The 72089-nt window shown below is 42.0% G+C and overlaps 4 protein-coding genes and 1 pseudogene across 7 annotated transcripts; 2 read left to right on the top strand and 3 right to left on the bottom strand.

The window, feature by feature from the left end:
• The first annotated feature begins 11733 nt into the window (after positions 1 to 11733).
• On the top strand, positions 11734 to 12701 carry LOC135886727 (olfactory receptor 10A4-like). Its single transcript, XM_065414507.1, is given in 2 exon segments — positions 11734 to 11748; positions 11751 to 12701. Coding segments are annotated over 2 exon segments (966 nt in total).
• A 16567-nt stretch (positions 12702 to 29268) lies between these two features.
• On the top strand, positions 29269 to 30213 carry LOC135886729 (olfactory receptor 10A4-like). The gene is given in 1 exon segment (XM_065414510.1): positions 29269 to 30213. A coding segment is annotated over 1 exon segment (945 nt).
• A 5381-nt stretch (positions 30214 to 35594) lies between these two features.
• On the bottom strand, positions 35595 to 36578 carry LOC135886102 (olfactory receptor 10A7-like). Its single transcript, XM_065413981.1, has one exon. It carries the CDS (start codon positions 36576 to 36578, stop codon positions 35595 to 35597), a length of 984 nt encoding a protein of 327 aa, XP_065270053.1.
• Positions 36579 to 44191: 7613 nt separating this feature from the next.
• LOC135886103 (olfactory receptor 1468-like) lies at positions 44192 to 49033 on the bottom strand (annotated as a pseudogene).
• A 2955-nt stretch (positions 49034 to 51988) lies between these two features.
• On the bottom strand, positions 51989 to 61485 carry LOC135886859 (olfactory receptor 10C1-like). Of its 4 annotated transcripts, none has more exons than XM_065414646.1 (2): positions 61463 to 61485; positions 51989 to 52922 (listed from the first exon to the last, which is right to left on the bottom strand). In XM_065414646.1, exons 1-2 carry the CDS (start codon positions 61483 to 61485, stop codon positions 51989 to 51991), a joined length of 957 nt encoding a protein of 318 aa, XP_065270718.1. The 4 variants fall into 4 exon arrangements, with proteins under 4 accessions (XP_065270718.1, XP_065270719.1, XP_065270720.1 ...); XM_065414647.1 differs by lacking the exon at positions 61463 to 61485 and adding an exon at positions 53211 to 53218; XM_065414648.1 differs by lacking the exon at positions 61463 to 61485 and adding an exon at positions 53086 to 53093.
• Positions 61486 to 72089: the final 10604 nt, after the last annotated feature.

Here is a 72089-nt window from a genome sequence, read left to right on the forward strand (position 1 = left end):
GAGGTCTTGACCATTCAGAACTGCCATAGGATTCAAGGGGCATGAGGTGATTTGGGACTGTCACTCTTGGATCCCGAACAAATTAGTGATGATTAAAGTCAGCATAAAGATTCTAGTCCTGATACTACTTTATACCGCTGTCACTCCATTAACTTTAGTAAAGCAATGTTTTTTTCAGATGGGTATGAGTGAGAAAAAAGTCATAGCTCATATGGGGAGTAATTAAAATGAAGGAAATTTATCCTAAATTTCCTTAATTTTTCAAGTAAAACTATTAGAAAGGGAAATTCACTACCACATTCACTACCACTATCAGAAACACAGATTTTAAACTCAGATAAGCTGATTCTTCTTCTTCTTCTTCTTCCTCCTACCTGGACCTTATGATATCTTTATCGCAGCCTTATAATAGCATTTCCAACTTTTTGAATCCCTATATGCAACCCCCACAGCAAGTGACTACTCCAACTCCCCACTCCTCAGCATTTAAAATACAACTGGAAAAATGTAGCATTTAAGAGCATTTGAACCCCTTTCTCAAGAAATAGCTTTTCTGCTGAGCCATTGGAAACCCCGGTAATTCATGATAGCCAGCTTGAGAGGCTGTTAGGACTTTATTTCAGAATATTTTTTAATTGCACATATACATGGTTATATAAAAGTTCTATAAATAGGATTGCATCCCTCTCCCTGTACTTATTGTATGTCACTTATCTTCTGAGATTGTAATCTGTGTGGGGAATGGTTTGTACAGCACGTAGCACAAAGAACCTGGTCTCCGGGCACCATAGTAATATAAAACATGACGTAATATTCATGAATTAATATTAAACATCAGATCATTTCTCCTTCCTATTATTTTACTGCTGTTTAGATTTTCTTTCTTTCACAAAAGTATGTGAAGTGATTTAAGTAAACTGAATGTCATGCAGTTGGCATGAAGTGTCAAACAGTGTAGTGTACTTAGACCTAACCCTGCATTTGTATCATTATGAAAAGCATGCCAATGTCCTTATATTTCATAACTCAGGATTTCAACTGGTATCATCATGACAACTGCACAACCAGACATAGGAAAGTAATTCCCACTTCCCTTGTATATCAGTGTATATCACCCAGCTCTTCTTTTTCCGGCTGGCCTGAAAAGAATCTGAGTGACTGGAACTCTTCCAATGGAGATTAAATATGTAAATGTAATTTTAATCAATACAACTCACCTTACATTAAAATGGGAATGATATTTATTTATCTAGTATTTATTTGTAAATATATTACATATCTAGTTTTGTACTGGTGCACCTACTTATAGGGGTTTGTGGATGAAGATAGATAGATAGATAGATAGATAGATAGATAGATAGATAGATAGATAGATAGATAGATAGATAGATTTGTTGCCTGTCCAGAAACTGTCCGGGAGACTTTCTTCAATAAATTCCATCAATTATAAGTAATGCAGAGAGCCCTGCTTGCTAATGACCCTTATTCTCTCTTATGAAATAGTTCAGTAAAAGTGAGTATCCCCATAATTTCTTCTTGCACCACATATTGAAACTCACCAAGCTCTGTGAAGTTAAAAGAACAGAAGTACTTGTGGCACTTTAGAGACTAACAATTTGTTAGTCTCTAAGGTGCCACAAGTACTCCTGTTCTTTTTGTGGATACAGACTAACACGGCTGCTACTCTGAAACCTGTGAAGTTAAAGAGCATGTCCCTTCCATCAAGAGAAGCTGGTCCAATAAAAGATATTACCTCACCCACCTTTGTCTCTCTCAATTGGACAGACAGACAGAAAAGGAAAATCAGGCACACAGTCATTTAGAAAAATATAAGAATCTATTGTCAGGAATTCTGAATAATGTAAAAGGCTGAACCTGCTGCATGATTGAGTGCCCACAACCCCATGCAGTAACATCTGAAACCAAACCCCAGGTAAGGTGCTGATTCACTATATGGTCTTGGAAAGTCAATGAGGACTGGAACTTCACTTAGTGAAAAATTAGCATTTTATATTTTTGGGACTCAGAACTCGTTGGCAACCAGATGGGTCTCTAGACACAATGGCTTCCATTGAGACACCATCTGGGGTCTGCCCTATGGATATCAATGGAGCTGTAGCTTATTTACACAAACTGGGGTCTGGGCCATGGGTATCAATGCAGCTATTGCTGATTTACATCATCTGGGGGTCTGCCCTATGGATATCAATGGAACTTAGACCTACGTGGAGCAAATTTAGATGCTAACTTCCACCCAACAATGATAGAAAACAACATGGGAAAATTGATCTTACATTCATTTGGTGTGGTACAAGGAATATTAGGCAATAATGGGGAACTGGGCTTCCAAGCTCTTACAGTAGCTTTGTAAATTGGAGCTTCCATTGGTAAGAAAGCTCAATGCTTTTCTGAACCCCATCAACAATCCAACAGAATGTAGAACAGTTTCTTTGTTCACTGACTCATTAAAGAGTTTGTGCCTGAAAGGCAGAGGGAATACATTAATTGCTGGCCATTGACAAGGCCTCAGGCATCGGTACATCTTGGGACTCCTATTCTTTGCCTGTGGCACATAATAGTCTAACCTCTTGGTGGCTGTAATATATTGGTCTAATTTGAGTTGTTGGGTTTACAGTGTGGTTTCTGGGTGGTGTTGGAGGACTAGCACCAGTACCACCACTAGCAGTGCTAGCACATCAGACTAGATGATCTGGTTGTCCCTTCTAGCCTTATACTCTATGACTCTGACATTATGTAACTGAAGTAGTCCTTTTCCTTCAGGGCTGAAAACTATTCAATACGGCAGTAGGACTGAAGCTAGCACGTATTCAAACAAACCAGAATGAACAAGAAAAAAAAAGACAGATTCTCTGTTTCTTTATTTAACATGTGAGAGAGAAAGTAAGTAAGAAAGATAAAGAACATTGCAAAAATATTGGGTTAGATATCTTGGAGGTTATTTCATGAGCAGTGAGTAATTTGATGAGCAATGAGCAATTTTTGCTGCAACAAATTTTGGGTGCCCAAATACTAGAATTTTAAAGAGGCTTGTTTTTCAAAGGGTATGTGGGGCCGGAGGGGGCGGGGGTACTGAAAATCAGGGACATTCAATGGCACCTCAAGTGGGACATTCAAACTTTCGGGCCTCCAAAAGTTAGTTATTTTTTGAAACATAGGCCTATTTTCTAAAATCCACTTATTTCATCACCAAACCAATCTTCTTCACTCTCACTCCAATAGATCCTGATAATACTGTGAAATAAAGAGAGGTGAATGAAAAATGAATTATTCAAAATGGAATTAAAAATAAAAGAAAACACAGACAGATTTTGTTCATCAACTTTCTTTCAAAACATTTTTAAAAATAAATTTACAAGGTAATGCTATTATTGTAAAGGTAATAAGGTAAAGTTTTGGTAAGATATAAAACATTTTCTGGGGTGCTGCATTTTAAGAAATATGTGGACAAATTGGAGATACTCCAGAGGAAAGCAACAAAAATGAACAAAGGTTTAGAAAACCTGACCTCCTTGCCAGAGGATGTTGTGAAGGCCAAGACTATAACAGGGTTGAAAAAAAGGACTAGATAATTTCATGGGCAGGAATGGTGTCCCTAGGCTCTGTTTGCCAGAAGCTGGGAATGGGCAACAGGGGATGGATCACTTGAGGATTACCTGTTCTGCTCGTTCCCTCTGGCATTGACCACTGTTGAAAGACAGGAAACTGGACTACATGGACCTTTGTTCGGGCCCAATATGATGATTCTTATGTTCTTATGTTTTATGACCTAGGAGGAGAGAGGAAAAAAAATTGGTCATGTTTAGTCATGATTAAAGAAGACTGATGGAGTCGTGTAACAGTAATCAAATATATTAAGGGTTGTAATGAAAAAAAAATCAATTGTTATCCATGTCACCTGAAGATAGGAGAAGTAAAGGGCTTAATCTACAGCAAAGGAGATTTAGATTAGCTATTAGGAAAAAACGGATAAAAACTGATGATCTAGCCCCAGAATCCTTAGGAACATGATTCACTTCATGGACTCTTGGGATCCCAAAAGGTAAACATCGTTTTAATGAGTTTGTGTGTCATTTCCACTAATTAACCCCAAAGGTGGCTAGGAGCCAAGTCCCACTGGTCATTAAAGGAAGTTCATATACTCATGTAGAATCCATCCATGAATCCTTTGGAGTCAGCTTCTCTTGGAGGTAAGTGAAGAACTTACTGAGCTCAGATGACCAATATGAGAATTGATATTTCTCTTACACTTATTCTCTTATGCTTCTTGGTCACAACTCTCCTCTGACCTATACTAGTAACTCCTTGGGTTTAAGTGGATTTATTCCTCATTAACACCACTGTACATGAGAGGTGTCTTGGGCCCTTCTTCTATATATTTCTCTTAATGATACGGAAAATCGCTTAGACATATAAGACATACTGCACAGAAACCCACAGAGAGCATGATTCAGACCGTCTTATTCAAGTACATTAGAAATTGCAAGTAGTCCCCCATGATTTCAAGGAGAGTAATAATGGAGTAGGTTTCTATTCAGTCTGAGTAATGATGAGGAACCAGAGACAGAATTCAGAATACAGCCATGTGCTGTTCAGTCAGTAGAAAAAGGCTATAGAATTTGACGTTTAAAGGATTTAGACACCTGTAAAGGCATTTATTGAAACTTTCACAATGATCTCAGTGCCTAAAAATCATTAATTTCAACATATGTTAGGCACCTAGATGGTTTTGAAAATCCCACTAGGCACCTAAATATATTTAAGTACCTGGTCCAAAGTAACTCACCAAGGCCAGATTCTGGTATCAGTTGCTGTGTGGTATCAATACACAGTAACTCAGTAGAAGTCAATGGAGTTTTGAGGATTGATGTGAGCACAACTAAGGGCAGACACTGATTCTAAATTGATGGAGATTTAGGTGAAGTCATTCTCTGAAGTGGGAACAGCAGACAGAGTGTCCTGGGTATCTGGTCTTCAGGTCCCAGGATGAATTTGAAAGGCTCACACTGAGGGGGCAAAAACAACTACAAAAAAACCCCATATTTTACATGTAAACTGATCAAATGTTATCTGAAGTCACTAGGTTGGATTCAGATTTCAGTGAGACTGAGAAAAATCAGGAGTGTGGACTCACATGGTCAGTCTTTTCGGTATTGTCTCTATAAATACTGGATCATTTGAAAACCTTTTTTATAAAAGTGCTAGAGAGGTAATTCCATTCTCACTCACCCTGGTGTAAATCATGAGGAACTCCACTTCAGGTAATGGGGCTCTTTCTCCTCTCCTTCACACTGGTAGAAATCAGGGATAATTCCAGGGGAGTGAGTGAAGTCACAACAGTCTAAAATTGGCATAAATAAGAGAGAAGGGTAAGGTTGACTATTTTCAAAGAAAACTAAAGTTTATTTAAGTGACTTTGACAAAAAGAAAATAATTATTAATTTGCCAAGTGATTAATTGAATGGGCATAATTTTTTTTATCTATAATTTGATTTACTCTTTTCTTTTTATTATTATTTTTCCATTGTAATGATTACAAACAATATTACTTAGGGATAAATATCCTCTCCAGGTAATAGTGTCAATTTGACTGTAATATACGTTGTGAATGAAGTGGCATATGTACCATTGGAAATTATTTTTTAATAAGAATGAAGATAGCGTATGAACAAATAGGGTTTGATCCAAAGCCTATTGACATCAAAGGACTTTCTATTTGGCCAACAGAGGCAAAAGAATAATTCTACACGGGGGATGATCTTTTAATAGGTATTTCAATTCCAAATTCCTCAGGCAGGATCAAAATCAAGGCCCATCTTTTCGACCTTTGTGACACATAAACCAAGGACTTCATTTTGCTTTTCCAAGTATGTTACTCAAAGCATAAGAACTTCTACTAATGTAATACAATGTCATGTCCTCTCTCTCTCTGTCTCTCTCTCTCTTTATTTATCTAGCTATGTTAGGTAGAATATTGTTCTGTGTATGCCTGTAGATTCACCCACTTATTAATTTATCACTAATCTATCTTTCAATTAGGACTGTCAAGCGATTAAAAAAAATAATCGTGATCGATCGTGCAATTTAAACAAAATTATCATGATTAATCATACTGTTAAACAATAATAGAATACCATTTACTTAAATAGTTTTGGATGTAATCTACATTTTCTAATATACTGATTTCAAGTACAATACAGAATACAAAATGTACAGTGCTCACTTTATATTTATTTTATTACAAATATTTGTGCTGTAAAAAGCAAAAGAAATAATAATTTTCAATTCACCTCATTCAAGTACTGTAGTGCAATCTCTTTATCATGGAAGTTGAACTTACAAATGTTGATTTATGTACCAAAAATAACTGCATTCAAAAATAAAACAATGTAAAACTTTAGAGCCTACAAGTCCATTCAGTCCTACTTCTTGTTCAGGCAATCGTTCTGAAGAACAAGTTTGTTTACATTTGCAGGAGATAATGCTGCCAGCTTCTTATTTACAATGTCACCTAAAAGTGAGAACAGGCCTTCTCAAGGCACAGTTGTAGCTGGCATCGCAAGATATTTATATGACAGATGCACTAAAGATTCATGTGTCGCTTCATGCTTCAACCACCATTCCAGAGGCCATGCGTCCAGGCTGATGACAGGTTCTGCTCAATAACGATCCAAAGCAGTGTGGACCAACATTATTCATTTTCATCATCTGAGTCAGATGCCACCAGCAGAAGGTTGATTTTCTTTTTTGGTGGTTCAGGTCCTGTAGTTTCTCCATCAGAGTGTTGTTCTTTTAAGACTTCTGAAAGCACGCTCTACACCTTGTCCCTCCCAGATTTTGGAAGGTGCTTCAGATTCTTAAACCTTGGGTCAAGTGCTGTAGCTATCTTTAGAAATCTCATATTTGTACCTTTTTTTGCGTTTTGTCAAATCTGCAGTGGAAGTGTTCTTCAAACAAACAACATGTGCTGAGTCATCATCTGAGACTGCTCTAACATGAAATATATGGCAGAATGTGGGTTCAACAGAGCAGGAGACATACAATTCTCCCCCAAGGAGTTCAGTCACAAATTTAATTCAATCATTATTTTTTTAATTAGCGTCATCAGCATCTCCTCTGGAACAATGGTCAAAACATGAAGGGACATACGAATGTTTAGCATATCAGGCACGTAAATACCTTGCAATGGTGGCTACAAAAGTGCCATACGAACACCTGTTCTCACTTTCGGGTGACACTGTAAATAAGACGCAGGCAGCATTATCTCCTGTATATGTAAAGAAATGTGTTTGTCTTAGCAATTGACTGAACAAGAAGTAGGACTGGGTGGACTTGTAGGCTCCAAAGTTTTACTTTGGTTTGTTTTTCAGTGCAATTATTTTACAAAAAAGTCACCATTTGTAAGTTTCATTTTAATGATAGAGATTCTACTACAGTACTTGTATGAAGTGAACTGAAAAATACTATTTCTTTTTCCATTTTTACAGTGCAAATATTTATAATCAAAATAATAATATAAAGTGAGCAGTGTACACTTTGTATTCTGTGTTGCAATTGAAATCAATGCATTTGAAATTGTACAAAACATCCAAAAATATTTAATAAATTTCAATTGGTATTCTATTGTTTAACAGTGCGATGAAAACTGTGATTAATCGCGACTATTTTTTAAAAATGAGATTACTTTTTTGAATTAATTGTGTGAGTTAACTGTGATTAATCAACAGCCCTACTTTCAATATAATACATCTATAATATCTCTCTGGGCAGATAGATGGATAGATAAATTACAATGATGGTATAATATTTTGTTAAACTTGGGAAGAATATTATCTTTTTATTTATTATTACTGTTACTGATTCATTTCCTTCTTCCTTATTGTATAGCTGGATGGGGATTGCTTAGAACTATCAGATCCAGATGCAAAAAACTAGGCAATACTGCATTAAAAGCCATCCCTATGTGCAGAACGAATAGCAAATATGGCAGGTGACCAGCTTGGCTTAACAGTGAAATCTTCGGTGAGCTTAAACGCATAAAGGAAGCTTAAAAGAAGTGTAAATTTGGACAGATGACTAGGGAGGAGTATAAAAATATTGCTAGAGCATGCAGGGGTGTAATCAGGAAAGCCAAGGCACAATTGGAGTTGCATCTAGCAAGGGATGTGAAGGGTAACAAGAAGGGTTTCTACAGATATGTTAGCAACAAGAAGAAGGTCAAGGAAAGTGTGGGACCTTTACTGAATGGGGGAGGCAACGTAGTGACAGATGCTGTGGAAAAAGCTGAAGTACTCAATCTTTTTTTGCCTTGGACTTCACAGACAAGGTCAGCTCCCAGACTGCTGCACTGGGTAACACAGTATGGGGAGGAGGTGAGCAGCCCTCAGTGGTGAAAGAACAGATTAAGGAGTATTTAGAAAAGCTGAACATGCTCAAGTCCATGGGTCCAGATCTAATTCATCAAGGGTGCTAAGGGAGTTGTCTGATGTGATTGCAAAGCCATTGGCCATTATCTTTGAAAATTCATGGTGATCGGGGGAGGCCCTGGATGATTGGAAAAAGGCAAATATAGTGCCCATCTTTTTTTAAAAAATGGAAGAAAGAGAACCCGGGGAACTAGAAACGGGCCAGCCTCACTTCAGTCCCCGGCAAAATCATGGAGCAGGTCCTCAAGGAATCCATTTTGAATCACTTAGAGGAGAGGAAGGTGATCAGGAACAGTCAATAATGGATTCACCAAGGGCAAGTCATGCCTGACCAACCTGATTGCCTTCTATGATGAGATAACTGACTCTGTGGATATGGGGAAAGTGGTGGTTGTGATATATCATGACTTTAGCAAAGCTTTTGATACGTTCTCCCACAGTATTCTTGCCAGCAAGTTAAAGAAGTATGGATTGGATGAATGGACTATAAGGTGGATAGAAAGCTGGCTAGATTGTCAGGCTCAACAGGTAGTGTTCAACAGCTTGATGTCTAGTTGGCAGACGGTATCAAGTGGAGCACCCCAGGAGTCGGTCCTGGCACCGGCTTGGTTCAACATCTTTATTAATGATCTGGATGATGGGATTTATTGCACCCTCAGCAAGTTCACAGATGACACTAAGCTGGAGGGAGAGGTAGATACGCTGGAGGGTAGATAGGGTCCAGAGTGACCTAGACAAATTGGACGATTAGGCCAAAAGAAATTTGATGAGGTTCAACACGGACAAGTGCAGAGTCCTGCACTTAGGAAGAAAGAATCCCATGCACTGCTACAGACTAGGGACTGAGTGACTAGGTAGCACTTCTGCAGAAAAGGACCTGGGGATTACAGTGGATGAGAAGCTGGATATGAGTCAGCAGTGTGCCCTTGTTACCAAGAAGGCCAATGGCATATTGGGATGTATTAGTAGGAGCATTGCCAGCAGATTGAGGGAAGTGATTATTCTGCACTATTCGGCACTGGTGGGGCCACACCTAGAGTATTGTGTCCAGTTTTGGTACCCCCCCTCCCCCACTACAGAAGGGAAGTGGACAAATTGGAGAGAATCCAGTGGAGGGCAACTAAAATTATTAGGGGGCTGGAGCATATGACTTACGAGGAGAGGCTGAGGGAACTGGGGTTATTTAGTCTGCAGAAGAGGAGAGTGAGATAGCAGCCTTCAACTACCTGAAGGGGGGTTTCAAAGAGGATGGAGTTAGGCTGTTTTCAGTGGTGGCAGATGACAGAAGAAGGAGCAATGGTCTCAATTTGCAGTTGGGGAGGTCTAGCTTGGATATTAGGAAACACTATTTCACTAGGAAGGTGGTGAAGCACTGGAATGGGTTACCTCGAGAGGTGGTGGAAGCTCCATCCTTAGAGGTTTTTAAGGCCCGGCTTGACAAAGCCCTGGCTGGTATAATTTAGTTGGTATTGGTCCTGCTTTGAGCAGGGGGTTGGACTAGATGACCTCCTGGGGTCTCTTCCAACCCTAATATTCTATGATTCTATGAAAAGCCAGTAGGGTGGATAGAGAAAAATAGATTCCTGAGGTAACATAAATCCACGTCCATGCAGTTTACTCTCTTTCTGAGGTGCATAGTCTTAATCTGTCACATAAAGGAATGGGGCTACAGTACTTCTTCATGGGCATTAAAGAATGCAGAGCAATATTTGTAAATGGGCTAGTAGGTGTTTACCATGATATGTCTCACAAAAATTCCCAAATCACTGCACAGTTGTGCACTGTTCTGTGTGAGATTCTGACAGATGTCACCTTCTATCCCGAATATCCTCTTCTGGTTCATCACATGTACAGTCCATTTTGTGTCTGACCCTGTTCCTGTGGAAGTCAATGGGAGTTCAGACATTGACTTCAATTTGTGGTAGTTTGTGAAGCCCAGCTGACCATGGCACAATAGAACCATGGAGGAGGCTGCCGAGCCCAGCTGCCCTTGGCACTGCCTGGTCAATAGCAATTAGATGCAGAGGCAGGAGACTGGCTATACTGTGCTTGGGAGATGATGTGCATGGGACAGAGCTCTAGCCTGCTGATCAGAATTTTCTCTGGCTCCAGTATGAGTGCCCAGAGCTGCTCTTTTCCTCCTTTTCACAGCCACACAAAACAAGCCAGAATCCAGTTTTGTCTCACCCAAAGGGGACAGCTCAGACCCTCAGCTGACATAATGACGTCAATAGTGAGGTACCCATTTTCACAAGCTGAGGACCTGGCCCATGGCTCCCATATTTACACTGGCATGCAGGGAACAGTGTCATAACATCTGCAGGGCTATTTACATGAGTAAGGACTACAAAGCTGAAGGGAGGATTTGCAGAATAAGGCACCTAGAGAGTTTTTAAATAATTCGATGCCCAGTTCCCTTTGTGATATGTACCTCACACTCTTGGGCTCTTTTGAAAAGCCCAATCTCAGGGCTAGTCTACACTAGGAATGCTGCAGCTACGCAGCTCCACCAATGCAGCTGCACTGCTGTAGCGCATCTGGTGAAGATGCTCTACGCCAACGTGAGCGAGTTTTCCCATTGGCATAATAACTGCACCTCTGCAAGAGGTGGTAGCTAAGTTGGCTGGAGAAGCTGTCCCACAAACATAGCACTGTCCACACCTGCACTTAAGTCAGTGTAATTACATCGCTTGGGAATGGTGGCTTATCCGCACCCCTGAGCGATGTAAGATATACCAATATAAGTGGTAGTGCATACAAGCCTCCAGTCTGTAACAGCCGTGGTCATATTAGGTGTAGTTTGGCCCTCAAAATCTAACCAATATCAATAGGAACTTAGGGTTCCAAGTAGCTAATGGATTAAGCCCTAAATAAGGGTGCAGGTCTACCTGTGTTTGTTCTAGATAGAGAAATAAGATTATTAGAGAGAGAGATTCAAATAGTAATATAAAGATATAGATCTATCTATCTATCTATCTATCTATGATCAATTAGAAATATATATTCCCAAATAAATGTGTAGTTGATGGATAAAAATGATCACACACACTCTTTGACAAAAACAACAAGGTGTCTGGGGCCACCTTAAAGACTAACAGATTTATTTGAGCATAAGCTTTCGTGGGTAAAAAACCACACTTCAAAAATCCACGAAAGCTTATACCCAAATAAATCTGTTAGTCTTTAAGGTGCCACCAGACTCCTTATTGTTTTTGTGGATACAGACTAACATGGCTACCCCCTGATACTTGACTCTTTGACAAGACTGCTTTATAAAGCTCTCTTCCAGATGAAACACACTGAGGAAATATAATGAGCATGTGGAATCACACGACTGTCTCAGAATTCATCCTTGTGGGGTTTTCCAATCACCCCAACTTGCAGGTTCCGTTGTTCCTGATCTTCCTTGGTGTTTATACCATAACCCTGACAGGAAACATGCTCATTATCCTGGTGACATCAATTGACCCCTCTCTCCATAGCCCCATGTACTTCTTCCTCCGGAACCTGGCCACCTTAGAGATCGGCTTCACTTTGGTCATCGTCCCGAAGATGCTGGTCAATCTCTTGGTGGAAAATAAAATCATTTCCTTTGCCGGATGTGCAGCTCAGCTCTATTTCTTTTCCTTCTTTGGAACAGCTGAGTGCTGCCTTTTGACCGCTATGGCCTATGATCGTTATGTGGCCATATGCAACCCTCTCCGCTACCCAGACATCATGAATAGAAGGGCTTGTTTCCAGTTGGCTGGACTCTCATGGTTCTCTGGATTTCCGGTGGCCACTGTGCAAATGACATGGATATTCAGTCTGCCATTCTGCGGGCCAAATCAAGTCAACCACTTCTTCTGTGATGCCCCTCCCATGCTGGAGCTGGCCTGTGCCAACACCTCTCTCTTCGAAATCGAGGCCCTCATAGGGACTGTGCTTTTCATCATGTTCCCATTCCTGCTGATCCTGGTCTCCTACATGCGGATCATCACCACCATCCTGAGGATGCCCTCAGAAGAGGGCAGACACAAAGCCTTCTCCACCTGCTCCTCCCACCTGGTGGTAGTGACTCTCTTCTATGGCACGGCCAGCTCGACCTACTTCCGACCCAAATCCAGCTACTCCCCAGACACCAAGAAGCTCATCTCTCTCTCCTACACGGTGATCACCCCCATGTTAAACCCCATCATCTACAGCCTGAGGAAGAAAGAGGTGAAAAGCGCCTTGAGGAGAACATTGGGCAGGAAACTCTTTTCAGAGAAAATGTAATTTCTTCAGGCCTAGAACTCCATTCTGTTCATGGGGCTGGTTCTCCTCTTATTTACCCAAGTAACTGCCATGGAGTCAACGGGCCGAATCCCTTCTCTGTCATACTGGTAAAAATCAGAACTGGCACCTCCCAAAATAAATTCATCTTTTCTGAAACTAGTGTAGGGGAGAAGAGAATCAGCTTTTGATTCAGGAGGGGTGATTGTTACCTGAAATTCTGATGGGCTTGAATGAATCCTGCAAACTGTACGTGGTTTAAGTTCATTAAAATGCCAAGAATATTATTTTGTTCTATTCCTTTTTATGTGTGCTTATTTTGTTTGCTTAGACTCTTCTCTTAAGAGCTTCTCTTCACCAGCAAATTTTACCAGAGCGGAGTACTAGGTCTGCTGTAATTAAGTCTGAGAAGACTTATCTGTTTAATCATTATTCTAAGTACTATAAATCTGTATGTTCACTTGCATTGATTTTGAGTTGGGTTTGTCTCATGATGATTAAGGTTATTTTTACCTGTAACTCTGATGTATTTTAATGAATCCTGCAGACTGTACCTGGTTTATGTTCAGTAAAATACTGAGAGTATAATTTTGTTCTGTTCATTTTTGTTTTGACTCTCTTCTTCTTGTTTCTTCACTAGAATGTTCTTTTTTTTTTTGGAGTAAAAAATTGAAGATATAAAATGTCAGCTAATAATCAACAAATTAAAATATTTGGAAATGCTGCCAAGATGCCTCATGGGAATATTTAACAGAAACAAATATCTGATAGAATGGACAGCTGCTTCTATAGGCAGTTATTCCAATCACAGAAGGGGTCTTACCCAAAGCTCAAGGGGGTCATTTAATTGACTTCTTTGGGCTTTGGAATAAGCCAAGGAAGAAAAATCCCTATTAGTGACACCAAATCAATAATAGGAAGGAGAAATGATCTGACGTTTAATATTAAACATCAGATGATTGTTTCTTCTGAGGTCTTGACCATTCAGAACTGCCATAGGATTCAAGGGGCATGAGGTGATTTGGGACTGTCACTCTTGATCCCAAACAACTAGTGATGATTAAAGTCAACATAAAGATTCTAGTCCTGATACTACTTTATACCGCTGTCACTCCATTAACTTTAATAAAGCAATGCTTCGTTCACATGGGTATGACTGAGAAAAAAGTCATGGCTCATATGGGGAGTAATTAAAATGAAGGAAATTTATCCTAAATTACCTTTTTTTCCCCAGTAAAACTGTAACAAAGGGAAATTCACTTCCACATAGAAACACAGATTTTAAACTCAGATAAGCTGATTCTCATTTCTTCTTCTTCTTCTTCTTCTTCCCACCTGGACCTTATGATATCTTTACCTTAGATCATCATTTCCAACCCTTTGCATCCCTATATGCAACCCCCACAGCAAGTGACTACTCCAACTCCCCACTCCTCAGCATTTAAAATACAACTGGAAAAATGTAGCATTTAAGAGCATTTGAACCCCTTTCTCAAGAAATAGCTTTTCTGCTGAGCCATTGGAAACCCCGGTAATTCATGATAGCCAGCCTGAGAGGCTGTTAGGACTTTATTTCAGAATATTTTTTTAATTGCACATATACATGGTTATATAAAAGTTCTATAAATAGGATTGCATCCCTCTCCCTGTACTTATTGTATGTCACTTATCTTCTGAGATTGTAACCTGTGTGGGGAATGGTTTGTACAGCATGTAGCACAAAGAACCTGGTCTCTGGGCACCATAGTAATATTCATGAATTAATATTAAACGTCAGATCATTTCTCCTTCCTATTATTTCACTGCGGTTTAGAATTTTTCTTTCTTTCTTTCTTTCTTTCTTTCTTTCTTTCTTTCTTTCTTTCTTTCTTTCTTTCTTTCACAAAAGTATGTGAAGTGATTTAAGTAAACTGAATGTCATGCAGTTGGCATGAAGTGTCAAACAGTGTAGTGTACTTAGACCTAACCCTGCATTTGTATCATTATGAAAAGCATGCCAATGTCCTTATATTTCATAACTCAGGATTTCAGCTGGTATCATCATGACAGACATGGGAAAGTAATTCCAACTTCCTTTGGACATCAGTGTGTATCACCCAACTCTTCTTTTTCTGGCTGGACTGAAGAGAATCTGAGTGATTGGAACTCTTCCAATGGAGATTAAACTCTTCCAAGGGAGATTAAAGATGGAAATGTAATTTTAATCAATACCAATCACCTTACATTAAAATGGGAATGATATTTATTTATCTAGTATTTATTTGTAATTATATTACATATCTAAGTTTGTACTGGTGCACCTACCTACAGGGGTTTGTGGATAGATAGATAGATAGATAGATAGATAGATAGATAGATAGATAGATAGATAGATAGATAGATAGATAGATAGATAGATAGATAGATAGATAGATAGATTTGTTGCCTGTCCAGAAAGTGTCCGGGTGACTTTCTTCAATAAATGCCATCAATTAGAAATAATGCAGAGAGCCCTGCTTGCTAACAATGCTTATTCTCTCTGATGACATAGACTCATAAACTTTAAGGTCAGAATGAACCAATATGATCATCTAGTCTGACCTCCTGCACAATGCAGGCCGCAGAATCTCACCCACGCACTCCCACAACAAACCCCTTTCCTATGTCTGAACCACTGAAGTCTTCTAATCATTGTTTAAAGACTTCAAGGTGCAGAGAATCCGCCAGCAAGTGACCTGTGCCCCATGCTGCAGAGGAAAGCAAAAAAAATCCAGGGCCTCTGCTAATCTGTCCTGGAGGAAAATTCCTTCCCGACCCCAAATATGGCAATCAGCTAAACCCTGAGCATGTGGACAAGACTCACCATCAGACACCCAGGAGAGAATTCTCTGTAGTAACTCAGATAACGCCCCATCTAACATCCCATCACAGGCCATTGGGCATATTTTCTGCTAATAGTCAAAGATCTATTAATTGCCAAAATTAGGCTATCCCATCATACCATCCCCTCCATAAATTTATCAAGCTTAGTCTTGAAGCCAGATATGTCTTTTGCCCCCATTGCTCCCCTTGGAAGGCTTTTCCAGAACTTCACTCCTCTGATGGTTAGAAACCTTTGTCTAATTTCAAGTTTAAACTTCCTGATGGCCAGTTTATATCCATTTGTTCTTGTGTCCACATTGGTACTGAGCTTAAATAATTCGTCTCCCTCCCTCGTATTTATCCCTCTGATATATTTATAGAGAGCAATTATATCTCCCCTCAGCCTTCTTTTGGTTAGGCTAAACAAGCCGAGCTCTTTGAGTCTCCTTTCATAAGACAGGTTTTCCATTCCTCAGATCATCCTAGTAGCCCTTCTCTGTACCTGTTCCAGTTTGAATTCATCCTTCTTAAACATGGGAGACCAGAACTGCACACAGTATAGTTCAGTAAAAGTGAGTAATGAACAATTTTTGCTGCATCAAGTTTTGGGTGCCCAATTTCTGGCATTTTGAAGAGGCTTGTTTTTCAGAGGGTATGCAGGTGCTTAGCCCTTACTGAAAATCAGGGACTTTCTGTGGCACCTCAAGTGAGACATTCAATCTTTGGGGGCTCCAAAAACTAGTTATTTTTGGAAACATAGGCCTATTTTACCAAATCCATTTATTTCATCACCAAACCATTCTTCTTCCCTCTCACTCCAATAGGAGATAAAGAGAGGGGGATGAAAAATGAAAAATAAAACACTTTTTACAATCCAAGTTATTTTCATTTTGAATTATTCAAATTGGAATTAAAAATAAAATAAACCAAAAACAGATTTTCTTCATTAAGTTTTTTTTCCAAAACTTTTCTTTAAAATTAATTTACAAGGTAATGCTATTATTGTGAAGGTAATAAGGTAAGGATTTGGTAAGATACATTTTTGGGGGTGCTACACTTTAAGAAATAAGTGGACAAATTGGAGATACTCCAGAGGAAAGCAACAAAAATGAACAAAGGTTTAGAAAACCTGATCTCTTTGCCAGAGGATGTTGTGAAGGCCAAGACTATAACAGGGTTGAAAAAAAGGACTAGATAACTTCATGGGCAGGGATGGTGTCCCTAGGCTCTGTTTGCCAGAAGCTGGGAATGGGCAATAGGGGATGGATCAGTTGAGGATTACCTATTCTGCTCGTTCCCTCTGGCATTAACCACTGTTGGAAGACAGGATACTGGGCTAGATGGACCTTTGGTCAGGCCCGGTATGTCCGTTCTTATGTTCTTATGTTTTATGACCTAGGTGGAGAGATGAAAAAAAACTGGTCATGTTTACTCATGAGTAAAGAAGATTGATGGGGTCCTGTAACAGTCATCAAATATATAAAGGGTTGTAATAAAGAGAACAATGATCAATTGTTATCCATGTCCACTGAAGATAGAAGAGGTAATTGACTTAATCCACAGCAAAGGAAATTTAGATTAGCTATTAGGAAAAACTGATAAAAAACTGATGATCTAGCCCCAGAATCCTTAGGAACATGATTCACTTCATGGACTCTTGGGATCCCAAAAGGTAAACATCGTTTTAATGAGTTTGTGTGTCATTTCCACTAATTAACCCCAAAGGTGGCTAGGAGCCAAGTCCCATTGGTCATTAAAGAAAGTTCATATACTCATGTAGAATCCATCCATGAATCCTTTGGAGTCAGCTTCTCTTGGAGGTAAGTGAAGAACTTACTGAGCTCAGATGACCAATATGAGAATTGATATTTCTCTTACACTTATTCTCTTATGCTTCTTGGTCACAACTCTCCTCTGACCTATACTAGCAACTCCTTGGGTTTCAGTGGATTTATTCCTGATTAACACCACTGTACATGAGAGGTGTCTTGGGTCCTTCTTCTGTATATTTTTCTTAATGATACTGAAAATCACTTAGACATATAAGACATATTGCACAGAAACCCACAGAGAGCATGATTCAGACCGTCTTATTCAAGTACATTAGAAATTGCAAGTAGTCCCCCATGATTTCAAGGAGAGTAATAATGGAGTAGGTTTCTATTCAGTCTGAGTAATGATGAGGAACCAGAGACAGAATTCAGAATACAGCCATGTGCTGTTCAGTTAGTAGAAAAAGGCTATAGAATTGGATGTTTAAAGGATTTAGACACCTGTAAAGGCATTTATTGAAACTTTCACAATGATCTCAGTGCCTAAAAATCATTAATTTCAACATATGTTAGGCACCTAGATGGTTTTGAAAATCCCACTAGGCACTTAAATATATTTAAGTACCTGGTCCAAAGTAACTCCCCAAGGCCAGATTCTGGTATCAGTTGCTGTGTGGTATCAATACGCAGTAACTCAGTAGAAGTCAATGGAGTTTTGAGGATTGATGTGAGCACAACTAAGGGCAGACACTGATTCTAAATTGATGGAGATTTAGGTGAAGTCATTCTCTGAAGTGGGAACACCAGACAGAGTGTCCTGGGGTATCTGGTCTTCAGGTCCCAGGATGAATTTGAAAGGCTCACACTGAGGGGGCAAAAACAACTACCGCCCCCCCCATATTTTACATGTAAACTGATCAAATGTTATCTGAAGTCACTAGGTTGGATTCAGATTTCAGTGAGACTGAGAAAAATCAGGAGTGTGGACTCACATGGTCAGTCTTTTCGGTATTGTCTCTATAAATACTGGATCATTTGAAAACCTTTTTCATATACTCCAGGCTGGCAAAGAAGTGCTAGAGAGGTAATTCCATTCTCACTCACCCTGGTGTAAATCATGAGGAACTCCACTTCAGGTAATGGGGCTCCTTCTCCTCTCCTTCACACTAGTGGAAATCAGGGATAATTCCAGTGGAGTGAGTGAAGTCACAACAGTCTAAAACTGGCATAAATAAGAGAGAAGGGTAAGGTTGACTATTTAAAAAAAAATTAAAGTTTATTTAAGTGACTTTGACAAAAAGAAAATAATTATTAATTTGCCAAGTGATTAATTGAATGGGCATAATTTTTTTTATCTATAATTTGATTTACTACCTTTTCTTTTTATTACTATTTTTCCATTGTAATGATGACAAACAATACTACTTAGGGATAAATATCCTGATAACTCATTCTCCAGGTAATAGCATCAATTTGATTGTAATATACATTGTCAAGGAAGTGGCATATATGCCATTGGAAATTAATTTTTAATTAGAATGAAGATAACGTATGAACAAATAGGGTTTGATCCAAAGCCTATTGACTTCAAAGGACTTTCTATTTGGCCAACAGAGGCAAAAGAATAATTCTACACAGGGGATGATCTTTTAATAGCTATTTCAATTCCAAATTCCTGACGCTGGATCTAAAACAAAGGCTCATCTTTTCAACCTTTGTGACACAAACGTAGGACTTCATTTTACTTTTCTAAGTAAGTTATTCAAACCATAAGAACTTCTACTAATGTAACACAATGTCATGTCCTCTCTCTCTCTCTCTCTGTCTCTATCTATCTAGCTATGTTAGGTAGAATATTGTCCTGTGTATGTCTGTAGATTCAGCGACTTACTAATTTATCAATTAATCTATCTTTCAATTAGGACTGTCAAGCGATTAAAAAAATTATTTGTGATCAATGGCTCAATTAAAAAATTAATCACGATTAATTGCACTGTTAAACATTTACACCTCTACCCCAATATAATGCAGTCATGGGGAGCCAAAAATCCCTACCGCATTATAGCTGAAACTCCATTATATCGGAGTAGGGGCGGCAGGGCTCCAGCAGTGATTTCAAGGGCCCTGGGCTCCCTACAGCAGCCGGAGCCCCGGCCCCTTTAAATTGCCGGCGTTATAACGGAGTAGAGGTGTACTTAAATATTTTTGGATGTGATCTACATTTTCAAATATATTGATTTGAAATACAATACAGAATACAAAATGGACAGTGCTCACTTTATTTTTTATTACAAATATTTGTGCTGTAAAAAGCAAAAGAAATAATAATTTTCAATTCACCTCATTCAAGTACTGTAGTGCAATCTCTTTATCATGGAAGTTGAACTTACAAACATAGAATTATGTACAAAAATAACTGCATTCAAAAATAAAACAATGTAAAACTTTAGAGCCTATAAGTCCACTCAGTCCTACTTCTTGTTCAGGCAATCGTTCTGACGAACAAGTTTGTTTACATTTGCAGGAGATAATGCCACCAGCTTCTTATTTACAATGTCACCTAAAAGTGAGAAAAAGCATTCACATGGCACAGTTGTAGCTGGCATGACAAGATATTTATGTGACAGATGCATTAAAGATTGATATGACACTTCATGATTCAACCACCATTCCAGAGGACATGCGTCCATGCTGATGACTGGTTCTGCTCAATAATGATCCAAAGCAGTGAGGACCAACATGTTCATGTTCATCATCTGAGTCAGATGCCATCAGCAGAAGGTTGTGGTTTGGGGGTGGGGGAGGGTTGGTGGTTCAGGTCCTGTAGTTTCTGCATCAGAGTGTTGCTCTTTTAAGATTTCTGAAAGCATGCTCCAGACCTTGTCCCTCTCAGAGTTTGGAAGGTGCTTCAGATTCTTAAACCTTGGGTCGAGTGCTGTAGCTATCTTTAGAAATCTCACATTGATACCTTCTTTGTGTTTTGTTAGATCTATAGTGAAAGTGTTCTTCAAACAAACAACATGTGTTGGGTCATCTTCTGAGACTGCTTATAACATAAAATACATGGCAGAATGCAGGTAAAACAGATCAGGAAACATACAATTCTCCCCCAAGGCGTTCAGTCAAAAATTTAATTCACGCATTATTATTTTTAACGAGCGTCATCAGCATGTCCTCTGGAACGGTGGTCAAATCATGATGGGGCATACAAATGTTTAGCGTATCTGGCATGTAAATACCTTGCAATGGTGGCTACAAAAGTGCCATACGAACACCTGTTCTCATGTTCGGGTGACACTGTAAATAAGAAGCAGGCAGCATTATCTCCTGTAAATGTAAAGAAACGTGTTTGTCTTAGCAATTGACTGAACAAGAAGTAGGACTGGGTGGACTTGTAGGCACCAAAGTTTTACATTGTTTTGTTTTTTAGTGCAATTATTTTACAAAAAAAATCAACATTTGTAAGTTGCACTTTCAAGAAAGAGATTGCACTACAGTACTTGTATGAGGTGAACTGAAAAATACTATTTCTTTTTTCATTTTTATAGTGCAAATATTTGTAATCAAAATAATAATATAAAGTGAGCAGTGTACATTTTGTATTCTGTGTTCCAACAGAAATAAATTTATTTGAAAATGTACAAAACATCCAAAAATATTTAATAAAATTCAATTGGCATTCTATTGTTTAACAGTGCAATTAAAACTGCAATTAATCACGACTAATTTTTTAAATGTGATTACTTTTTTTGAGTTAATTGCGTGAGTTAACTGTGATTAAACAACAGACCCACATTCAGTATAATATATCTATAATATCTCTCTGGGCAGATAGATGGATAGATAAACTACTATGATGGTATAATATTTTGTTAAACTTGGGAGGAATATTATCTTTTAGTTATTATTACTGTTCAGGATGGCTTAGAACTATCAGATCGAGATGCAAAAAAACAGGAACTACTGGATCAAAAGACAGTAGGGTGGACAGAGAAAAACAGATTCCTGAGGTAACATAAATACATCTCCAGGCAGTTTACTCTCAGTGTGTGGTGCATGGTCTTTAATCTGGCATGTAAGAGAATGGGGTCCAGTACTTCTTCACGGGCATTAACGAATGCAAAGCAATATTTGTAAATAGGCTGGTAGGTGTTTACCATGATATCTCTCACAAAAAATTCCCAATCACTGCACAGTTGTGCACTGTTCTGTGTGAATTTCTCACAGATATCACCTTCTATCCCAAATGTCCTCTTATGGTTGATCACGTGTACAGTCCATTTTGTGTCTGACCCTGTTCCTGTGGAAGTCAATGGGAGTTTAGACATTGATTTCAATTTGTGGTAGTTTGTGAAGCCCAGCTGACCATGGCACAATAGCACCATGGAGAAGTCTGCTGAGCCCAGCTGCCCTTGGCACTGCCTGGTCAATAGCAATTAGATGCAGAGGCAGGAGACTGGCTATACTGTGCTTGAGAGATGATGTGCATGGGCCAGAGCTCCAGCCTGCTGATCAGAATTTTCTCTGGCTCCAGTATGAGTGCCCAGAGCTGCTCTTTTCCTCCCTTTCACAGCCACACAGAACAAGCCAGAATCCAGTTTTGTCTCACCAAAAGAGGACAGCTCAGACCCTCAGCTGACGTAATGACATCAATAGAGAGGTACCTGTGATGGGATGGGTCACAGAGAGCCCCTTGGGTCTGCCACCTGACATGCTGTGACTACCTCTGAGCCCGTTTTAACCTGGCAGCTTGGGACTTCAGTGCTCTGACTTCTTGAGCCAGACATGCTAGCCTGCTACAAACACAGTCCCACTGGAGAGGGGTCTGGCATTTTAGATGCAGATTTTTCACCCTCCTCTTGGGGGGTAGAGCCTCCATACAAAAGGTGGGCAGACCCCCCTGTCCTCCCTTACCTTCCATCGGGACTTCCCTCCCTGGGCTCCCCTCTGGGTCAGACACTCCTGTGTCCCCCAAAAGGGAAGGTAGCCCAGATCCATCTGTAGGCTCACAGCTACCGGCTATGACAGACCCTTCACTGGCCAGCAAAATCCCTCCCTCCTTTTCCACTCAGGTTGGGCTTGCTTCCAACTACAGAGTACTTGGAGTCTGTTCCCACCACAGTGGTTACCAGGACCTCAACTTCCATCTTTGGGGTACATGTCTCTGTGCACCCCAGGGTAGGACCTGTCCCTTGCCGCCCTTCAACTTCCTGGCAGTCAGCAGCTGGGATGGCCTCCCTGTTACAAGGTGGAATATTCCCCTCCCCCAGCGAGATGATAACAGGACAGGAGCTGGCTTTATCCAGCCCCTCCCGCAGGGACTTGCCTTGAGCCCCGGGGCTACAGGAACTGCTTTCAACTGCCCCTTCCCCCAAAGCTGCGTTTTCCAGTGTTACAGAGGAATTAAAGAGACATTCCCTTATTTCCCCAGCAGAACATGTGACTTCACCCTCCCCTCTGGAGCTTTCAGCACAAGATTCCTTCTTCCTGCTAACAAATTCTGGGACAGATTTTGTCACATCAAAGAAATAATTTCCCAGTAGAAATAGTGCAAAATTGTGTGCCACTGGTGCAACAGTCAGCTCAGCCTGCAAATCACCAGCTTCCATGTGTACCTTAGGTAAAGGTGCAAGGACTTTGTAACCTCCCACCAGTTCCAATTCTGCCATTTTCCCTGGAAACAAATCCTTCTCATGGATCAGATCTCTCCTGACTACAGAAATTTTTGCACCCTTGTCCCTTAAACCTAGGAGCACTTTACCATTAAGTTTAACAGCATGCATATGCTCACTGCTCGGTTGCATAGAAGTAACCTTTACAAATCCTGTGTGGAAAAAGGCAGCAGACTGGGATACCCCTGTGCTCTGAGAAACAGCAGCTTCATGTGTTCCCTGCTGCCTGTTCCCACTAAGCCAAGGACATTTATACCTCAGGTGCTCAGTGGACTTACAATTATAGCACCTCTTGGACTCCTCTGCTTGTACAGGAGATTTGAGATGACTAACAGGGGAATGGGGAGGTGAATGACCAGCCTCCTTTTTCCCAGGGGTAAAACAGTGATTCTGCTTTCCACCAACCCTGTACCCCTCTGCCAGTGGTTTATGTTTAATTTCAGCTTGTGACTGCTCATAAGAGTCTGCAAACTCAGCCAATCCACCCACTGCATCCACCTTTTTGACCCACAAATACTGTTTTACCTCATCACTGCACATATTCAGGAATTGTTCGTGAGTAACCAAATCAAACACTCATTCAAAGCTTGTAATGCCTTTTCCCCTCACCCACTTACACAGGTCTATAATTTTTGAGAAGTCATCTGCTTCAGAGATAAAACGTGCTATTTATTATGTATTTTCATGTGCTGAATTCAAATATGACAATTAAAACAACTGATTGGCTACTGTTTCTAAGATATGTAAGTTTTTACATTTTATGTCTATGTATATTGTGTAGATAGTAGAGTTTTAATCATAAATTGTAAACCTAGGTCTTTTCATGTGTTTATGGTTGCTTTACATGATAATATTTCACCTGTCCTGTTTATGTAACACTTTAAAAATCAGCAAAAGGGTTATATAAATAAAATGTATTATGAAACAAAAGGCAAAAAACTATTATGTACATAGTTTAGTCCTATTCAGTGTCTACTCGGCGCTTCTTGGCTTGTCTCTTGTATTCATTAAATGGAGCATCTCTTGTCACTGTCCAGCAATAGTCTGCAAGCATTGATGGGCTCCATTTGCCCTGATAGCGTTTCTCCATTGTTGCAATGTCCTGGTGAAATCGCTCGCCGTGCTCGTCGCTCACGGCTCCACAGTTCGGTGGAAAAAAATCTAGATGAGAGTGCAAAAAATGTATCTTTAGTGACATGTTGCAACCAAGGCTTTTGTATGCCTTGAGGAGGTTTTCCACCAACAACCTGGAGTTGTCTGCCTTGTAGTTTCTGAGAAAATTTATTGCCACTAACTGGAAGGCTTTCCATGCCGTCTTTTCCTTGCCATGCAGTGCATGGTCAAATGCATCATCTCGAAGAAGTTCACGAATCTGAGGACCAACAAAGACACCTTCCTTTCTCTTAGCTTCACTTAACCTTGGAAATTTTCCACGGAGGTACTTGAAAGCTGCTTGTGTTTTGTCAATGGCCTTGACAAAGTTCTTCATCAGACCCAGCTTGATGTGTAAGGTTGGTAACAAAATCTTCCTTGATTCAACAAGTGGTGGATGCTGAACACTTTTCCTCCCAGGCTCCAATGACTGTCGGAGTGGCCAATCTTTCTTGATGTAGTGGGAATCTCTTGCACGACTATCCCATTCACAGAGAAAACAGCAGTACTTTGTGTATCCAGTCTGTAGACGAAGCAAGAGAGCAACAACCTTCAAATCGCCACAAAGCTGCCACTGATGTTTGTCATAGTTTATGCACCTCAAAAGTTGTTTCATGTTGTCATAGGTTTCCTTCATATGGACTGCATGACCAACTGGAATTGATGGCAAAACATTGCCATTATGCAGTAAAACAGCTTTAAGACTCGACTTCGATGAATCAATGAACAGTCTCCACTCATCTGGATCGTGAACGATGTTGAGGGCTGCCATCACACCATCGATGTTGTTGCAGGCTACAAGATCACCTTCCATGAAGAAGAATGGGACAAGATCCTTTTGACGGTCATGGAACATGGAAACCCTAACATCACCTGCCAGGAGATTCCACTGCTGTAGTCTGGAGCCCAACAGCTCTGCCTTACTCTTGGGAAGTTCCAAATCCCTGACAAGGTCATTCAGTTCACCTTGTGTTATGAGGTGTGGTTCAGAGGAGGAGGATGGGAGAAAATGTGGGTCCTGTGACATTGATGGTTCAAGACCAGAAGTTTCATCCTCTTCCTCTTCCTCGTCTGACTCAAGTGAGAGTGATTCTGGTGCATCAGGAGCCGGCAGTCCTTCTCCGTGGGGTACTGGGCGTATAGCTGATGGAATGTTTGGATAATGCACAGTCCACTTTTTCTTCTTTGACACACCTTTCCCAACTGGAGGCACCATGCAGAAGTAACAATTGCAAGTACTGTCCAAACCCAGTCATAGATTTATTCATATATCCAGTCAAAGATGTATTTTAGTCATTTCTGGTTTAAATTGAGATCCCTTCCCTTTATAACTCACTTATCCTCCGCCATTCCCAAGTCAAGGGTCATATATACTGACCCAATAGCATATCTTGAAAACTAGAGCCAATCAACAATTTTAAGCATCATTTTCTTTCTCAGTGACCCAGAATTAGTAAAGTTTGACTACATTTATTTCAGAAGCATTTTGGCTGTAGAGCAGTGTTATCTAATAAATCTCTCATTTCATTTACAGAAGCCACATTACTCAACCCAGATCCCCTATTAAGACTCCTGAATTTAACCCTATAGGTTTCAGGTGTAATCTGAAACTGTTTCAAAACCAGTTCCTTTAATTTACCATAGTTTGAAACATCATCAATAGGCATCTTATTGAATATGTCCAGAACTCTTCCAGTCAATATTGCCATCAACGTAGTCAATTTTTGGTCATCATCAGGAATTGCATGGAGGGTGCACAGTCTCTCAAAGGTGATGAAATATTCCGCAATATCACTGGATTCATCATTCTGTAGACATAGTCACTCCCATTTGTGGATTTTTGGGGAAGTGGAGCCAGCTGCTGGAGGGTTTTGTCTTTTCTACTCCATAACAGTCAGTTCATGCTTCTGGGCCTCAATCTGGGCCTGTATTTCTCTGTCTTTTAACTCCAGGGCTAGCCACCTCTCTTCTTGAGCAGCTTGTTGGGCTAACCTCTGGGCTTCATGGCTCTGTTGCGAGCAGCTTCTTCCCCAGCTGCCTCTGCCTCCATAGCCCTTCTGTGTGCAGTCTCTTCCCTGGCTGCCTCTGCTTCTTTGAGCCTCAATTGAAAATCACAGTCCTTTGCCTTCTCTTCTGCTTCCAGTCTAGCCAGCTCTAGTTTAGTAGCTGCCTCACTGATAGTCATTTTCCTGCTTTCTCGTGCTTATTTCCCTCACCTGAAATAAACAAACAGAAAATAACAAACCAGTAACCACTTTGTCTGTTCTCCAGCCAGCACAATTAAAACTCACTTAAAATCACTATCAGTTTCTCAAAGCAATCAGCTGTGCACAGATCCTGCTTGACTATGCCACTGTGACAAGTTGGGTCACAGAGACCCCCTTGGGACTGCGACCAGATGTGCTGGGACTACCTCTGAGCCCATTTTCCCTGAGAGCTTGGGACTTCAGTACCCTGCCTTGTTGAGCCAGACATGCTAGCCTGCTACAAACACAGACCCAGGCCTGAACCACATCCCCCAAAAGCTGCAGGCTGAACTGAAAACAGATTAAGAAGTGCTCCTGTCTCTAGCACCCATATACTAGTTCCCAATGGGATCCAAACCCCAAATAAATCCGTTTTACTCTCTATAAAGCTTATACAGGGTAAACTCATAAATTGTTCGCCCTCTATAACACTGATAGAGAGATATGTACAGCTGATTGCTCCCCCAGGAATTAATTACTTGCTCTGGGTTAATTAATAAGTAAAAAGTGATTTATTAAATATAAAAAAGTAGGATTTAAGTGGTTCCAAGTAATAAAAGACAGAACGATGTAAGTTACCAAGCAAAAAATAAAATAAAACACGCAAGTCTAAGCCAAGTACAGTAGGAAAATAAATGCAGGTAAATCTCATCCTCAGAGATGTTCTAATAAGCTTCTTTGACAGACTAGACTCCTTCCTAGTCTGGGTCCAGCAAATACTCACACCCCCGTAGTTACTGAACTTTCTTCCGGTTTCTTTCAGGCATCTCTTTAGGAGGGAGAGCTATCTTTTGAGCCAGCTGAAGATAAAATGGAGGAGTTTTCAGGGTCTTTTATATTCTCTCTCTTGTGGGTGGAAATCCCTTTCTTCTCCTGTGCAAAATCACAACCACAAGATGGAGTCTCTAATCATCTGAGCAAGTCTCATGTCTATGAATGATTCAGTTTTTGGCAGGCCGGCGCCTGAATGTTTCAATGTTTCCAGGACAGCTCAGATGTGGATTTGCATCTCCCAAAATCCATTGTTAGTTAAGGACTCCCAATTACTTGAATAACCCCTTCACATTATGTTGACCAAATCTGCCTTATGTGCTTCCTACAGCAAATACTTTAAATACAAGCATAGAGCCAACGCTTATAACTTCAGATATAAAAATGATACAAGCATACAAATAGGATGAATATATTCAGTAGATCATAACCTTTGCAAAGATATGTTACATGGCATATCTAGCATAAAACATATTCCAGTTATGTCATATTTATACTCATAAGCATATTTCTATAAAGCATTATGGAGTGCAATGTCACAGTACCCATTTTCACAACCTGGACCCTGGCTCCCATATTTACACTGGCATGACAGAGAACAGTGTCATAGCATCAGCAGGGCTATTTACATGAGTAAGGACTACAAAGCTGAAGAGAGGATTTGCAGAATAAGGCACCTAGAGAGTTTTTAAATAATTCAATGCCCAGTTCCCTTTGTGATATGTACCTCACACTCTTGGGCTCTTTTGAAAAGCCCAATCTCAGGGCTAGTCTACACTAGGAGCGCTGCAGCGACGCAGCTCCACCGATGCAGCTGCACTGCTGTAGCGCATCTGGTGAAGACGCTCTACGCCGACGTGAGCGAGTTTTCCCATTGGCATAATAACTGCATCTCTGCAAGAGGCGGTAGCTAAGTTGGCTGGAGAAGCTGTCCCACCAACATAGCGCTGTCCACACCTGCACTTAAGTCAGTGTAATTACGTTGCTCGGTGGGGGATTGCTTATTCGCACCCATAAGTGACGTAAGTGATACCGACATAAGTGGTAGTGTGTACAAGCCCCCAGTCTGTAACAACCGTGGTTGTATTAGGTATAGTATTGCCCTCTACTTCTAACCAATATCAATAGGAACTGGGGGTTCCAAGTAGCTAAAGGATTAAGCCCTAAATAAGGGTGCTGGTCACTCCTGGACTCTGAGTCAAACATCATTGTATCACTGATTGAATGTCCTCACAATGTCCCAGAACATTCCTATCACATCATATCTGCCACAGAAACAGAGCTGGTGCTAGCCCTTTGGGGGCCCTGAGCAGGAATATTTTGTGCCCCCCCACCCAATACTAAAACAGGCAAGTTCTTATAATAAAAAGCGAATGGGGACCCCCTTGAGGTGCTCAGGGCCCTAAGCAATTGTTTAGTCTGCTTATGCCTAGTGCCAGCTCTGCACAGAAGAGCTAATGACTGTTCTTCCATATACCACACCCCAAAAATACTAATACAAGCAGCACCGTGTAGCTGTCCCCCAACAGGCAATTTGAAAGAGAGTATGCTACAAGGAGACAAAGTTAGATTGTGAATAATTCTGATCACATAGTCTGTCAGTCAGACAGCCGCTACATATTTCAGCTGGTGCAATAGCATAAAATATGATTCATGAAAGGATTAAAAAATGGGAACAATTTTGAGTGGCCATCTACAGATTCAGAGAGTCATGATGAAGGTGAGATAGAGAAAGAGAGAGATAAGGAAAGAGACAGAGAGAGATGAACATATGTCACTATTTGACCACAGAAAGAAAGAGTCAAAAAGTGATATATATTCATGATATAGATATAAAAGATACTGGATATAAATATTTTACTCTTAATGCTATATTAAAATACTTTCTGCCTATCTGTCTTTGTTCTAGATTGAGAAATAATATTATCAGAGAGAGAGAGATTCAAATAGTAATATAAAGATATAGATATATAATTCTATGTATCTATCTATGATCAATTAGAAATATATATTCCCAAATAAATGAGTAGTTGATGGATAAAAATTATCACACACACTGTTTACCAAGACTGCTTTATAAAATTCTCTTCCAGATGAAACACACTGAAGAAACATAATGAGCATACGGAATCACACGACTGTCTGAGAATTCATCCTTGTGGGGTTTTCCAATCACCCCAACTTGCAGGTTCCGTTGTTTCTGATCTTCCTTGGTGTTTATACAATAACCCTGACAGGAAACGTGCTCATTATCCTGGTGACATCAGTTGACCCCTCTCTCCATAGCCCCATGTACTTCTTCCTCCGGAACTTGGCCTCCTTAGAGATCGGCTTCACTTTGGTCATCGTCCCGAATATGCTGGTCAATCTCTTGGTGGAAAATATAATCATTTCCTTTGCCGGCTGTGCATCTCAGCTCTATTTCTTTTTCTTCTTTGGGACAGCTGAGTGCTGCCTTTTGACCTCTATGGCCTACAACCGTTATGTGGCCATATGCAACCCGCTCCGCTACCCAGATATCATGAATAGAAGGGCTTGTTTCCAGTTGGCTGGACTCTCATGGTTCTCTGGATTTCCGGTGGCCACTGTGCAGATGATGTGGATATTCAGTCTGCCATTCTGCGGGCCAAATCATGTCAACCACTTCTTCTGTGATGCCCCTCCCATGCTGGAACTGGCCTGTGCTGACACCTCTCTCTTCGAAATTGAGGCCCTCACAGCAACTGTGCTTTTTGTCATGTTCCCATTCCTCCTGATCTTGGTCTCCTACATGCGGATCATCACCACCATCCTGAGTATGCCCTCAGAAGAGGGCAGACGCAAATCTTTCTCCACCTGCTCCTCTCACCTGGTGGTGGTGACTCTCTTCTATGGCACAGCCAGCTCAACCTACTTCCGACCCAAATCCAGCTACTCCCCAGACACCAAGAAGCTCATCTCTCTCTCCTACACAGTGATCACCCCCATGTTAAACCCCATCATCTACAGCCTGAGGAACAAAGAGGTGAAAGGCGCCTTGAGGAGAACATTGGAGAGGAATCTCTTTTCAGAGAAAATGTAATTTCTTCAGGCCTATGATTCCATTCAGTTCTGTTGGGCCTGTTCTCCTCTTAGTTACCCAAGAGTAAATCAGGAATTATGCCCTTGGAGTTAACAGACTGAATCTCTTCTTTCTCACACTGGTATAAATCAGGAGTGGCACCTCCCAAAATAAATTCACCATTTCTGAGACTAATGTAGGACCGAGGAGAATCAGCTTTTGATTCAGGAGGGGTGATTGTTACCTGAAATTCTGATGGACTTGAATGAATCCTGAAAACTGTACCTGGTTTATGTTCAGTAAAATGCCAAGAATATTATTTTGTTCTCTTTCTTTTGATGTGTGTTTCTTTTGTTTGCTTAGCCACTCTCCTTTAAGAACATCTCTTTTCCAGCATATTATAAGATCGTGGAGTGCTAGCTCTGTTGCAATAAAGGCTGATAAGACTAATCTGTTTAATCATTATTCTAAGTACTCTAAATCTGTGTGTTTAGTTGCATTGACTTTGCGTTGAGTTTGTCTCATGATGAAGGCTAGAGTTAATAATCTAAATTTGGTATCATTTGAGCAAGAGATATACAAGATATAGACCCCACCCTCCAAACAAAACAGCATTTCAAATGGTTGGCAGATATTACCAAGGTTTTTATGTGCACATCTGGGGGTCAAAACATAACTCTGATCATGCCCAAAATGGTCTCAACCAATCAATTTTTACCGCATCTAGCACATCACCTACAGTCTCTTTGGTAAAGCAATACTGAAAACATTATTTGAAAAAGAATTAAGCTCTCAGGATAGGCTTGAAACTGAGGTCTATGCAACCAATTGACTAGACTATGCATGTGCAGAAAGATTAGCCAAGGGGCTTGCTAGCTGTCCAGTTTTCATAGGCTAGCTCACGAGGGCACACTTTTGATGTTGACCTGTGCTGCACACAAGTGGCCTAAGTTCAGAAACTACCCTTGGCAGTGAGCTGAAATTAAACAAGGTATGTTGCTACAATCTGCCTCTCTCAAAGATGTTTGGTTTATTTTTATTTTTGGGGAAACATACTTTGAATACAGCAGAAAATTCAGGTGTCAAACTGTGGTCATAAAGAATATAAATGATATGTGAATGCTTGCAGGCAAAGGAGGATGGGGGAAGTGGAAGGGAAGGCTTTGGAACTGTGGTGAGGATAGGAATCGTAGTCAGGAGATAAATGGGATGGGTGCTAGGGGGTTGAAGTCAGAGGAAGAGAGTGAGGGAATAGTAAATAAGTGTGGGGAGGTGTTTCTGGGTTTTTCAAATTTTTTTACCCTTCTCGTCTGCATTAGCAAACTGGAAAGGACTTCTTCATCTTGTCCATCTTGGAGATTCCCGGCAATGCAGCACATACAAGTGAGAGCCGTTAGGCATGGGATTCTGGGTAACCATTAGGTGGGGGATCTGTGCCAAGGCAATAAAATTTATTTTTGACAAAGACCTGGAAGTGCTGGGCTCCCACACTCTATCTGTCTAGTTTTTTGGGAGATGAGAGCACTCAGCACCATACAGGATCAGGACATATAAGGTAACTAGATAAATTCATACACATTCTGCTCAGATAACAAGAGAAATATCCACATACAGAGCTTTACTCTGAACAGTCAAACTCTCATTGAGCTCAAAGCAACAAATCACCGCTTTGCACGTAAAAACTCCAACCTCTGGGAACTCCCACCTTGGAGGGTCCTGGAGTCTGGGCTCCAACTTGAGTTCAGAAATATACACTGCAATTAAACAGCCCCACAGCCCAGACCCTGTTAGCCTGAGTCAGCGGGCATGGGCCAGCTGTAGGTTTTTACTTGCAGTGTAGACCTACCCATAAAGTTTTATCCCTTAGGCACATAGGCCCAGATACTGAGCCACCCTTTCCACTACTCCATCAGGGTGAAGGAACTTTAAAGTGATTGTAAATGTAACTGTAGTTAACATGCTCCCAATTCAAGGCCTTTGCAATATCATCAGTCATAAAGTAGTAGGAAAGCGCATTGAGATCAACTGATGAAAACTGTTGTTTAAGAACTAAGTATTATTAGTCAGGGAACTGAGTGCAAATGAAAATCAGGCTCTAAAATATTATTTCGCAGTGTGGAAAAATTTAGGGTTTAATCTTCCCTCATGTTCAGCTGAGGTAGATGAGGAAGAGTAGATTAATAGACTCCAAGGCCAGAGGGGACTGTTGTGATCATCTTTTCTGACCTCCTGTAGAACACAGAACAGACAACTGCCCTGTAGATGAGCAAAAGTTGATTAAGGACCCAATTCAATAGCACAGTTAAGCATGTGTCTGACCTTAACTATTCGATTAGTTCAGTAATCTTCAAGTATGACATGCTTAAAATTAGGCACATGTTTATTTGCCTCCCTGAATTGGGTCCTAAATCTCTGTGTAGTTTTGTGTTCCTAAAATAACAATGGATTAATGATTTGTTCCAATATTCTCAATTCTTAATATTTGAATGGTCTTACTAAATTGACAGACAGTTCCTTTGAAGGTACTCAGAGTACACTGTTTGTTGACAAGGTAAGTGAAGATGAGTTGAGCTAGAGAAACAAGAAGTCTTATCAAGTGCTACCAGTTCTCATCTTCAGTGATTTGAGATTTACCCTTTCAAGGCCTGATTTGGTGACATTCAAGTCAGTGGGGCCTTTGCCTTTGGATCAAATTTCAGATGATAATTAGAGGGGATTGGAAACTGGGAAAAAATGTATCTGGTTCTTTTACTGATATTTTTTATCCGGCTTTGGAAGGTTTTGACTAGCAAAGTGTATCATGGAACCTAGATTTGAACTTTAATGATATCTAGATAGAATTCAAAATCTGAAGTGTTTTTGTTAGACACATTAGTAAAAGGAATCAACAGATCCCTCTTTAGTTATCTATCTATTGATCTAGGTATCGATCTATAAATCTATATATGAAACTGAGGTGCCCAATTTATGATGAATTTCAATAAGATTGGGTGCCTATCTCTCTCATCTCCTCCTGGAAATCCCAGTCTAGAGTCTTATCATGAGCACTACTTACTTTCTGAAAACATTCTGTAGTATTAATTTAAATGTGCCAATAGAAAGTGTTTGCTAGAATGTCGGTTGAACATGAAGACAAAATCAGCACATTCCTAGTTCCTGTATTGACTCAAAGCCCTGATCCAAAGCCTGTTGACATCTATGAGAATCTTTCCACTGACTTTGGAGGGCTCTGGATGAGCCCCAAATACATAAAAACAACAGAGCATCTGAACAATGACGTAATTTTTTTAAAAAATGACATTGAAATCGATGGGTCCAAGCCAAGGTAAGTGAGAAGAGAATCAGAACCAATAATATTTATGGAAATTGTTTAGCCTCCCTCTACCTATGAATCTCAGTGGGTTACATTCTCCTCTCAGTTACGCTGCTGTAAATCCAGAGTAATTTCAATGTATTCAACTGTATTCCAGCTGGCAACAGTGTGTGACAAAGTTCCTCCTCTGCCTAGGTGGGTCCTGCACTTTTTGGCAGAATTGCTCACCTCAGAGGTTCACGGCAGCCCTCAGTTTGGCCACTTCTGATAGAGGCTCAAACCTGCCATTCACTCAGCTAACCTCATCACTGGCCAGCATGGGGGAAAGGGAGAACAATCCTTGCAGTCTCTGTATCCCACCTAGTGGGTCAGGGACAGGCCAGATCCCTTTCCAAATTAGACCTTTCCTTCTGGTGTTTCTCACAGACCAGGTCAACTCCTCCTGTGTCCGATCAGGAGTTGGGGGAATGGGGGGAACCCGGGCCCACCCTCTACACCGGGTTCCAGCCCAGGGTCCTGTGGATGGTAGCTGTCTACAATGTCCCCTGTATCAGCTGGGTGACAGCAACAATTCCCTGGGCTACTTCCTCATGGCCTTCCCCCAGCACCTTCTCTATCCTCACTGCAGGATCTTCCTCCTGAAGCCTGATCACGCTTGTACTCTTCAGTCCTCCAGCAGCACACCTTCTCACTCTGTCCTCCTTGTGTGCCCCCTCACTAACTGATGGGAGGTCCTTTTTAAACAAGGTGTCCTGATTAGCCTGCCTGTCATAATTGATTCTAGTAAGTTCTTAATTGGCTCCAGGTGTCTTAATTAGCTTGCCTGTCTTAATTGGTTCCTGATTGCTCTAGGGCAGCACCCTGCTCTGGTCACTCAGGGAACAGAAAACTATTCATCCAGTGGCCAGTATATCTGCCTTCTACCAGACTCCTGTACCCCAGTGGTCTGGGTCTGTCACAAGTGTAAATGGGAAATCCTATTAGGTGCCTTTAACCGTCTGCCCAAATGACTTGCTTGGGCTCAAACAGGAAGTCAGTGGTAGAACTAAAGTCGTCTTCAGTTTTCCTGAGCTAAATTTTCAAAAGCTATAAGCAATTTTTGCCGCATTAAGTTTTGGGTGCCCAAATTCTGGCACTTTAAAGAGGCTTGATTTTCAGTGTGTGGGTGTTCAGCACTCTCTGAAAATCAGGGACTTTCTCTGGCACCTCAAGTGGGACATTCAACCATTGGGCCTCCACCTCTTTGATCATCAAACTGTTTTTCTTCCCTTTCACTCCAATAGGATCCTTGCAATATTGTGAAAATAATTAGAGGTGGATGAAGAATGAAAAAAAAATACTTTTAACAATCCATGTTAATTTATTTTGAATGGAATTAAAAACAAAACAAAACCAGGTTTTTTCTATTAACTTTTTATTCAAAACATTCTTCAAACATTTTAATTTACTAGCAATGCTATTATTATTAATGCAAATTTAAATACGGTAAGGTTTTGGTAAGGTTGACAATATTATTATTAAAGTTTGATATAAAACAGCATGGTATGTTTCATGACAAACCAAGAGAAACAAATCAGTAAGGTCAATAACTATTTTGTTGAAAAATATTCCAAACACTTCTAGAGATAACATCAGAGCTCTGCTTGGCACTCATGAGGCTCGGTGGAGTAGTGTGTTCCGTTGTGGATGCTACATTTTAAGAAAGATGTGGCCAAATTGGAAGGAGTCTAGAGGAGAGCAACAAAAATATCAAAGGTTTAGAAAAAGTGACCTAGGAGGAAAGGTTAAAAAAACTGGGCATGTTTCATCATGAGAAAAGAAGACTGAGGGGGAACCTGATAAAAGTTTACAAATATGTTAATGGCTGATATAAGGAAGACATGGATCAATTGTTCACCATGTCCACAGAAGATAGGAGAAGTGATGGGATTAATTCAGGTTTGATATTAGGAAAAGCTTCCTAACTCTCAGGGTAGTTAAACTCTGGAATAGGCTTGATAAGGAGGTTATGGAATGCCCGTCAGTGGAGGTTTGAGAACAGGTTGGACAAACACCTGTCAAGGATGGTCAAGGTTTACTTGGTCCTGCCTCAGTACAGGGGAGCTGGATCTGATGACTTTCTGAGGTGCCTTCCAGCCCAGAAGTAGATTTTTCTGCATGATTTCCTTAGGGCTCCTTTCAGCTTCTCATTTCTCAAGCCATAGACAATGGGGTTCAACATCGGTGTCACAACAGTGTAGAGCAGGGAGAGCAGCTTGTTGCTTTCCACATAAGAGCTGGACTTGGGCTGCAGGTAAACAACACCCCCTGTGCCGAGGAAGAGGGTCACCATGATAAGGTGAGAGGAGCAGGTGGAGAAGGCTTTGTGCTTTCCTTCAGTCGAGGGCATCTTCAGGATGGTGGAGATGATCTGACTGTAGGATACCAGGATCAGGAATGAGGGGACTATGGCCAGTAGAACAATGAGGATGAACAATTCAGTCTCACTCCTGTAGGTATCTGCACAGGCCAGCTTCAGCACAGGAGGGATATCGCAGAAGAAATGGTCAATTTCATTTGGCCCGCAGTAGGGTAAAGTAAACACTAAAGAGACATGCCCTGAGGACACCAGGGAACCTGCAGCCCAGGACACAGCTACCATCTGCAGGCAAAGGCTTCTGCTCATAATAAGCGTGTAGCGCAGGGGGCAGCAAATGGCAATGCATCGGTCATATGCCATGGCTAGAAGGAGGAAACACTCAGATATACCGAAGGAATGGAAGAAATACACCTGTGCAGCACAGCCCAGAATGGAAATGGCTTTGCTCCCCACCAGTAGGTTGGACAGCATCCTCGGAATGGTGACCGAAGCATAGCAGATCTCCAGGAAGGAGAGGTTTCTCAGGAAGAAATACATGGGGGTGTGGAGGGCAGCATCCACCAGCGTGATGAAAATAATTAGGCTGTTACCCAGTAGGATCACCATGTAAGCAGCACCCACCCCTACAAAGAGCCAGCCCTGCAGCACGTCAGGAACATGAGAAAACCCGAGCAGAATGAACTCCATTACAGAGGTCTGATTTTTGACTGACATGGAATTTCTTGTGCCTGGCTTTCCTCTCACATACATGAAGGCCTAGAAGGATTCAAATTCATTGGTAAATACTGGTAAATGTTAATTTCACCAGACACACATAAACCAACAAAAACATATTTCCATTGATAATAACTGAAATTTACAGATAGTCAGACAAAGAAAAATGTTGCTTGAGAACTTATTAGAGTTTGACTGAAGGATATTTACCTTATATATTTTGGCATGTGATGTTGACAATTTGTGTTTTAACAGTTATCATGCTTTAAATTGTTTGAATCTCAACATCTACTGTAATTAAATAATTATTGTCTGACCCCTATCTCCCTAATTTCCCACAACTGTGAAAATTTCAATTGAAAAAAATTATTACAAATAAACCTTGATATTATCTGTTGAAATTATAAAAAATTAAAAATCAAATTCTGCCACTACGTTGGGATTTGAACTTGCTGAAGTGAAAGCAGAGTCAGGCTCATTATTTATCAGTTGTATTCCATCAGTGCCCACAATTTGCTAGATACCTTCCACAAGACATTTTATGAGTTTCAAGATAAGGTCATATTTTGGGTCTGAATCATTCTTAGGGATCTATTGTTCAAACACCCACATCTAAAAGGGAAATGAGAAGAGAAAAGACAAGTGAAGGGGTCAAAGCACGACATAGAGTAACATGCAGGAAAATATTCACCACGGCTGCAAAAGGGCACATCTCCTGGATTCTGCCTTCTTCTGCTGTGTTCCCTAGATACTGGACCCAATTTCCTTCTTATTACCCAGGTGTAAATGCAGAATAGTGCCTTTAAAGTAAACTATTTTGATCCACTTCTCAGGACTCACACTAGCATAACTTCCTGGACCTCACTGAATTCAGAAGGAAGTAAGGTTCAAATATTTAACAGTGAGGGTAATTAAGCATTGGAACAAATTACTGAGGGATGTGGTGGATTCTCCACGCAAAATCTTTAAATCAAGACTGGACGCCTTTCTAAAATATATGTTCTAGCTAAGCCGGAATTTGTGGACTCAGTACAGGGTGAAATTTAGGGCTCGTTGAAACATTTGGAATGACACTGTGGAGAATGCGGGGGTTTTTCTAATACTTTTAATGAACAATATGTGTGATGGAGTTTACCCACCCATGTATTGCTATCCACTGTGCATGAAATGAAGGGGTCAATTTCTCCTAGGAGAGAAGGGAATAAGGCATGGCTGAGTGTCAGGTATGACATCTGGGATTGGGGCTGTTTACATTATCAAGGACTGAATGAAATGGATACCTATGCCTGGAGTCTCCTGGAGAGACAATAGAAGACCCAATAGCCAGATATTAATGCTTAAGCCAAGGGGGGTTGAACTTGTGAACACAACAGAAGCAGCAACTGGCAACAAAGACACTGCAGGTGTCATTTGGCTGTATTAAGAACTCCCACAGACAGAGAAAGACAAGGAGACAGAAGCAAAAATGGACTCGAGAAATGTCTGGAAAGCTAGCCAAAGGATTCTGCTGCTCTGGACCTTGACTTAAACTTTACTTTACCACAGTAACCCAGTTTCTCAAGTGCAGTATTCCATTTGACTAATAAATACCACCTAGACTTGAAAACTCTGTCTGGTGTCACTGCAGATACTTCCTAGGTGCACTGCCCCTCTAAAGTCTCAAACCAGGAGTCTGAACTAAGTTGGACTTGCTATTGAGAGCACACAGGGAGAAATGGGAGTGGTAAAGCTAGCTGACCCAGTCTCAGAGTCATGAGAGCTCACTCTAGTAAAAAGTAAAGTCTTGGGACTGGTCAAAAGTAGAGGGACTTCAAGAGAGACTATTTAAAAGCTGGGGCATAACACACAGCCTCTAAATCATTGACAGAAATATTTTCCCATTTGAAAATAAGGTTTCACCAAAATCAAAAACTCCCGGGGAAAAAATCTATTTCTGCAGAATTTTCCAAGAAAGAAAGAAAAAGAAAACATTTTATTTTGGTTCACAATGTCAAAATGTTTCATTTCAGAATCTTGTCATTCTGCAAACACTATTTGGCATATCAAATTTTTGTCCTGAATCAGGATGAAAACAAATGCTGAACTATTGGAATTTCCTATAGGATGGAAATTACATTTTTCATCAGCTCTATTGAAATTCACTGGCCTGTGCTGTACAGGAGGTTGGAGTAGATGATCACAATGGTCCCTTTTGACCTGAAACTCTATGAATCCATGAATTTACTCTGGATTTATTCCTGAGTAACCAAGTGCAGACTTTGGCTCCATTGGCCAACTATTTTATGGCTCTGATTTCTTTTCAATTGATTAAAAAAAGCTCAGATTTTCCTCTCTGCTATATTAGAGTGAAATCAATCTGATTTAAGGAGTATGATACTACTCAGCCCTAGACCTTGTCTATGCTAGAAAAATTATGTCAGCATGACTAGGTTGCCCAGGTGTTTGAAAAATCCACATCTCTGAGTGGGGCAGTTAAGCTGACGTAAGTCCCTCTGTACACAGTGCTGTGTTGATGGAAGAATTCTTCTGTTGACCTAGCTACCACTTCTCGGGGAAGTGGATTACCTCCTCTGACAAGAGAACCCCTCCTGCAGAGTATGTAGTGTCTACACTGACACAGTACAGTGGCACAGATGAGGTGCTGCGGCTCTGTCGCGGTAGCGTTTCAAGTGTAGACAAGCCATTAGCAAGAGTAGCAGAAACAGGCTCAGAGTAATTCCACTGTAGTCAGTGAAGTGAATCTAGATTTATACTAGAGTAAACAGAGATTTGTTCTGGGTGAAATTTTCAAACTGAAGTGAATTAGAAACACAAATACCATTGGGAGTCAATAGGACTCATGCTTATAATTGCTTAGGTACATTTGATCACCCACCATCAATGTGTGAAACAACTGCATTGTTTGATTTCTGTAAATACACCCATCTTTTAACCCTAGTCCCTGTAGAACCAACAGTATAGCTAAATTCTTCTCTCAGACATATTGGTGTGAACCAGAAGTAACTCCACTGACGTCAATGAGGGTGATTCTCTATCCTCTTTTATATCCTGCTGTAAATCAGGGATAACTCAACCGGAGTCAGTGGGGTTTGATTTTCCTCTCACTCACTCAAGAGTAAATCAGGAGTAACTCCACTGAAGTCACTAGACCTGATTCTGCTCTCATTATCCTGAGTTCAATCAGAAATCAATTGATCTCATTCTATTCTCTTGCACTGCAGTGTAAATCGTGAGTCCTATTTTACTGTCACTCACCGCAATTTAAATCAGGAGTTGCTCCATTGAATTCAGTGGGTACTAACTAATCTCCTCTCACTTACCAAAGCATAAATCAGGAGTATCTCTGTAGTGGAATCAGGCTCAGTCATATATCATGTAACTTTCATTTTGTTTTCCCACTGAAATAGTTTTGCACCTTCTCATATCATCCCCAGTACATTTACATTTCTGGATAATGTATCAGAAAAATAACATCAAATACAAGAGTCTCACCTCCATCTGGAATGTGCTTTGTTCTCTTTGGTGGTTGCTAAATAATATCTGAAAGTGCTGAAGCTGCAAGAGCATTTATGTTTTGTTGATCTGCTTGAGATCTCTCCTTTTATAATCCCTTTAATCCCAGTGCTGATATGCCATAACATTTAAAAGGTGTTTTTGTCTTTTTCTCACACAACAATAGAACACTGTACCTATGGTGCATGTGTAACCCACATATCTCCTGGGTGTGGTGCTCTGTCCCAGCTAGTGGAACTGAGACTACTTAGAGAAATTAATGAGTCTGCTACAGCCTTAGCTAAGGTCCTTGTAGCTTTTAGCTCATGCAGTAGAGGTTCATACACTAAGCTCCAGAGGGCCCAGGTTTGATCCCACCAGTCGACGATTGGGGTCTGTTGGTGTTACACATGGGATCTGTGTAAAGATGGTCCATTTTTTTCATCTAAACTTTTTGGGTTTTGTTTTGTTTACAGAAAATAGGTTTTCTTCCAAAATAATAAATTTAAATAAAAACTTCTGTTAAAAAAAATCAGGTTTGCATAAATATATATTTTTTTATTTAAAACCAAAACTTTTAATGGATTTTCTGAACAGTATAAATGTTTGACCTTTTATGACATTTTTTTTTATTGCAAACTGAATATTCTTTCATGAGATTTTTTTTAAAAAAGCCATAAAATGAGCTGTTGACTACAGAAAGATACATTTTAAAGGATTATAAGTGATATCAAACAGATCAAAGCAGATTACCTAGAAATAAACGAAACTGCAATCTCAGTATTATACAGTATTATACAAACTGGATCGGATTTGAGTCAAGCTGTGCCTCACCCATTTAGATAGTACAAGCAGGTTTTAGCTTCCTTACTCAGGCATGGCTTTCTTCTCTCCTGCCTGGGACCCCCTTCCACAGTTCAATCTTTGTGCCTCCAGTGTTTCCAGGTGTTTTTTGTAGGAGAGTGAGGCCTCTCTTTTATAGTTTCTTCCATGTGGAGGAAACTCCTTTGTTTCATGCCAAGTCCCCCCGCAGCACAGTCTGTGGAAAACCACAGATACCAAGATGGAGTTCAGTATCATGTGGTCTAGTTACATACCCTTGCATGATTCACTGAGTCATGGCAGGGGCCATTACCCATTGCTTACATGCTCCCTCTGGGAGGCTTTGTATACAAATCCTGAGATAGTCCTTGTGAGTGTGTATTCCCCTTGATGGGGCCTTTAACACTGTTTAGTTTCCCCACTGTTGTAACTGAAAGGCTAGTTGTGGGTGTTCCCAACTCACAACATATTTCAGTGACACACACACATAGTAAAACTTCATATACAATGATAGCACATACATTCCAACAGGATATTAATGTTCAACAGATCAAGACTTTTAGAATGATACCTCACAAGGAAGACTTTGTACAAAACATAATGATTACATCACTGTGATGAATATAGGGTGCTTTGGAGTGTAGAGTGTCACACCATCATTAACCCAAAGTATTTACCTTTGCATCTGTGTGGCGTGTATGTGCTACAGGCCCTGTCATTAATGGTGGGTCCACATACATATAGGCTAGGCATTCATGATATAGCATTAGGGTTGTCAACTTTGTAATATTTAAAAGCCAGATGCTCCAGCAGGAGTGCTTGAACCTCCTCCACCCCCCGAAGCATTGCCACTTCCCCGCAGGCACTGCCCCTGCCCCACCCCTTCCCCAAGGCCCCATCCTCCGTTTGCTCCTCTTCCATCCTTTCCCGATTGCTCACTGCTCTTCCCCTTCCCCCCACCACCGCGCTCCCCAGGTTGGGAGGGATTCGCCTGTGGAGCCGGGTCTGGGAGCTTCAGCCACCCAGTGAAGGTAGGAGGTGGCTCAGGCTGAGTAAGGGTTGGCATGGATGATGACCAGGCACCTCCCTGCCTCCCCTGTCTGCAGTAACCAGACTTTGGGTGTCTGGTCAGTAGATCTGACTGGACACTATCAGGTCCCCTTAAAGTCCAGTCGAAAACCAGGCACCTGGCCACCCTAAGAAGTTTTCATACTGTAACTTCACAGTTTCAACCAGAATTCATAAGTTATATAGACTGTGACAGACCCAGACCAGTGGGGTACAGGAGTCTGGTAGTGGGCAAATATACTGGTCACTGGATGAGTAGTTTTCTGTTCTCTGAGTGACCAGAGAACGGGCTGCACTAGAGTAATCAGGAACCTGCTAGAACCAGTTAAGGCAGGCAGGCTAATTAGGACACTTGGAGCCAATTAAGAAGAAGCTGCTAGAATCAATTAAGGCAGGATAATCAGGGCACCTGGGTTTTAAAAGGAGCTCACTTCAGTTTGTGGTGCGAGTGTGAGGAGCTGGGAGCAAGAGGCGCAAGGAGCTGAGAGTGAGAGGGTGTGCTGCTGGAGGACTGAGGAGCACAAGCGTTATCAGACACCAGGAGGAAGGTCCTATGGTGAGAATAAGGAAGGTGTTTGGAGGAGGCCATGGGAGTTGTAGCTGTCATGCAGCTGTTACAGGAGGCACTATAGACAGCTGCAGTCCACAGGGCCCTGGGCTGGAACCCGGAGTAGAGGGCAGGCACGGGTTCCCCCCAAACCTCCCAATTGACCTGGACTGTGGGTTCTTCCAGAGGGGAAGGTCTCTGGGCTGTTCCCCAACCCACATGGTGAATCTCTGAGGCATGAAAATCCACCAATAAGCGCAGGACCCACCAAGATAGAAGAGGAACTTTGTCACAAGACATAGTGCCATTTCATCACAGGGCTACCTTTAATTAGTTTGGCTTGGGCAAGCTGATGTGTGATAGTTGGGTAACAAAACAACATGAGTCAAAATCCATCTCTGAGTTAAACTCTCAGAAGTCAGTGGACTTTTCTTGTACAGTGAAACAGAGCACTAGTTACATGCCATGAAGGGGATTTTCAAAGGAAGCTAAAAGTTGAAAATCTTAGATATTAGAAATTAATTCTGCATTACAGGAGAAATATCTTCTTGAATAACATTATCAATATTTATTAATGAGATTATTTATGGTTCCCATCAGCATTTCATATGTATGAATCAGTTTATCGTCAAAAAAAACAGGTGAGGTTGGGAGTTGTTTTTATCCCCATTTTACAGGTTGGGAATTGAGGCACACCCACATTAGGGGCCAGATTTGGAAAGGTATTTAGGTGCTCAGTGGGATTTTCAAAAGAATCTAGGAGCCTAAAACTCATCCATTTCAATGGATATTAGGTACTTCTGAAAATCGCACCCGGTACTTAAATACCTTTAAAAATATGGGCCTAAGTGACTTTCCTAAGATCATAAGAAGTCCGTGGCAGAGACAGGAACAAACTCTAGAGCTACTGAATCCCCGTCCACTGACTGAACCACAAATTTATTCTTTTCTCTCTAGATTACAGCTGGCTGAAACGTGGAATTTCTGGTTCTCAAGAAATTTAGTTATTTCTAAATTTGTGTTTGCTTGGAATTGGGAGGAAAACACATGGGGTTCCTGGCACATGAGCAGACCACATGGCAAGGATGCCTTGCAGCTGCAGACTCTAGACCCCAGGAGGGCCCCCTGGCCTGGATCAGACCACATTGCAGAGCTGCCCTGGAGCCGCACACCCTACGATACTAGGTTCCCTGACCCTGAGGCATATCACTGTGTTTCATCAGACAATTTCTGACTAGCTTAGGCTTCCTTTCTATGCCACCTGGAAGTATTCCACAGATCACTAATGCATGGATGCAGATTGAGACTTGTGGGTTGATGGCAAAATTGTCCTTGTGCATGTAACCCACTCCCACTCAGTGTGATGCTCTGTCCCCCTTAAGTTGTGGCTGGGACACATACAGAAGTTGAAGAGTCTGCTCTAGCTTTGCTTAATAAAGCTGGCTATTTTAGCTCCTGTAGAGGATGCTCATGCTTTAATACCGGAAGGTCCCAGCATCATTCTCAACTCAGGGGGTCTGTGTTACATACATCTGAAATGTGGGCTGACACATTCTTTTTGAGGAGTTGTCTGTCTCCATGCAGAACCACTGTTCCAAAACATTGTCCTGTCTAGTTTTAATTGAGTGCAGAATCACCCTTCCTTCCCCTGGGGAAAACTGTCCTTCACCTCTACCAAACGGAATTACTTGGGCCACTTGAATTCTTTCCTGTGAGCTTGTCTTTTGAAGAATATTTTCCTCAATGCCCTTTTCATGTCCTGATTCCTTAGACTGTAAATCATTGGGTTCAATGTTGGAGTGATTACGCTATACACAACAGCTACAATTTTGTTCATGTTAAAGGAGGATCGGGCTGTTGGGCTCACATACATGAAAATCAAAGTCCCGTAGTACAGAGAGACCACAGTCAGGTGGGAGGTGGACGTAGAGAAAGTTTTATGCTGGCCTTCAGCAGAAGGGATCCTCAATATGGTGATGACAATGTACATATATGAGACCAGAGTGGACAGGAACGTGCTGAGAATCACTAAGGCAGAAAGCACGAATATGGCCTTCTATGTTCTGTATGTGTCCACGCAGGCCAATTTTAGCAGTGGTGGTATGTCACAAAAGAAATGGTTGACCGCGTTGGGGCCACAAAATGGTAAACTGATCACCAAAAAGGCAGCCAGACACCCGCCAATGGTGTCAGACACCCGCCGATCCAGGAACCAATAATCAGCAACATGCATACTCTTTTGCTCATGATGGTTGAGTACCTGAGCGGGTAACAAATGGCCACGTACCTGTCATAGGCCATCACTGCAAGGAGGAAGCACTCAGCCATGCCAAGGAAGAAGAAGACGTAAGATTGCAGCAAGCAGCCAACAAAAGGAATAGTTTCACCTCTGTGAGCAGGATGCACAGTAGCTTGGGGACTGTGGTTGAGGTATATCCCATGTCCAGGAAAGACAGATTCCCCAGGAAGAGGTACATGGGGGTGTGGAGGCGGCTGTCCATCCTGAGGGTGATGATTATAGCAATGTTGCCTGTGATGGAGAGGAGACTAGGAAGAGGATGAAGAGTGAGACTTGTACCTTCGGGTGCCATGGAAACCCAGGATAATGAACACTTTCACTGAGCTACTGTTCCATGGATCTACATGCACGTGTTTTATCATCTACCAGAGAAAGCAGAACAAAAGGGTCAGAAAAATTTTGCAACGCTTTCTACAGATGAATAGAGCATGTCAGGAGATTTTCAACTAAACAGCTTGTGTCAGAAAATGTCAGTTCATCAAACTTTCTCCAATTCAGGATGGAATGTCTGTCCTTTCTGTGGGTCATCTACATCCCAGCTGAGTGCCCTGACCACTATATCAGAGAGTGTGTCTCTCAAGTACCTCTCCTGATGCTGTTTCATGCTGTATAAATAATTAACTAGTCAGTGTGAGAAAGGCAGCGGCTTTGATTCTATAGCGTGGTGGCCAGGGCTTTGTCTGCACTAGCACTTTTGTCAGTCAAACTTTTGTCGGTCAGGGGTATGAAAAAAACACACCTTTGACTAACATAAGTGTCACAGACAAAAGCACTGGTCTGGACAGTGTTATGTTGGTGAGAGACGCTCTCCCACCAATATAGCTACCGCTACTTGTTAAGGGTCATTTAATTATGCCAGCGAGAGAGTTCTCTCCCATCACCATAGAGTAGCTAAATGGGAGAACTTACAGCTGTATCGCTGTGTGCTCCATAGTGTAGACATAGCCTCAGGCACTTGTCTGGGATGTGGAAGACAGATGGCCAAACTTCTGCTCTGAATCAGGCATACAGCAACATACGCACATGTTATACATGCTCCCGTAAGCCCTTCAAAACAATTTCAAAAGCAAAATTTTTAACTTTCTCTCTGTATAAATCTTGATTATTGACCTTTTTAAAATTTATGGAAAATAGAAATCCAAACACCCTAGGTGACTTTGAAAAAATCTGCCTTAATAGAAATAGGTTCATAGAAATCTCCACAAGTACATTAGCTAGTATTGCAAATTATAAAGGAAGTCAACCCTCATGTTTCAAGGCACAAACCATCCAAAGCTGAGGGGGTCAGGGAGAAACATCTCCTCTGGGCAGGAAATATTATTGCTGCACCATCCTCTGAACTGTGTGGCACTGATCACTGTGAGTGGAAGGGTATTGAAGTGGCTCACCGATTTGACTAGGCATTAAGAACATAGGAATTACCATGACGGTTCTAATCAGAGTTGCAGTGGCCAGCACCTTGCAAGTTCAGAAGCTGATGGCAGGCAGGAATTTACAATAAAAATAAATTCTGCATTCCAGACACTTAATCCCAAAGAGTAGCTGCTAAAGTAAAATCTAACATGCGTACCATGCACATGAAAACATAAACTCTTGAGCAATAGTCAACATGGTTTCTGTAAAGGGAAATTGTGTCTTACTAATCTATTAGAGTTCTTTGAAGGGGTCAACAAACATGTGGACAAGGGGGATCCGGTGGACATAGTGTACTTAGATTTCCAGAAAGCCTTTGACAAGGTCCCTCACCAAAGGCTCTTACGTAAATTAAGCTGTCATGGGATAAAAGGGAAGGTCCTTTCATGGATTGAGAACTGGTTAAAGGACAGGGAACAAAGGGTAGGAATTAATGGTAAATTCTCAGAATGGAGAGGGGTAACTAGTGGTGTTCCCCAAGGGTCAGTCCTAGGACCTATCCTATTCAATTTATTCATAAATGATCTGGAGAAAGGGGTAAACAGTGAGGTGGCAAAGTTTGCAGATGATACTAAACTACTCAAGATAGTTAAGACCAAAGCAGATTGTGAAGAACTTCAAAAAGATCTCACAAAACTAAGTGATTGGGCAACAAAATGGCAAATGAAATTTAATGTGGATAAATGTAAAGTAATGCACATTGGAAAAAATAACCCCAACTATAGATACAACATGATGGGGGCTAATTTAGCTACAACGAGTCAGGAAAAAGATCTTGGCGTCATCGTGGATAGTTCTCTAAAGATGTCCACGCAGTGTGCAGAGGCGGTCAAAAAAGCAAACAGGATGTTAGGAATCATTAAAAAGGGGATAGAGAATAAGACTGAGAATATATTATTGCCCTTATATAAATCCATGGTTCGCCCACATCTCGAATACTGTGTACAGATGTGGTCTCCTCACCTCAAAAAAGATATTCTAGCACTAGAAAAGGTTCAGAAAAGAGCAACAAAAATGATTAAGGGTTTAGAGAGGGTCCCATATGAGGAAAGATTAAAGAGGCTAGGACTCTTCAGTTTGGAAAAGAGAAGACTAAGGGGGGACATGATAGAGGTATATAAAATCATGAGTGATGTTGAGAAAGTGGATAAGGAAAAGTTATTTACTTATTCCCATAATACAAGAACTAGGGGTCACCAAAAGAAATTAATAGGCAGCAGGTTTAAAACAAATAAAAGGAAGTTCTTCTTCACGCAGCGCACAGTCAACTTGTGGAACTCCTTACCTGAGGAGGTTGTGAAGGCTAGGACTATAACAATGTTTAAAAGGGGACTGGATAAATTCATGGTGGCTAAGTCCATAAATGGCTATTAGCCAGGATGGGTAAGAATGGTGTCCCTAGCCTCTGTTCGTCAGAGGATGGAGATGGATGGCAGGAGAGAGATCACTTGATCATTGCCTGTTAGGTTCACTCCCTCTGGGGCACCTGGCATTGGCCACTGTCGGTAGACAGATACTGGGCTAGATGGACCTTTGGTCTGACCCAGTACGGCCTTTCTTATGTTCTTATGTTCTTATGTTCCGATTTCTCTAAGTTCTCAAGATAAATGATCAGACAACCCAAAGATGTGGGCTATATAGCAAGGTAACAAGTGAGTCACAAGATGTAACTCTAACCAAAATGAGTTCAAATAAGAAAACAAAAATATTTATTCATCTCCTGGGTTCTTTTCACAATCCTCCCGATTGCTTCCTCTCAGCAGCAGGACTCTGGTTCTGACATACCATAAAGTTTAAGGGCCTATTTCAAGTGTACTTCATGTCTCGGGAGGCACAGTCAATAAGGCACCTCCTGGGATAGAAACGCTGCAGGAAGATCATTGATTTTATTTCTGTTGGCATGAGCAGGTTGATAAGGAAATGTGATCCTTATGTTCTAGGGATACGGTCCTAGTGAAGGCACTTCAGAAACGGATAGATAGATAGATAGATATGAATGAAATTCAGAAATTCCATCCCAACTTGGGACAAAAAGTTGAAATTTCCTTACAATTATCTACACACAGTTTTTATATGGACATATGATGGACACAGTTGTAGTGTTATAAAGGGGTGGACATCAGCCTAAGGCAGTTTTGAAAACCCAAATTTATGAACCTAACTTTAGGCTGTTCTCTTTCCATGTTTAATCCATGATTATTATTTTAAATAATTTCAGTGGAAGAGAATAACATCACAGCAATGATAACTTGCAGGAAATATGGCATATTTTAATACAAACACAATATAATCTGTGTACACATGCACAGAAAAAAAACCCACATTGAGTGTGTTGCCTTATTCATGGGTGGGTGTATGGATTATTGATTCATCTCTTAGACTGCCCTGGTTAAAGATTTGGTCTCCTAAGGGCTATGAGCATTTGAAGACCCTAAGAGCATACGAGAAACAATTCCAGTTTATGGAAAGTTCCTTTATTAACAAATGCAGATCAACTACCCCATAGATACTAAAATACAATAGCAGATAAAATGCTTAGCCCCATATACAGCCTCACTCACATCTCCTGCTGGGGGGACACTGGAGAATCAGTCATTATTCTCATCTTCATCACACAGCTGGCATCCTGGGATCTCCCCATGCATTTCTTCCTCCCAACCCACAGTACACAAGCTGGACAACACATTATATCCTGAGTTACATTTGCAACAACTAAGGCTCATACCTATGCTTATCGGTGTCAACTTCCTTGTCCTCATTTGCACCTCCACATCCCATAAACTTTAGGGTGCTCTGCTTTTCATAGGTTATCATCCTAGTTCCTCTTATTCCCTGTCAAGGCTGTATCCCCACTTTGAACTTTAGGGTACAAATGTAGGGGCCTGCATGAAAACTTCTAAGCTTATCTACCAGCTTAGCTCTGGTCCGCTGCCACCATCTTAAGAATTCCCTCCCTGGGAAGCCTTGAGAAACCTTTCACCAATTCCCTGGTGAATACAGATCCAAACTCCTTGGATCTTAAATAAGGAGAAATTGACCCTTCCCCCCTCCTTCCTTTCACCAACTCCTGGTGAATACAGATCCAAACCCCCTTTGGATCTTAAAACAAGGAGAGATCAATCAGGTTCTTAAAAAGAAGGCTTTTAATTAAAGAAAAAGGTAAAAATCATCTCTGTAAAATCAGTATGGAAAATAACTTTACAGGGTAATCAAACTTAAAGAGCTCAGAGGAATCCCCTCTGTCTTAGGTTCAAAGTATAGCAAACAAGATAAGCACTCTGATAAAAGGTACATTTACAAGTTGAGAAAACAAAGTAAATCTAAGACGCCTTGCCTGGCTTTTACTTACAATTTTGAAATAAGAGAGACTTGTTTAGAAAGATGGGGAGAACCTGGATTGATGTCTGGTCCCTCTCAGTCCCAAGAGCGAACAACCCCTTAAACAAAGGACACACACAAAAGCCTTCCCCCCCCTCGAAGATTTGAAAGTATCTTGTCCCCTTATTGGTCCTTGGGGTCAGGTGTCAGCCAGGTTACCCGAGCTTCTTAACCCTTTACAGGTAAAAGGATTTGGAGTCTCTGGCTAGGAGGGATTCCATAGCACTGTACACAGGAGAGCTGTCACCCTTCCCTTTATAGTTATGACATTCCCATTAGCACTGAGGTATAGAAGTTCCTATGGTAACCTATGGAATATCCTCACCAGGAGAGCTTGAGGGAGCCCCACATCAGGATGGCCCCTAGCCCAGGGGTGAGGCAACTCAGCTGAGAGGTAACCTGTTAAAATTCCTCAGCTGGAGGTGGGGACTTAAACTGGGGGTCTCCTGCACCCCAGGTGAGTACCTGATTCACAGGACTGAAAGTTATGAGGGAGCTTCTCCTCCCCACCCCCACTATTTTGTGTAAGCAGGTGACGGGGATGGATCACTTGATGATTACCTGTTCTGTTAATTCCCTCTGGGGCACCTGGCATTGGCCACTGTTGGAAGACAGGATGCTGGGCTAGATGGACCTTTGGTCTGACCCAGTATGGCTATCCTTATGTTCTTAAGTTAAGCTAACCGATAGGGGCACAAGCTGATAGGTGAGCTCTGAGCATGTGGACCAGAAGGGGTCCTGCTGGTGAGATAGTCAGAGGAATATTTACTGTCTCCTGGTTTGTGCATTGCCCTGGGCTTTGGCAAGAGATAGGCCGCCAGGCGCCTAGATGGTGGGTGTGGGGCCACACTGCATATGCATGTAAACAGAAACATAGGCACCTAGGGACTGTACTGCAAAAACGTAGGTGCCAAGCAGGGTTTGGCAGTAGCTGAGCAAGGATTTTGTGAATCCCTGTGAGTCCTGATTCTGGGATTTTAGGAGCCTAAAGTGGCAGTCAGATGTGTAAGTCTGTTTTGTGTCTCTAGCCCTTAGTCTCCATTGAAAATCCCATATACAATGACCAATTTCCTTTTTCAAAGTGATATGCAGAGTTGGTTGGAAAATGGAATTTCCCTTCTATGGGAAATTCAGCATTGCAATATTTGTTAACCAACATGGCAACATTTCCCACAGACCAAAAATTCAAAAAGAGTTTCAAATCAGGAGATTTTTTGTTTGATAATGTAGAGCCATTTTTTTATAATGTCAAAATATTTTGGTTCAATGTGATAAACATTTTATTTCATAATGACAAAAATGTCTTATGTTAGATAAAATACTATATATTATCTATAATATTAAATATATGGGACAGTGGAACAATGGAAATGGAACAGATGCCTAAGGAGGTTGTGGAAGCTTCTTCACTGGAAGTTTTCAAAAGAATGCTGGGTAGCCACCTCTCTTGGGTAGTTTAGATCCAACAAATCCTGCATCTTGGCAGGGGGTTAGACTAGATGACACTTGCAATACCTTCTAACCTTATAAAACAATACTAAAGGTGATATTTTAGTATAAAAGTTGACAAAATAATTGTAATGATAATCTTGAAATAAAATATTTTTATCTTATTGAAGTGAAATGTTTCAACATTAGGTAAATATGTTTTCAGGTAATCAAAATGAAATGAGAAACCCTAAACAAGTTGTTTCATTTTTTCCCCCATTTAAAACTTTGTGCTCAAATAGACATGCCCTAGGCAAAATGTTGCAATTTTGATCAAACTCAATTTTCAGATGGAAAACAACTCAATGGAAAAGAGCTTCAACAAGCTCTGCTGATATGGCCTTTGGATGATGTTACAGTTAGAAATATTTCTCTCTAGAACTGAGATGTTCCTTAATTAGAGCCAGTCAAACAACAGGGGAATAAAGATGGGGACTTGGAAATCTTCTAATGGCATTTGAAATTTCATTGAGAAGTTAAAAATTCCAAAAATTCCATGAGCTCTGTTGATTTGTAACAAATAAGAAAAATATTTTGCAAAAAATATTGTCACTTTTCACACTTTATCATAATTCAAAAAAAATCAGGGAAAATCAAATTTTTGAAAATTACAACAAACTCCATTTTAATAGGGACTATGTATACTAAAATGTGAACAAAAATGGGGGTAAATAATTGCAGATGGTTTTGTATTGAAGTTCAAAATCTACATAAAATATCATAGAAATATTAAATTCGAAATATTTTAACTAGTTCAATATGAAGGATTTATCCTTAGAGCTTCCCATTAGGGGACACTTCCCTCAGTACTCAAGATGACTCTCAGGGTATATTCCAATAAGGGAGATTTCTCTTTAGAGCGGAGCTATTCCTTGGTGTACTGTCCAACTGGAAGAAAATTGCCTATGTTTTTGGAGGAAAGATCTTGATTCCCATTCTTCGAATTGCTCTTTTAACATCCTTGTTCCTGAGGCTGTAGATAATGGGGTTCAGTATTGGAGTCACCACCGAATAGAACAGAGAGAGCAACTTGTCCACATCCAGGGAATAGCTGGATTTGGGACGTATGTAGATGAAAACGGCTGTCCCGTAGAACAGTACCACCACAGTGAGGTGCGAGGAGCAGGTGGAGAAAGCTCTGTGTCTGCCTTTGGCAGAGCTCATTTTAAGGATCGTGGAGATGATGTGGATGTAGGACACCAGGATCAGCAGGAAGGGCATCATGATGACGAAGGCAGCTGCCACAATGATTTGGAACTCGTTCCAGTAGGTGTCCCCACAGACCAGCGTCAGCACCGGCTGGATCTCACAGAAGAAGTGGTTGATCACGTTGGACCCGCAGAAAGGCAGTGTGAAGATAAACGTGGTGTGGCCCAGGGCCACGAGGCTGCCACAGATCCACGAGCCGGCAGCCAGCCGGACACACACAGTCTTGTTCATGATGGCCGCATAGCGCAGGGGGTTACATATGGCGCTGTAGCGGTCATAAGCCATAACGGCTAGCAGGCAGCACTCTGTCGCTCCAAGTAACAGAAAGAAATACATCTGTGCAGCACAACCGACAAAGGAGATAGTTTTATCCTCTGAGAGGAGGTTGGCCATCATCTTGGGCAGGGTGACAGAGGTGTAGCAGATCTCCAGGAAGGACAAGTTCCTGAGGAAGAAGTACATGGGGGCGTGAAGGGCTGGGTCCACATTTATAAGGATGAGGATGAGGATGTTGCCCAGCACTGTGATGAAATAAATACATATGAACAACAGAAAGAGAAGGCGCTCCATATGCGGGAGGTTAGAAAAGCCCAGTATAATGAACTCAGTCACTGAGGTGTGATTTTCTCTGATCCCTTCAGGATATTTCATCTTGAGAAATACACACACACACACACACAAAAAATTCATTATTTTGATACAGCATTTAAGTCAAACAAAACTATCTTCATACTTAGATAGATAGATGTCTATCTCCCTCTCTCTCTCTAGACATCTATCTATCTTCATACATACTCATCTCTTTCTCTCTCTCCCTAGACATCTATCATCTCTCTCTCTCTCCCTAGACATCTATCATCTCTCTCTCTATCTTCCTATCTATCTTCCTACAATCTCTCTTTCTCTCTCTCCATACATATCCATCTATCTATCAGGGCTGACATCATATTGGCCAGATTCTGTCCTCACAACAAGTGTAAATCCACGGAAACTTCACTTAAGTCAATGGTTCTTAGTTGTCTCAGTTACATCAAACTTAGACTTGTGTATCTCCAAAACTGCATTGGAAATGCATCTGTTTTATACCAGTCTCAGTCAGTAGAGAATTTGCATGAATTAAGTTGCAACTGTGGAAGGTTGAATCCAGCACAGTGAATTTACACTGACGTAACTAAGATCAAAATCTGTCTCTCAAAGCAGGGATGTTGCAACGTAGATACAACAGAAACATACGCAACTCTCAGCTCACATGTGATATAGGCAGTGGAACTATGTAGATTTGTCAGCAAAGCGTATAGCTGTTTCACCGTACTTCCCACTACATAACAGTTTGAACAACAAACTGTGGAAACACATGGATAGAGCATTTTTAATCAGTATGCTACAGAAATGGCCTGATTCTCTTTACACTTATTCCGGATTTATAGCAAAAGTGCTCCACTGACATCAGTACCCTCAATCCTGATTTCTTTCTCTTCCCTCCCTCCACCTTTATGCATTTAATTCTGTTTCTGCCCCTCTTAATCTACCCTCTAACCTCTCTCTTACTAACATTTTTAACCTCTCCCTTCTCCTCACCCCTCCAGTTCTAACCCCCTCCCAATCCATCTTTTTTCCCCTTCCCTCTCACTGGTTGCACCAGTGTAAAACTACAGTACAGGAAATGAGAGCCAAAGCATTTCTCACTCTGTGACCTCAAGATCATATACATGAAAGATGATTGGCTCTCTTGGATGTACACTTTTAAAAGGAACCTGTATAATTTAGTTCAGTTTTGATTGTTTGTTTTTAGTCTACACGGAGCTGGATCCACACTGAATTCAAGGTGGGTGTTTAACCCCTTTAGGCTCTGCTAAAAATCCAGGCATAGATTAATATAGAAATGCCTGAAACTTTGTTAATGCAGAGTTAAAGTTGCCCAATGAATCCATTTTACCTTTCCAGAATGTGGAGAATGGTTCAACTTAAACCTCCGAGAACCAGGAAATGACCCATTTACCCTGTGACTTACTTTCCTTTCTTCACACTCTGATCCATTGTTCAGGACCCAGATTACATGACCCAGTCTTTCATCTTCCCTCTATTTACTCACCTTGACAATGTTGCAGAAGTAAAATCAAACATAAGGATTTTAGGGCACTTTAAAATATTGTTATTAGACTAGAAATCTTGATATCAGGCAAAAACTTCTAAAAGCAGCTCCTGCAAAATGCAAGCAGCGTGCACATGACAGATCCTCTTGAAACTACCAAGCACAGGGCTGTAACCCACAATCCGGGGCCTGAACCTCAGTTTCAATGATCACCATGTATCACCTTAAATCATCCAGACACTGTGACAGCCAGCTCCCTGAAAACCCTCATGTGTCAACAGAGCCCTAGGCTTGCTCACATGTGCACTTCAATCCCTTGGGCACATGCCACCTTGGAAATCTAAACTCTGTTCTTCAGAAACGTTTTTCCAGCATTGCACCCCAAAAGGGGCAGTGGGTGACATGCACTAGCCGAGTGGCTGATTTTGCATGGTCAGAGCTATAGTTTGACCACAGGTATGTTCATATTAGAAGAATGAGATGATTTTGTACAGTGCTGTACTTGAAGGGCTGTGTCCAGAAACCCTTTGCTCACATGTCCCCACATTTTGGCCAGGAACACTAGAAAGCCCCCAGACAAGGCACAAGGAAATTGAAGAGGATCTGAGTAAACAGGCAGATTTTTGATCACTTAGAAAAGCTGACATTTAAAAAATAAAGCTGCTTTGTCCTCAACCTTATTTGGAACAGATCTGGCACTCAGCTGTAATGAATATATTAACAGACGCCAAATGGTCTTTGTCACACTATAATCACTTAGGACATGGTTATTCTTTCTGTTAAACTGGATTAAATCTGAAGTCACTTCACTGAGATCGATGAGGGTATGTACATTTAAACACAAAGTAAATGAGATCAGAATAGAACCATTCATATGCAAGTTTCATAATATTAATGGCACTGGAGTTAAATTCCTGTCGTCACACTCAGAATGAGATGAGAAACAGGACCTGAAATGTTTTACACCGGGTATATAACAGTTTGAGGCATGATGTGAATTTAGCCAGAAAAAGTGTCTAGATTCAGCTCTTTCGGAATAATCTAAAGGGGTTCAGCGTAATTCTACTTGCATCGAGAAATGCCTCACCTACCTCTTCAGCCCACATGCCTCTCCTCTCTCTGTTTCTCAAAGGAATTGGGCAGGGATGGCACTGGAGCATTTAATAGCTTCTTTGGCAAATGCTCTAGGGACCTGCTCCTTGATGCTTCTTAGACTCCCCGTTACAGGAAAACCTAACATAGCTATTAAGCCCTATTCTTTCTTCCCGTGCACTCGGGGAGAAAACAGTTACAGGTTTCAGTGAGAGCAGTTTGGCATTTCGTTTGTTTTTTTGAGTCCGTAGGCCAGATTCACAGTTGTATCAATCGGTGTGGCTCCATTGAAGTCAACGTGCCAGATCCTCCCTGCTGGTGTGAATTGGCACAACTCCACTAAGCTTGTTGGGCCAGATCCCCAGTTGGCGTAAGTCAAAGCTGTTCCATTTAAGTCAATAGTCAACACACCAAGTGGTGTGTACCAGCCTACCCACACTGGAATCTCTGGGGTCACAGCCATGTACACCAGCTAAAGCTGTGACCCTATAGGTGTAGTAGTGACTGACCACTACAGTCTGTAGCGGTGTTGCAGAAGTGGGTCCTAGGATATTACAAAGGTCATATCTGTTATTGGACCAACTTCTGTTGGGAAGAGAGACAAGCTTTCGAGCCACACAGAGCTTCAGGTCTGGGGAAGGTACTCCGAGTATCACAGCTATATACAAAGTGGAATAGATTGTTTCCCATAAGCAGTTAGCACGTATTCTAAAGGACCATTCAAGGTGGAGTGGCCTGTTTACGCCTCTGCAGTCACAGGACAAAAAGAGAGAGTTAATGGGTTACAGATTGTTGTAATAAGCCATAAATCCAATGTCTCTGTTCAGTCCATGAGTTTTAATCCATGTTTACATCACAAAATTATGTCAACACTAGAGACCTTGATTTGGCACCGCTGTACCAATGCAGCTGCGCCGCTGTAAGGTCTCCCATGTAGCCATTCTAATATGACTATAAAAGCTGTCAAGAAAGAAAGAAAACTCTCTCTCACCCTCTGAAACCAGGAGTTCTACCTTGGTTGTCTCCAAACCTGTAAAAGCTGGATGGGTTGAGAGGTATTTGAGGTTTATTTTGTGACCTTGGGTGGGGAGCAAGCCCAGAGACTCTCCAAAGTTGCTCTGCTTGTTTTCCTTTGACATGAAAAGCTGCTTTGTCCTCAGCCTATACATGGCCACACAAGGGAGTAGGTGTCAGTGAGAATTCCCCACCTGTAGCCTGATTAAATACTTAAACTATAAGAAATATATATATATATATATACACATACACACACACACACATACACACAAGCAAGCAGGTTAGTCTTATAGACTACACACCTCATGCGTGGCTGCATGCTGGCTAATTGGGTCTTTGCTCTGCTAGCTGGGGGAGTGAAAGCACCAGTCACCCGTACCTCCTGGGAGCAAATGGAAGGGGAGGGGTGAGACATGGTGCAGAGCAGAAGGCATGTCTGTTCTGGTATCCCTGTGTGTCAGCTGGAAAAAGGACAGCAATGGGAAGAACTGGGCACAGTGATACTCTGAGGTGATACACTGCCAAAACCCAAACAATGTGGGCTGAAAAAAAATAGTTTGGGGGCATCTTTCCCATCTGCAAAATGGGGATAATGGTCATTACATCCTTTAAAAAGTGCATCGCCATCTCTGAGTTATCAATGGAGCTGATTTTCATTAAGGTTGCTGGAGCTGATGGTAGCCTACTGTCATGTACAGCGATTTCTGCATTAGCAGTCAGGGACTCTTGGCTTTCTATCTATCTCTCCATCCCATACACAGTCATCCATCTATCCATTCCTGTAGTGATGCAAGGCATGGTGCCTCCTGCTGGTTGTCTTGGGAATTAGCTCTCCAGTGTATGGAGTGCCCTCTGCAGGCCGCTGTCTCACCTGCCACTGGCCCCCTGTCCCTCCCGGACCCCAGTGCCCTTTACCTCAGGGTTCTGTCCCTGTAGTAACCCCACACTCTGGGTCTCCCCTCCCAGGGCAACCCCCAACCCTCTAAACCCACCTTGCCTCAGCGGCTACTGCCAGTCATAATCTAGCCCCCAGTCACTGGGGAAGACTGCTGTCTGTAATGGCCACTCATCATTGGCAAGGGGTTAGGACCTGCTGCCTTTGCCTATTCCCAGGCTGTATCTCTGCAGCCCCCATACCTGCATAGGCCTTCACTAAGGCCTGCAGCCTGGGGGTTTACCAGGCTGGAGCTCCCCAGCTCCCTTTGCCCTTCCCCAGCACTGCTCCACTTCAGGTACTTTGCTACCAGGCAGCCAGGTCCTTCCCACCCCAGGTGTCAAGGCTGTATCCCTACTTTGAACTTTAGGGTACAAATGTAGGGGCCTGCATGAAAACTTCTAAGCTTATCTACCAGCTTAGCTCTGGTCCGCTGCCACCATCTTAAGAATTCCCTCCCTGGGAAGCCTTGAGAAACCTTTCACCAATTCCCTGGTGAATACAGATCCAAACTCCTTGGATTTTAAACCAGGAGAAATTGACCCTTCCCCCCTCCTTCCTTTCACCAACTCCTGGTGAATACAGATCCAAACCCCCTTTGGATCTTAAAACAAGGAGAAATTGACCCTTCCCCCCTCCTTCCTTTCACCAACTCCTGGTGAATACAGATCCAAACCCCCTTTGGATCTTAAAACAAGGAGAAATCAATCAGGTTTTTAAAAAGAAGGCTTTTAATTAAAGCAAAAGGTAAAAATCATCTCTGCAAAATCAGTATGGAAAATAACTTTACAGGGTAATCAAACTTAAAGAGCTCAGAGGAATCCCCTCTGTCTTAGATTCAAAGTATAGCAAACAAGATAAGCACTTTAGTAAAAGGTACATTTACAAGTTGAGAAAACAAAGTAAATCTAAGACGCCTTGCCTGGCTTTTACTTACAATTTTGAAATAAGAGAGACTTGTTTAGAAAGATGGGGAGAACCTGGATTGATGTCTGGTCCCTCTCAGTCCCAAGAGCGAACAACCCCTTAAACAAAGGACACACACAAAAGCCTTTCCCCCCCCAAGATTTGAAAGTATCCTGTCCCCTTATTGGTCCCTGGGGTCAGGTGTCAGCCAGGTTACCCGAGCTTCTTAACCCTTTACAGGTAAAAGGTTTTGGAGTCTCTGGCTAGGAGGGATCTCAGCACTGTACACAGGAGAGCTGTCACCCTTCCCTTTATAGTTATGACACCAGGGCTAGAGTGAGACTCCTCCAGCTTCTGGCCCACAGCCCTCTTATCAGGGCCAGCTGGGCCCTAATTGAGCTGGCCACAGCTGTGGCTGCTACTCCAATCAGCCTAGCTTGGCTGTTTTAACCCCTGTTCTCCAGGAGTGGGGCAGCTGCCCCACTATGATCCCATACACAGCCATCTGTCTATCCATCCCATACACAGCCATCTATCTATCTATCTATCCGTCCCATACACAGCCAACTACCTATCTGTCCCATACACATCTATCTATTTATCTATCTATCACATTTGCCACTGTAGTGAATTATGACTAAATAGCAACAGAGGGTCCTGTGACACCTTTAAGACTAACAGAAGTATTGGGAGCATAAGCTTTCCCGGGTAAGAACCTCACTTCTTCAGATGCAAGTAATGGAAATTTCCAGAGGCAGGTATAAATCAGTATGGAGATAACGAGGGAATTCACACACATTGTGCTCTCTCATGGAGACTTTACCTCATTTTTTTCTTGTTTCCTTTATTTTTTTAATTCTTAATCTAAAATAGAAGCCATTCACACTGAATCTGGTTTATCTTCCTGTGTCTTTGAAAAGTGTAGCCTAAATTTATAAAGCAGACTCGGGCCAGGGATGGATGCTATGTTTCAATTTTGCAAAACAGAATGCCAGAGCGAGTGTGTTTTCCACCCAGGTTCCATTTAACCCATAACATTGACGTTTGGAGGCAGTGCTTTCCAATGGCTAGTGTCTGAGTTGGAAGTCAAGGGAGTTCAGTTTTATTCCTGGTACAGTATAAAAATGTTATGTTAAAATAATACAACAGTGTATCTGAAATCTTGCTAGGTACTTATATGTCCCCCAGCTGTTTGCTAGGAAACATATTATTCTATCAGCAATAGATTTATCCTCCCAATTACCCTGTCAGGTAGGAAAATATTACCCCCCGCATGAGTAAGAAACACGCACATGGGTACAAGTTAGCTTGGGACTGCTATCATGAATTAGGTACACTTACATGAGTATAGAGGTACGTCTACACCATAGGCGTGCGCAGCCCATTTCATTAGGGTGTGCACCCAGGGAGCCCCACCCTGCCCTAGCCCCACCCCCATCCTGCCCCCCATCCACTCCCTCTTACTTCCCGCCCCCTGACTGCCCCCCTCAGAACCCCCAACCCCCCCTGCTCCTTGTCCCCTAACTACCACCTCCTGGGACCCCCGCCCTTAACTGCGCCCCAGAACCCCTCCCCCTATCTAAGTTTCCCTGCTCCTTGTCCCCTGACTGCCCCCCTAGGACCCTACCCCCTACCTGTCCCCTGACTGCTCCGACCCTTATCCACATCCCTGACCCTAGACAGACCCCCAGGACTGCCAGGCCTATCCAACCGCTCCCCACCCCCTGACAGGCCCCCCCCAGAACTCCTGACCCATACAACCCCCTCTGCTCCCTGCCTCCCCTAACCCCTCTCCAACCCCTGCCTCCTAGACAGCCCCCCCAGAACTCCTGCCTCATCCAACCCCCCCCAGCTCCTTGTCCCCTGACCACCGCCTACAAAGACCCCCCCAATTGCCCCCCCAGGACCTTCCTTGCTCCCTGTCCCGACTGCCCTGACCCCTATCCACCCCCTGTCCCCTGACAGACCGTGGGACTCCCATGGCTACCAGCCCAAGAGGTGCGGGGCAGCCCTAGGCAAGCAGGGGCTGGCTGTGCTGCTGCTGATAGCCTCCCACTCCCGCCCACACCTAACCCTAAGGCTTTTTTGTGTGTGTGAGAGACTCACTGGGCCCCTGTCGGAGCAGGGAGGCAGGAAGCAGTTGATTTGAGCCTGCCCGGCAAACAGCTGAGGAGGGGAGGGGGGAGGAGCAGCCTTCCCAGCCGGAGCTCAGGGCATTAGGGTGTGTTGGGGCACACACTGCACACCCCGTGCGCACACTTATGGTCTACACTCCAGCTTCTACAGCGGCATAGCTATGTCACTGCAGATCTGCCACTTCAGCACCCTGGTGTAGATGCTTCTTACATTGACGGAAGGGTTTTTCTCATCAGCGTAGTTACTCCATCTCTTTGGGAGGTGGGAGGTTCTTCTTCAACTCTAGCTACTGCTACACCTAGGGTTAGGTCAACTTAGCAACGGTATTCAGAGCATGAAACTTTTCACAGCGCTGTGCGACATTGCTAGGTGGATCTAATTTTTTTAAATGTAGACCAGGCCAGAGTTTGCAAGGAATTACTTGGTTGAATTAGGAATATACACAAGAGTAAGATTATCAGAGGGGTAGCCGTGTTAGTCTGGATCTGTAAAAAGCAACAGAGAGTCCTGTGGTACCTTTAAGACTAACAGATGTATTGGAGCATAAGCTTTCATGGGTGAATGCCCACTTCGTCAGATGCATGTAATGGAAATTTCCAGGGGCAGGTATAAATACGCTGGCAAGAATCAGTCTGGAGATAACGAGGTTATTTCAATCAGGGAGGGTGAGGTCCTCTGCTAGCAGTTGAAGTGTGAACACCAAGGGAGGAGAAACTGCTTCTGTAGTTGGCTAGCCATTCACAGTCTTTGTTTAATCCTGATCTGATGGTGTCAAATTTGCAAATGAACTGAAGCTCAGCAGTTTCTCTTTGGAGTCTGGTCCTGAAGTTTTTTTGTTGTAAGATGGCTACCTTTACATCTGCTATTGTGTGGCCAGGGAGGTTGAAATGTTCTCCTACAGGTTTTTGTATATTGTAAGAGTAAGATTGTACATAGTATTATTCTCATGAGTAAGGAATACCAACATGAGTAGAAGTTTGTATGGGACTACTCACATGAGTAAAGAATATCCATATGAATAACAGTTTACATGGGCCTACCCACATAAGCTGATAGAATCATAGAATATTAGGGTTGGAAGAGACCTCAGGAGGTCATCTAGTCCAATCCCCTGCTCAAAGCAGGACCAACACCAACTAAATCATCCCAGCCAGGCCTTTGTTAAGCTGGGCCTTAAAAACCTCTAAGGATGGAGATTCCACCACCTCCCTAGGTAACCCATTCCAATGCTTCACCACCCTCCTAGTGAAATAGTATCTCCTAATATCCAACCTTGACCTCCCCACTGCAACTTGAGATCATTGCTTCTTGTTCTGTCATCTGCCACCACTGAGAACAGCCGAGCTCCATCCTCTTTGGAACAGTTGAAGGCTGCTATGAAATCTCCCCTCACTCTTCTCTTCTGCAGACTAAATAACCCCAGTTCCCTCAGCCTCTCCTCGTAAGTCATGTGACCTAGCCCCCTGATAATTTTTGTTGCCCTCTACTGGACTCTCTCCAATTTGTCCGCATCCCTTCTGTAGTCGGGGGACCAAAACTGGATGTAATACTCCAGATGTGGCCTCACCAGTGTTGAATAGAGGGGAATAATCACTTCCCTCAATCTGCTGGCAATGCTCCTACTAATACAGTCCAATATGCCATTGGCTTTCTTGGCAACAAGGGCACACTGCTGTTGTGGAAAATTTACCACACGGTTGATTTTGGATCAGACAGCCTGAGGCTCCTTTATTGATCAATCAAACATGCATGCATGGGGGAGTCAGCCAAGGCAGCCGAACCCCGCCGACAGATAAAATACGGGACTTATATAGGATAAAACCACAATTAGTAATACATACTTTCTTATCAACATTATTGCCATATTTGGAATACAATATCCATAAAAGGGAATATAGCATAGCAAGCTTTCCTGTTATTCTTAGTTTGCCCTTTGCGGTTTCTTGCTCTGTCACCTGACATCTATTAATCATAGTCTGTTACAAAGGTTAATTCTACTTTTATAATTTCTACAGTTAGTTCTGCTTTTATGATTTCTGCCTACCCTTCTCCTTTTTACCCCCCCCCCCTTTTCTCCTTCCTCCAGGCCACACATACAGTTCACCTGACCATACATACAGTTCACTTGACCAAAGTTTAGGCTTTAGTCCATTTTTCCTCCACACTGCTGATTCATATCCAGCTTCTCATCCACTGTAATCCGCAGGTCCTTTTCTGCAGAAAAGTTAGGAATACTCACATGTGTGAAAGCTTGAATGAGACTACAGGCTGGAGTAAAGGATACTCACATGAGTTAATTTGTGTCTGGGGATACTTACATGAATTAGGAATAGTAAATTTTGGAATGGGACGGCAAGCATGAGTTAGGAATACTCACATGAGCCAAGGTTTGCGTGAGTAAGGGATACTCACTGGGTAAAGGTTTGTATTGATGAGGAATAGCTACATGAGTAAATGTTTGCTTGAGTAAGGAATCCTCAGACGAGTGATAGGACTACTCACAAGTAAGGAATACTCACAGGAATAAAGTTTTACATGCAACTATTTGCAGAAGTGAAGGATTGTTTTTACATGGGACTATTCGCTTGAGTAAGGAATACTCATATAAATAACAGTTTGCCTGTGATTACTCCCATGAGTAAAGAATACTCACCTGGGTAAAAGTTTGCATGGGCCTTCTCACAAGGTAGGAGCACACACATAAATAATGGTTTGTGTGGGACCACTAGCAGGAGTTAGGAATACACATATAATTAAAAATTTGCCCAGCACTCCCCACATGAGTAACAGATTTTGTGACTGATCACAATACAAATAAGAGGTTTCCCTCAAATTTGCTGAAACCCCCTAATGGTCAGTGGATTGGGAGTCAGAAAACCTGGGTTCTCCACCTTCTCAGAGCATCAGATGATGTGAAATGTTGGGCAAGTGGTGTTAGCTCTCATGCCTCAGTTTCCCCATCTGTGAAATAGGGATAATGATACTGACCTGCATTGGTAAAGTGCATCGAGATCTATGAATGAAATGTTCTATATTGAAGCTGGATACAAGTATCTTTGTTTTATAGATGGAGAAACTGAGGCACAGAGCGGGGACATGATTGCCCAAGCTCATCTAGTAAGATGAGATAAACCAGGGAGTGATTCTCCTTTTGCTTACACTGGTGTAAATCAGGACTCACTTTTTGCTCAGCTGATGTATATAGGGGCTTTGACTTCAATGGAATTATACAGGTTTACACCAGACGGAATTTGGCCCAAGTGAATTACACGGGTGTAACTGAGGCAAGATTCAAGCCACAGGTCTCTTGATTCACATCCTGCTGATTGGAACCCTATGTAGATAGACACAGATGCATATACTGACATGTACGGGCATACAACAAAGCCAAGGGAATTCAACCCGTAGCATTAAACATGCCCTTCTTCCTACTGTTTTCACACAGGAAGGAAACATGAGACAGTTTGTTTTCCTGCCCTCATCATCGAGGGCAAACTGAGTTCTGTTTAACAATCCAGGAACTGAGCAGAAAGTCAAGATGCCTGGGTTCTATTCCTGACTGCCACTGACTCTTTGTGGGACCTACACCAAATCACTTCCCCATCTATAAAATGGAGATGTTGACATGGGGCAAGGCTCAGATTTTTTAATATATTTAGGTGCCGAAGGAAGCAGACAGGATCTCAGTGGGATTTTTAAAGGCACATCAAGAGAGTTAGATGCCTAAATACCTTTAAAAATCTGACCCTTCCTGACACAACACACAATTAACCTGTGGAACTCGGTGTCATGGCATATATCGATAGCCATTGATGGACCTATCCTCCATAAACATATCTAGTTCTTTTTTGAACCCAGTTATACTTCTAGCTATTAGCCAAGGTGGCCAGGGACACAACCCCATGCTGAGGGTGACCCTAAACCTCTGACAGCCAGAAGCCAGGAGGGGAAGACGGGTGAATCACTCCATAATTGCCTCGTTCTGTACAGTCCCCTGAAGCTCTGGTAAAGGCCACTGTCAGACTGGGCTATATGGATCGTATGGCAGCTCTTATGTTCTCATGTTGACTTAGATAGCTATGTCCCATTTCAAAAATGACTTTGGGCAGGCTTTTAAAAATATTTATGTGCCTAACTTGCATTGATTTCAATGGGAGTTAGGTGTCTAAATACCATTAAAAATCTGACCCGCAGGCCCAGGACTCTAAGTCCCATTGACTTTCAGTGAGACTTAGGGACAGTTTTTGAGGGTATTTAGGCACCTCACATTGCACATAGGTGCCTAGTCAGAATTTCAAAAGTACCAAGGCCCATAACTCCTATTGAATTCCATGGCAATTTGTCATCTAAGGGCTTCTGAAAAGTGCTCTAGATGCCTAAATACCTTTAAGAATCTCCCACTCCTAAGTGCCAAAGTCACTTTTGAAAATTGGACTTTAGCCCTGCCCTACAGATGGAGAAACTGAGTCATAATGAGGTGAAATGACTTGGCTATGGTCATCCAGGAGGTCAGTAGCAGGGCACAGAATAGAAGCCAGGTCTTCTGAGTCCTAGCTTGGTATCACAGCTACTAGCCCACACGGCCTCTAGACAAGCAGCGGAGAGAGGGAGCATGCATCTTAATTTCATGTTCACACTCGATAGTTCTCATAAAACCATGTTCATCTGTGGAGCTCAGAGCACTCCAATTTACAAAAAGTGTGAGTAAAATTTCCAACGGTGCCTAAGTGGTTTAGGAGCTTAAGATACTTAGCTCCTTTGTAAAGTACTCTGAGATGTGGGAATGAAAAACACTGTAAAACAAGTATTCTTATTAAAATGGCCTGTATATGAGTTAGGAGACTCCAGGCAGGCAACTTTTCATCTGTGCTAAATTATTTTACAACAGGAAAGGACAGGATAGGCATTAGGGCATGTTTCCTAAATGTGCCTCTATCCTTGTTTTGCCGGACCCCCCTACAAGCCCCTGCCCACACGATCACTCCTTGCCATGCTGATGGCCTGGTACCTGAGCTGATGGCCTGGAAGACTCTAAGCATGGTTTGTGCCTGCATGTTAGCCAGGGACTCTCAAGGAACATAACAGAGTTAGGAGCCCAACTCCCACTGGTGTTCAGTTGGAACAAGGCTCCTGCCTGTTTTTGCCCTTTGGAAAATCCAAGTGGAAATTTTCAAAGGTGACCAGTGATTTTGGATGCCCTCCTGGAGCCACCTTGCAGAGGCCTGATCCATAGAAAGACCTGAGCACTACAGGCCCCTTTTGGGGTGTCTTAGAATGGACTCCCAGTAAGTGAGATATCCATGATCGCTAGTAGTCAAGCCAATGGCAGCTAACATTGTGTGTCTGTTGCCCAAGGTGCAGGTTGGCTAGTGATTTTCCTCCTGTAACTGATCTGTCACACTGATCTTCTGCAATGGAGAAAGCATCCCCGTGCCATATCGGTGTGTCCCGTCTTCCTTCCCCCCAACCCCAGCTCTCCATTCTAGGATAGCTAATAGAGGTTAGTCCCATGTACTGATCAGTCTGTAAGTCCTCTGGCACTCTCCCCTACCCAGGTTTTTCCCAGAATGCGCTGGCACACACATACACATCCCTGCATAAAAACAGTAGTGATGGCTGAAGTGTGGCCACCGAGTGGTTATGGTGAACATACAGTAGACGGAGTCCCAGGGGAGCTGCTTTCCGGCTAAGCCTGCACACACAGCCGTTTAATTAGTGTTAACTGTGGTGTCACTTTAGAGTGAGATTTTCCAAGTGGCCTACGGGAGGTATGCACCTAACATAATTAAAAAACAATGGGGGCCGGACGCCGAACTCCCTCAAGCCCCTTGGACAAACACAGTTTTATCTATTTTCTTTCCATTATGAACTAGTTTGAGACCTGACAATTCATCTCACATCAGAGATGGTACAAACTTCAATCTGCATTGCTACTTCCCTGCTCTGTTCATATAGCAAATTAGCATTCTCCAGAGCCACACAGCCTCAGAGACTATGACTTTAGCTTTGCAGTCAGCTTGTAACGGGGATCATCACATTGGAAAAATGATCCAGAGCTGTTCACCTTAGGTATAGCTGAGGTGCCCATCACCTTGGTATCAAAGCACCTTGATAGCTATCTGATCTAGTGACCATATGGACTTCTACTATCATAATATTATTGATCTGTAATTTGTATTGATTTATTCCTTCACAATTAAACTCTGCTGATCAGCTAACAATGAAAGGACTAATGGCTCCCACTGGGCATTATTAAAAAGTCTTTGCAATGATCATGAAAAAAAGTTTCAACTCCACAGGTTGCAGAGGGGATCATTAAAAGTCAGTGGGCTCCACTGGTGTAGCAACACTGAAGTCCGCAATGTTATACTCAGGATAAATTTGGCCCATTGCACTAAATGCCTAGAGACAGGAGTCGCATACAGAATTCTCAGTAGTGGCTAAGGCTAAAACAAACTTGATGTTAAATTATAGCAACTAAATGAGACCTTGTGGGGATTCAGCCAAAGTGAGGAACAAAACTTTCTGGGCCAGCCTCTCAGCGGGAGTAAATTGGCATCACCTCATGCAAGTCAGTGGAGCTATGCTGTTTTTCACCAGTTGGGGATCCGGGCCCATGACGTGTGGCAGAATAGATGCATGACTTAATTCTCACAAGAGGAATATCCCAACACACATCCACATGGGGTCCCACAGTAGCAAGCGGTGGAAATGTCTTTGGGGCCAAGGCAATTCTTCCTGAGGAAAGAAAAAACACCTATTACTCCAAAGAGCATCAAGGGGAATACAGCTAGTTCTGTGTAAACATCATGGGGGCAGATTTTATCCTGGAGTAACTCCACTTTAGGCAGTGGGATTACACCATGGGTAGGCTTGGCCCATGTGTTGTTAGCAAAATCATCAGAACAGTTCAGGGCTGAGCAGCTCAGGGAATGGGATGCAGATTGTGTTTCAAATTCATGTAAAATCTGCCACTAGAATGGAAGTGACCAGTTCTGAGTGCTAACTAAGGGCCAGCTTACAAACCCCTTGGTCACATCCGTGAATAGTTACACCGGCAAACAATCCCTCTGAAGTCAATGGAGCTATTTGTGACAATAACCATTTACCAGTGTGAGTGAAGGAGTCAGAGTCTGGCCTTTACGAAGCATTCCAACCACTGGGAATTTAAAGGCCCAATTCTTCCTTACTCACATGGGGTAGTACCTTACTCTATGACTAGTCCCATGGATTTCAATAGGTCTACTCATGGTGTAAAATACTGCTCCGTGTGAGTAAAAGAGGCAACATCTGGCTTGCTGGTCTTGCGTTAATTTAGATGGACATATGGGCCAAAGGTATTAATATTATCAGAGGGATAGCTCAGTGGTTTGAGCATTGGCCTACTAAACCCAGGGTTGGGAGTTCAGCCCTTGGGGGGGGGGGACTTAGGGATCTAGGGCAAAATCAGTACTTAGTCCTGCTAGTGAAGGCAGGGGGCTGGACTTGATGACCTTTCAGGGTCCCTTCCAGCTCTATGAGATAGGTATGGTATATCTCCATATATTAAATATAACCCACTTGCTGCTCAGTATTAAACAAGGTTCTGGGTTTGATATTCAGAGATCTCTGCCTCCTCAGTGCCATGGCAAACACACCATTAACAATCCTGTTAAGGTTTTATTAAAGATACAGAAAAGAAGGAAAAAACAGTTACAGTATTTGAAATTTAGAGTATTAAGTCAGGCTTTCATTTTAACAACATCCCCTATTTCCTTTCCCTTTAGCTGGAGAGAGTTTTTAGAAGGGGAAAAAACACTTATTTTACAGTCTCTTAGATGGTACCAATGATGATTCATAACTGTCATGGGGGGAAGAGAAGATGTTAGCTGAGATGGGTTGTAAGTGGTGGTGGTGGTATTACAGTCCAATCCTGTTTCATCCCAGGTGGTTCTTGGAATTCAGCTGGAGCCAACAGAGCTGGTGATGTCATCTGGGTCCCTCTCTTTTACTCGGCCTAGTCAGGACATCTTTCAGGATCAGGATGAGGAAGGCCTGGGGTCCCAGGAGATGGTGGGTGTAGCACTCATGTTGGTGAAGCTCGCTCCAGCAGCCAATTTCTCTCCACAGTCTCTTTCTGTAAGGACCCCAAAATGGAGTGGTGAGTGGAATAGCCCATCCTCTCATTATTTTGTCCACCAATTAGTCCTAATTTTTTGGGTCACTGATTTCTGGTTCCACACTTTTCTTGTTTACCAGGCAAGATCTTAACATAATCCTTAAACTAGGCCTCTTTGTTTGGACTCATTCAGTCTGCCTCCCTTTCCCTACCTTTCCCCATCAACATTTCTTGTTCCAGGTTATTGTGGCATCTTATGAACTTTCACTCACTTCTCACAGTTAAACTCATGATCAGGGTAAAATTTGTAGGCCCAATTACACAACAGTCTGGTGCCAGAATCTGACTTCTGGTTTTTGTGTCCTGTGTGGAATGGATTGTTGGTTTGGAGGTGGAGAGGTTCTTATGAGCAGGCAGTCCCGAGCAGAGCTGAGTGAAAAATTTTGGATGATCCATTTATTCACTGAAAAATGTTGTTTTGGGTCAACCTAAACTATTTGAAAATTTGTGCTGAAAATGCCAAATAGTTTTGTGAATATAAGAACGGCCATACTGGGTCAGACCAAAGATCCATCTAGCCCAGTTTCCTGTCTTCTGAGAGTGGCCAATGCCAGATGCTTCAAATAGAATGAACAGAACAAGGTAATCATCAAGTGATCCATACCTTCTCATCCAGTCTCAGCATCTCGCAGTCAGAGGCTTAGGGACATACAAAGCATGGGGTTGCATCCCTGACCATCTTGGCTAATAGCCTTGGATAGACCTATTCTCCATGAACTTATCTAACTATTTTTTAACCCAGTTGTACGTTTGGCCTTCAAAAGTCCCTATGTCCCATTTGTTTTTTTAAAACTGTAACTAGTATAAACACAAATCTTCCCACGTCCCATCAAGAGATTTCTGAAACCCATGAGCCTGGCGGCTTTCAAAAATAGTTAATTTCATTGGGTGACCCCTGGTTCTTGTGTTATGTGAAGGGGTAAATAACACTTCCTTATTCACTTTCTCCATGCCAGTCATGACTTTATGGACCTCGCTCATATTCCCCTTGAGTCATCTCTTTTCCAAGCTGAAAAGTCCCAGTCTTTTTAGTCTGTTCCATCTCCCTAATCATTTTTGTTGCCCTTTTCTGTACCTTTTCTATTTCTAATATATCTTTTTTTGAGATGGAGTGACCAGAACTGCTCACAGTATTCAAGGCCTGGATGTACCATGGATTTATACCGTGGCATTATGATATTTTCTGTTTTATTATCTAGCCCTTTCCTAATGACTCCTAACACTCTGTTTGCTTTTTTGACTGATGCTACACATTGAGTGGATGTTTTCAGAGAACTGTCCACAACAACACCAAGATCTCTTTCTTGAGTGGGGGCAGAGACCCATCAAGCAGCCTGTAGGGCCAGATTGCCACATGACACCTACAGCTTGTCTACATGGGGACACTCAGGAAAATTAATCTGAATAAACTAAATGTGTATTAAAAGTGGATTAATTAAACTGCATTGCACCCCATGTGGATGCTTTCATTTGAAATTAACATGGCTTTAATTCAAGTTAGCTTAATTTCACTGCCAATGTGAATTAAGGTAAACCAAACTAAAGCCACTTTAATTCTGATTGAAAGTGTTTACATAGGGGCTTAATGCAGTTTAACTAATCCCCTTTTAATTCACAATTTTAGTTAACTTGGATTAACTTTCTTGAGTGTCCCCATGTAGACAAGCCCTTAGAGTTTCAACTTTGGCATCATAGCAGGGATATACACATACACTAAGAAGGTCTCCATTTCCTCCATCACACACACACACTTATTATTATTTTAATAGCAATTAGTTGCCTCCAATGATGCCAAGGCCCCACTGTGCTCAAGCTGAACATAGTAACAGGGAGTGTCCCGTCCCCCCAAAGACCACACGATCTGGACAGACCAGATAGACGATACTATGTGGGAGATAGGAAGAATCATTATACCCTTATACAGATTAGAACAGAGGCACAAAGAGCTGGATCATTGAAGATATCTAGGAGCCTAGAGGGATTCTCAAAAGTGCCTACGTGCCTGTACATTGGGAGTTAGGTGCCTAACCTGCTGTGGCATTTTTTAGATACCGACCTGCACCATTTAGTGTCTACATACCTTTGTAAACTGGCCTTAAGGGGCTTAGACTGAAGTTTGGGATGCTGCTAACAGCTGAAGCAGAGGGCTTTTGAGTCTATTGATGGGTTTCCATTCCAGTGCAGGGACATAAGCCAAAAAGAGACAGAGGAAGTTGTCTGTGCAACAAGATGGAGCCTGGGTTTTTGCTGTGACAGACCCTGGGATCTGCTATCTGACTCCTGGCTTCATCCCCAGTTCCTGAGTTCAACCTTGCCTGGTTCCCAGCCCAGGCTACTGATTGCTCTGGCTACAACCCCAGGCTATGGCTCTTTGGCTTTTGACTCCGTGCTGACCCTCAGTTTCAGCTCTGACACCTGGCTCCTGACTTCGGACCTGCCCATTGGCCTCTGGTTCCTGAATCTGGCACTGACCACTATCCCAGTCAGCCCACATCATGGTAGCTTCTCCCTGTGTCTGTGCTTATCCAACTCAGCCCTCCACGTTCCATGGAATCAGCTAAATAGTTTGAGCCCATATGGATTTTATTATTGATTAAGAGACTCTCACTGTAGGTCAGGTTTTCCAGCCTCCACCTCATTCTTGTGGGCTCAAGGCCAGGACACCATGTGCTAATTGTTATGAGGACTTTCATTGTGATTTGGCTGATGATGGGGGGAGGGATAGCTCAATGGTTTGAGCATTGGCCTGCTAAACCCAGGGTTGTGAGTTCAATCCTTGAGGGGGCCACTTAGGGATCTGGGGCAAAAATCAGTACTTGGTCCTGCTAGTGAAGGCAGGGGGCTGGACTCGATGACCTTTCAAGGTCCCTTCCAGTTCTAGGAGATGGGATATCTCCATTAAAAAAAAAAATGATAGCAATGTGTGTATGGGCTACAGACAGGAAACACATACAGACCAGGGTAGTACAGGCAATTACAGCTGGGTCCATTGGCACACACCCCACAAACGTTATATTAATGTTAAAAAGAGACGTATGACTAAATCCCCTAGGGAAAAGCTGAGCATAAAGGCCCAGTCCCCTGATGGTTCAGGTTTGGAGCTCATTGGAGTGGACTTACCGAACCAAAACGATTCAGGTCTTCTATCTGGTAACTGTGTTGTAAGGCAGGGGATACCCAGCAATCAAAATACCCTAAGGCAGCTGTCATAAACAGATAGTTAAGGGTTAATGCCTCTTTTACCTGTAAAGGGTTAAGAAGTTCACCTAGCCTAGCTGACACCTGACCAGAAGAACCAATGGGAGGACAAGATGGTTCAAAGGGAAGGAGGGAAGTTCCCTTTGTCTGGGTCAGTTTCACTTTTGACCAGAGGGAAAAGCTCCAGAATTCAGCCTCTTATTAAGTAGTGAGTATTAGTGAAGGAAATAAATAGGTTTATGTTTATTTCTTTGTAACCTGT

Source organism: Emys orbicularis, chromosome 12, assembly GCF_028017835.1.
Source record: "Emys orbicularis isolate rEmyOrb1 chromosome 12, rEmyOrb1.hap1, whole genome shotgun sequence".
Lineage (NCBI taxonomy): Eukaryota > Metazoa > Chordata > Testudines > Emydidae > Emys > Emys orbicularis.

Bases quoted from the DNA above. Each gene is read 5' to 3' on its own strand.
- LOC135886859 (XM_065414646.1), bottom strand. From the start codon at position 61,485: ATGGATATTCTTTACTCATGTGA. The intron at 52,923-61,462 runs GTAGTCCCATAC...TGAAGGGATCAG, and splicing joins GATATTCTTTACTCATGTGA to AGAAAATCACACCTCAGTGA.
- LOC135886102 (XM_065413981.1), bottom strand. From the start codon at position 36,578: ATGTCAGTCAAAAATCAGACCTCTGTAATGGAGTTCATTCTGCTCGGG.